This window comes from Canis lupus, chromosome X (genome assembly GCF_003254725.2).
Source record: "Canis lupus dingo isolate Sandy chromosome X, ASM325472v2, whole genome shotgun sequence".
Taxonomy (NCBI): Eukaryota; Metazoa; Chordata; class Mammalia; order Carnivora; family Canidae; genus Canis; species Canis lupus.
In genome coordinates, this window is record NC_064281.1 from 75044774 (window position 1) to 75099775 (window position 55002).

At 40.0% G+C, this 55002-nt stretch overlaps 1 protein-coding gene and 1 pseudogene across 1 annotated transcript; both read left to right on the forward strand.

The window, feature by feature from the left end:
* Positions 1-21393: 21393 nt before the first annotated feature.
* On the forward strand, positions 21394-33934 carry ARL13A (ADP ribosylation factor like GTPase 13A). Its single transcript, XM_049107835.1, is given in 8 exon segments — positions 21394-21452; positions 21830-21900; positions 28059-28268; positions 28271-28357; positions 29591-29691; positions 30424-30638; positions 31356-31410; positions 33770-33934. Coding segments are annotated over 8 exon segments (963 nt in total).
* Positions 22618-22895, forward strand: LOC112649425 (small nuclear ribonucleoprotein E-like; annotated as a pseudogene).
* Positions 33935-55002: the final 21068 nt, after the last annotated feature.

Genomic DNA, 55002 nt, shown 5'->3' on the forward strand with positions numbered 1-55002 from the left:
TTTTGATAGGGATTGCATTAAACGTGTATATTGCCCTGGGTAACATTGACATTTTCACAATATTAATTCTGCCAATCCATGAGCATGGAATATTTTTCCATCTCTTTGTGTCTTCCTCAATTTCTTTCAGAAGTGTTCTATAGTTTTGAGGGTATAGATCCTTTACATCTTTGGTTAGGTTTATTCCTAGGTATCTTATGCTTTTGGGTGCAATTGTAAATGGGATTGACTCCTTAATTTCTCTTTCTTCAGTCTCATTGTTAGTGTATAGAAATGCCACTGACTTCTGGGCATTGATTTTGTATCCTGCCACGCTACCGAATTGCTGTATGAGTTCTAGCAATCTTGGGGTGGAGACTTTTGGGTTTTCTATGTAGAGTATCATGTCATCGGCGAAGAGGGAGAGTTTGACTTCTTCTTTGCCAATTTGAATGCCTTTAATGTCTTTTTGTTGTCTGATTGCTGAGGCTAGGACTTCCAGTACTATGTTGAATAGCAGTGGTGAGAGTGGACATCCCTGTCTTGTTCCTGATCTTAGGGGAAAGGCTCCCAGTGCTTCCCCATTGAGAATGATATTTGCTGTGGGCTTTTCATAGATGGCTTTTAAGATGTCGAGGAATGTTCCCTCTATCCCTACACTCTGAAGAGTTTTGATCAGGAATGGATGCTGTATTTTGTCAAATGCTTTCTCTGCATCCAATGAGAGGATCATATGGTTCTTGGTTTTTCTCTTGCTGATATGATGAATCACATTGATTGTTTTACGGGTGTTGAACCAGCCTTGTGTCCCAGGGATAAATCCTACTTGGTCATGGTGAATAATTTTTTTAATGTACTGTTGGATCCTATTGGCAACTAATATTCGATAAAGGAGGAAAGACTATCCATTGGAAGAAAGACAGTCTCTTCAATAAATGGTGCTGGGAAAATTGGACATCCACATGCAGAAGAATGAAACTAGACCACTCTCTTTCACCATACACAAAGATAAACTCAAAATGGATGAAAGATCTAAATGTGACACAAGATTCCATCAAAATCCTAGAGAAGAACACAGGCAACACCCTTTTTGAACTCGGCCATAGTAACTTCTTGCAAGATACATCCACGAAGGCAAAAGAAACAAAAGCAAAAATGAACTATTGGGACTTCATCAAGATAAGAAGCTTTTGCACAGCAAAGGATACAGTCAACAAAACTCAAAGACAACCTACAGAATGGGAGAAGATATTTGCAAATGACATATCAGATAAAGGGCTAGTTTCCAAGATCTATAAAGAACTTATTAAACTCAACACCAAAGAAACAAACAATCCAATCATGAAATGGGCAAAAGACATGAACAGAAATCTCACAGAGGAAGACATAGACATGGCCAACATGCACATGAGAAAATGCTCTGCATCACTTGCCATCAGGGAAATACAAATCAAAACTACAATGAGATACCACCTCACACCAGTGAGAATGGGGAAAATTAACAAGGCAGGAAACAACAAATGTTGGAGAGGATGCGGAGAAAAGGGAACCCTCTTACACTGTTGGTGGGAATGTGAACTGGTGCAGCCACTCTGGAAAACTGTGTGGAGGTTCCTCAAACAGTTAAAAATATACCTGCCCTACGACCCAGCAATTGCACTTCTGGGGATTTACCCCAAAGATACAGATGGAATGAAACGCCGGGACACCTGCACCCCGATGTTTCTAGCAGCAATGGCCACGATAGCCAAACTGTGGAAGGAGCCTCGGTGTCCATCGAAAGATAATGGATAAAGAAGATGTGGTTTATGTATACAATGGAATATTACTCAGCTATTAGAAATGACAAATACCCACCATTTGCTTCAACGTGGATGGAACTGGAGGGTATTATGCTGAGTGAAGTAAGTCAGTCGGAGAAGGACAAACATTATATGTTCTCATTCATTTGGGGAATATAAATAATAGTGAAAGGGAAAATAAGGGAAGGGAGAAGAAATGTGTGGGAAATATCAGAAAGGGAGACAGAACGTAAAGACTGCTAACTCTGGGAAACGAACTAGGGGTGGTAGAAGGGGAGGAGGGCGGGGGGTGGGAGTGAATGGGTGACGGGCACTGGGTGTTATTCTGTATGTTAGTAAATTGAACACCAATAAAAAAAAAAACAAAAAAAAAAAACAAAAGCAAAAATGAACTATTGGGACTTCATCAAGATAAGAAGCTTTTGCACAGCAAAGGATACAGTCAACAAAACTCAAAGACAACCTACAGAATGGGAGAAGATATTTGCAAATGACATATCAGATAAAGGGCTAGTTTCCAAGATCTATAAAGAACTTATTAAACTCAACACCAAAGAAACAAACAATCCAATCATGAAATGGGCAAAAGACATGAACGAAATCTCACAGAGGAAGACATAGACATGGCCAACATGCACATGAGAAAATGCTCTGCATCACTTGCCATCAGGGAAATACAAATCAAAACCACAATGAGATACCACCTCACACCAGTGAGAATGGGGAAAATTAACAAGGCAGGAAACAACAAATGTTGGAGAGGATGTGGAGAAAAGGGAACCCTCATACACTGTTGGTGGGAATGTGAACTGGTGCAGCCACTCTGGAAAACTGTGTGGAGGTTCCTCAAACAGTTAAAAATATACCTGCCCTACGACCCAGCAATTGCACTGCTGGGGATTTACACCAAAGATACAGATGCAATGAAACGCCGGGACACCTGCACCCCGATGTTTATAGCAGCAATGGCCACGATAGCCAAACTGTGGAAGGAACCTCGGTGTCCAACGAAAGACGAATGGATAAAGAAGATGTGGTTTATGTATACAATGGAATATTACTCAGCTATTAGAAATGACAAATACCCACCATTTGCTTCAACGTGGATGGAACTGGAGGGTATTATGCTGAGTGAAGTAAGCCAGTCGGAGAAGGACAAACATTATATGTTCCATTCATTTGGGGAATATAAATAATAGTGAAAGGGAATATAAGGGAAGGGGGAAGAAATGTGTGGGAAATATCAGAAAGGGAGACAGAACGTAAAGACTGCTAACTCTGGGAAACGAACTAGGGGTGTTGGAAGGGGAGGAGGGCGGGGGTGGGGGTGAGTGGGTGACGGGCACTGGGGGTTATTCTGTATGTTAGTAAATTGAACACCAATAAAAAAAAAAAGTTACTCCCTCCTCTAAGAGGTCCTCCCCCAACTAGTTTAGCCTACACTGAAGCCCCATCACCAGTAATTCAATCACTATTGTCAGGTGCTGTATTTAACTGGTTTCAGGGGCAGCCTGAATGGCTCAGCGGTTTAGCACCACCTTCAGCCCAGGGCCTGATCCTGGAGACCCCGGGATCCAGTCCCATGTCAGGCTGTATGGAGTCTGCTTCTCCCTCTGCCTGTGTCTCTGCCAATCTCTCTCTCTCTCTCTCTCTCTCGAATAAACAAACAAACAAACTGGTTTCGGTAGATATACCATCATCCCAGGTAAATACTATACTTCTTGAAGGAAGGAACTATGTCCTAATTTTCTTTTTTCCTGTTTGTCAAGACCAAGCATCTTGAGATTTATTGAATGTAAGTATACAATAAGCACTGGAAGGATGAAGAATTCAGAAAAAATAGCAGGGGACCAAATTTCAAATTTCATTTTTCTATTAGAGCTTCTGAGGACTTAGCTGGCCTTGTGTAGAAATATGCAGGCATAAAGGACAGCTCTGTCTCCCATCTACTCACTTAGCATTTTAAAAACACTCTTCTAAATAACCCTTGGGTTAAATAGAGAATCAAAACAGAAATTACAACTGTTCAGAAATGATTTACAGGGAAATCAACACCCATCAAAACCCACGATATGCAGCTAAAGTGGTACTCATAAGAAAGTTCTAGCACCAAATTCATTTATTTATTCTAATATACTCAAATATATTTCAGCTGGCAATATGAACTATTTTGGCTGACAATAAGTGAACTAAATGGTCAACTCAAGAATACAGATAACTAACAACTAAATACACCCAAGGAAGGCAGACAGAAAGAATAAATTTTTTTTTCAAAATTAATGGCTCATTTCTTACCAATCCTCCCTCTTACAACAAAAAAACCCTGGATGAAATAACAATCAAGCATAGAAGAACCTGAAAAGTAGAAAGGAGTAAGTGGACTTTCTAGGGACTTTAGGATATAAGAAACACTACAATGGTAAGTTGTCCGGGTGCTCTTGGGGACCCTGGGTGGCTCCATTGGCTGGGCGCCTGCCTTCAACTTAGGTCATGATCCCAGGGTCCTGGGACTAAGTCCCTGCATTGGGCTCCCTGCTCAACAGGAAGCCTGCTTCTCCCTCTCCCTCAGTCTGCTGCTTCCCCTGCTTGTGCTCTAACTCTCTCTGTCAAATAAATAAAATCTTTTTAAAAAAAGTTGTCTGGTGCATCTTTTTGCCTCCTATATTGCAGATGGGGTGCTAGAGAAGCCTGCAACCTGAAACTGCCAATAAACCCAGACCAAAAAAGGGCCAAAGATAAGCTTGTTTCCTTTAGTTAAATAATCAGGGAAAGGGTGACCTAGCACCTTTTTGATAATACCCACCCCACTCTAGCCAAACATCAAAGGAAAAACTACCCCTTCCCTGTAGTATCAGTGGTATCACATAGAGTCACCCATGTCTGGTCCTACGTGGCAGCAGTTAGGCAGGGTGAGTTAGCTCTCTGTTTCCTCCACAGGGGAGGTGCCAACATGACCAAACAGGGAACTGAACATCCACCCCACCTCCCCAGTAGCAAAGAGATGGAATGAGGCAATACTAGGTGGTGCTAGTTAGCACTCCATCTTCCTCACTGTGGTAATATCAGTAGGGACTTCCTTACCTGGCAGCAATGAGGTGGTAAGAGTCAATCCATTGCCCATTTTTCCACCTGATGTGGAAGGCACCAGCAGGGAGCTGAACTCCCACTGCCTCCCAGCAGTAATTAGAGATAAGTGAACCAAGTAAGCATTAGGACTTGCAGGAAAATAAAAAAAGGACAGAACATTCATATTATGGGAGTCATAGAAAAAGAGAAGAAAAGACTATGGAGCTGAAAGAATATTTGAAGAAATAATGGCTGAAAGCTTTCCAAAGGCTAAGATGTTGACATTAGTGGACTGTGATAAGTTACTAAGATATAATGCAATAATTAGAGCAACTACTAAAAAAAAATCTATGCAAAAAAATATAATCAAGACCTGTACAGATTAACCAAAATGGAATTATTATTGTTTTTTTAAAGAGTGATGTCACAGTTTTTATTTTTAAGCGCTAATATTTACAATATGCAGGCCATTACATCCTTTACAACTATTTATTTTTTAAAGATTTTATTCATTTATTAATGAGACCAGAGATAGAGAGGCAGAGACACAGGCAGAGAGAGAAGCAGGCTCCAGGCCGGGAGCCCAATGTGGGACTTGATCACGCCCTGGGCCAAAGGCAGACACTCAACTGCTGAGCCACCCAGGCATCCCCCAAAATGGAATTATTAAAAAAGATTCAAGTAACACATAGCAAAGCAGGAAAAATGAAGAGGAACAATAAACAGAGAGAACAAACAGGAAACAAACAAAAAATAAAACAACAAACTTAAGCTTTAATATATCAGCAATTATGTGAAATATAAAAGGCCTAAGTAAACCAATTAGAAAATGAGACTGACAGGCACCTACGTAGCTCAGTTGGTTAAGCATCTGCTTTTGGCTGGGGTCATGATCTCAGGCTCCTGGGATAGAGCCTGAAGTCAGGCTCCCTGCTCAACAGGGAGTCTGCTTCTCCCTCTTCCTCTGCCCCTCTGCCCCACTTGTGCACATACTTGCTCACTCTCTCTCAAAGAAATAGATAAAATCTTTTTAAAAAGTAATAAAATAAAAAATGAGATTGAAAGAATGGTTAAAAAAACATGACCCAAACATGCTGTCTACAAGAAATCCACTTCAAACATAATGATATAGGTAGGTTGAAAATAAAAGATATATCATACAAAAAGAGTAAAAAGATAAGGTAGACTTTAGAACAAAGAACATTACCAGAGACAGAGGAGACATTACATAATGATGAAAGGGTCAATTCTACAAGACAGAGCAAATCTAAATGTGTAGGCACCAAACGACACAGCCACAAAATATATTAAGCTAAAACTAACAGAAATGTAAAGACAAACAAATCCACAATTATACTTAGAAAACTTCAATACCCCTTTCTCAACAACTGCTGGAACTATTAGAAAATCATCAAGGAAGGAAAAAAAAAAGAAAATCATCAAGGATACAGAAGAACTGAACAGTACTATCAACTAGCATTTGCAAGACATTCCACCCACCAATGGCAGAACATACATTCTTTTCAAGAGCCTCTGGGACATTCACCAAGACAGACTATCTCCTGGATCATAAACTAAACTTGAACCAATTTTCTTTTCTGAACAAATTTTTAAAAACTACAACCATACAAACTGTGTTCTCTGACCACAGTGAAATCAAACTAGGAATCAGTACCAGAAAACAACAGGGAAATCTCCAAACATTTAGAAATTAAACAACTCATGTATAAATATGTCATGAGTCAAAGAAGTCTCAACAGAAATTTAAAAAAATACATTGAACTGAATGAAAATGAAAGCACAATATATCAAAATTTGTGGGATGCAGCTAAAAGCAGCGAAGAGAAGTAAATTTATGGCACTAAATACTTATATTAGAAAAGAAAAAAACTCACTCACATAATCTAAGCTCCTACCCTAAGAAACTAGAAAAACAACAGCAACATATACTCAAAGCAAACAGAATGAAAGAATATAATGATAAGAGCAGGAATCAGTGAAATTGAAAGACAGAAAAACCATATAAAAATGAAACAAAAAGCTGGGTTCTTTGGGGAAAAAAAATTAAAACCGATAAACCTCTAGAAAGAATAACAAAAAAGAGAGAAGGTACAATTTACCAGTATCATGAATGAAAAGGAGATATGGCCACAAAACTTTCATACATCAAAAGGATAAGAGAATATTATGAATACCTCTGCAGAGATAGATTAGACAACTTGGATGAAATGGACCACAATTCCTCAAAAAGCACAAATTACCACAACTCTTCCAATATGAAATAATTTGAATCTATAATTATTTAGGAAATTGAGCTCATAGTTCAAAAACTGCTGAAAGAGAAATCTCCAGGCCCATAAGGTTTCACTAGAGAATTCTACCAAACCATTTAAAGAATTATTAACAATTCTGCACAATCTCTTTCAGAAAAGATAAGGTAAAAAAAAAGATAAGGTAAGTCCAGCTTACATTTATGAGGGCAATATTATCTTGACACCAAATCAAACAAAGCCAGTAAAAAAAAGCTTACAGTCCAATATCCCTCATGGTATTTATATCCCTCAGATATAAAAATCCTCCAAAAGATATAAACAAATATAATCCAGCAATGTATAAAAATAATTATACACCACAACTAGGTGGGGTTTATTCCAGAAATCTAAGGCTAGTTCAATATTTAAAAATTAATGTCATTCAACTATCAACAGGCTAAAAGGAAAAACCACATGATCATATCAAAGGATGTAAAAAAAAAAGCATTTGACATCCATTAATTATAAAAACTCTCAGAAAAACTAGGATACAAGATAACTTCATTAACCTAGTAAAGAAAATTCTCAAAAAAAAACTAGAGCTAATATCATACTTAAGATTAAAAGAATGAATAATTTCAGAAACAAGGCAAAGGTGTCTGCTCTCACCGCTGCTATTCAACATAGTACTAGACATTCTAAACAGCTTGATAAGGCAAGAAAAATGAAATCAAATAAATAAAGATTGGAAAGGACAAAATAAAATTCTCCCTATTTATAGATGACAAGATTATGTAGAAACCCTCAAGGAATCCAAGCACACAATAAAACTATTAATACTACACACAAGAAGTTGGATTGATCTAAAGGGAATTATGTTGAGTGAAAAAGCCATTCTCAAAATGTTACATACTGTATGCTTCCACTTATATAACATTCTAAATGATAAAATTATAGAGATGGAGAACAGATAAGTGGTTGCCAAGATTTAGAAACATGGGAAGAGAGATGACTTACAATAAAAGGGTAGCAGGGATCTTTGTGGTTACAGAACAGTTTTAGGGACACCTGAGTGGCTCAGTGGTTGATTGTCTGCCTCTGGTTCAGGTTGTGATCCCAGGGTCCTGGGATCGAGTCCTGCATCAGGCTCCCTGTGGGGAGCCTGCTTCTCCCTCTGCCGATGTCTCTGCCTCTCTCTCTCTCTCTCTCCCATGAATAAATAAATAAAATCTTAAGAAAAAAAAAACAACAGTTCTAGGTCTTTATTATGATGGTGGTTACATGAATCTATGCATGTGTTAAAATTGTTCAGAATTTTGGGATAACTATATATCCACCTGCAAACAAATACAGTTGGGACCCTATCTTATACCATATATAAAAATTAATTTAGGGGGACCTGGCTGGCTCAGTTGGTAAAGCATGCAACTCTTGGGGTTGTGAGTTCAAGGCCCACATTGGACAGAGTTTACTTAAATAAAAACAAAACAAAAAGATTAATTTAAAATGGATGAAAGACCTACATGTAAGGGATAAAAATTTAAAATTCTTAAAACAAGCATAAATCTTCACAAACTTGGATTAAGTAATGGTATCTTCAATGTGATAGCACACAACAAAAGGAAAAACAGATAAACTGGACTTCGACAAATTTAAAAATTTGTGCTACAAAGGATACCATTAAGAAAGCACAAAAATTATTAGTCAGCCATAATAAACAATGAAATCTTGCCATTTCCAGCAATGTGGATGGAAGTAGAGAGTTTTATGCTAAGCGAAATAAGTCAGTTCACAGAAAGACAAATACCATATGAATTTACTCATATATGGAATTTAAGAAACAAAACAAATGAGTAGAGGAAAAAAAGAGAGACGCAAACCAAGAAACAGACTCTTAATATAGAGAACAAACTGATGGTTACCAGAGAGGAGGTGGGTGGAAGGATGAATGAAATAAGTGATGGGGATTAAGGACTGTACTTTGGGGGGCACCTGCATGGTTCAGTTGGTTAAGCATCTGCCTTTGGCTCAGGTCATGATTCCAAAGTCCCAGGATGAAGCCCACATTGGGCTCTCTGCTTGGCAGGGAGTCTGCTTCTCCTTCTGCCCCTCCCCCTGGCTCATGCTTTCTCTCTGAAAGAAGAAAGAAAGGAAAAAAAGAAAAGAAGAAAAGAAAAGAAAAGAAAAGAAAAGAAAAGAAAAGAAAAGAAAAGAAAAGAAAAGAGAAAGAAAAGAAAAGAAAAGAAAAGAGAAAGAAAAGAAAAGAAAAGAAAAGTCTTTTAAGAAAAAGGAGTACAGGGTTCCCTGGGTGGCTCAGTGGTTTAGCACCTGCCTTTGGCCCAGGGCACGATCCTGGGGTCCCAGGATTGGGTCCCGCGTCAGGCTCCCTGTATGGAGCCTGCTTCTCCCTCTGCCTGTGTCTCTGCCTCTTTCCCTCTCTGTGTCTCTCATGAATAAATAAATAAAATCTTAAAAAAGAAAAAGAAAAAGGAGTACACCTTCGATGATGAGCACTGGGTGATGTATGGAAGTGTTGGGTCACTGTGTTGTACACCTGAAACTAGTACTACTCTGTATGTTAACTGGAATTTAAATAAAGACTTAAAAAAGAAAGTGAAAAATACAAAAATCAAAAACAAAAAAAACATAAAAAAAACAAAGTGAAAATGCAACCCACATGACAGAAGAAAATTTTGCTCATTATTTATCTAATAAAGGACTTGAATCCAGAATATATAAATAACTCTTACAACTCAATAATAAAAAGACAACGAATTTTCTTTAATGGACAAAAGATATAAATAGATACTCTCCAAAGAAGATATACAAATGGCCAATAAGCACATGAAAAGATGCACATCATTAGACATTAGGGAAATCCAAATCAAAACTGCAATGAGATATCTTTTCACACCCACTAGGATGGCTATCATCAGAAGCACATAAAAAAGTGTTGGCAAGGATGTGGCAGAACTGGAACCTTCATCCATTGATGGTGGGATTGTAAAGCAGTGTAGCTGCTTTAAAAAGTAATCTGGCAGTTCCTCAAAAAATTGAACATGGAGTTACCATATAACCCAGTTATCATATGATCCCTACCTAAGTATATGGTCAAGAGAAATAAAAAGATAAGCCCCCCCCATACAATTTTGTACATAAATGTCCATCACAGCATTATTTCTAATATTCAAAAAATAGGGCAGCCCTGGTGGCGCAGCAGTTTAGTGCCGCCTGCAGACCAGGGTGTGATCCTGGAGACCCAGGATCGAGTCCCGCATCCGGCTCCCCGCAGGGAGCCTGCTTCTCCCTCTGCCTGTGTCTCTGCCTCTCTCTCTGTGTGTGTCTCTCATGAATAAATAAATAAAATCTTTAAAAAAATAAAAATAAAATAAAATAAAAACAATCCAAATGTCCATCAATTGATGAAAGGATAAATAAAATGTGGTATATTTAGGCAATTGGAATATTATTTAGCAATAAAAAATGAAGTCCTCATACATGCTACAACATGGATGAATCTTCAAAATATTATGCGAAGAAGCCAATCACATGTGCTCGCTTCGGCAGCACATATACTAAGAAGCCAATCACAAAAGATTATGTTCCACTTATATGAAATGTCTAGGATAGCAATCAATAGAGACAGAAAGGAAATTAGTGGCCATCAAAGGCCAGGGGTGGTAAGAAAAGACAAGTGACTTTCATCCAAGAATACTCTACCCGGCAAAGTTATTATTCAGAATTGAAGAAGAGATCTCCAGTCAAGCAAGAGCTAAAGCAGTTCATCACCACTAGACCAGCCTTACAAGAAATGTTAAACGGATTTCTTTAAGCTGAAACAAAAGGGTGCTCATTACTAATAGGAAAACATATGAAAGTACAAATCTCACTGGTAAAGGTAAATACATAGTGAAATTTAGGATAATCTAGTGTTGAAAAAGTGGAGAGTTAATCACTTATAAAGCTAATGTGAAGGTTAAAAGACAAAAGTAGTAAAAATAATGACAATAACTTGTTAATGGTTACACAAGATAAAAAGATGTAAATTGTGACATCAAAAACATATTGCAGGGGAGTAAAACTGTAGGGCTTTAGAATGTGTTCAAATTTAAGTTACTTTCAACTTAAAACGGATTGTTATGAATCTAAGTTATTTTAAATAAGCTTCATTGTAACCACAAAATGAAAACCTATAGAAGATATATAAGAGAAACAGAAAGAAATCTAAGCATATCACTACAGAGAACCATCAAATCACAAAAGAAAAGAGCAAGAGAAGAAAATAATAGAGGAACTATAAATCAACCAGAAAACAATGAACAAAATGGCAATAATGTCTTTAAATATAGATTGACAAAATGCTCAAAAGACATAGGCTGGATGGAAAAAAGTCTATATGCTACCTACAAGAGACTCATTTCAGATGTGATGACACACAGACATAGAAAGTGAAGGGATGGAAAAAGATGTTCCATGCAAATGGGAACCAAAAGAAAGTTGGAGTAGCTATACTTTTATCACACAATAAGACTTTAAGACAAAGACTGTAATAAGAGACCAAAAAGGTCATGACATAATGATAAGGGTATCAATCCAACAAGAGGATATAACTTTTGTAATCCATTTATGCACCCAACATCAGAATAGCTAAATATATAAAGCAAATATTACCAGACCTGAAGTGAGAAAGAGACAGCAATACAATAATAGGGGCATTAATATCTCAGTTTCACTCATGGATAGATCGTCCAAACACTTTAGACCAGATGGACTCAACAGACATACAGAACATTCCATCCAAAAGCAACAGAATAAAGATTCTTCTCAAGTGCACACAGAACATTCTCCAGTATGTATCATATGTCAGGTTACAAAACAAGTTTTAATAAATTTATGAAAATTGAAATCATATCACACAACTTTCTAAACAGAATGGTATAAAACTAGAAATCAATTACCAGAAAAAATGGGAAAATTCACAAATAGATGCAGATTAAACATCATGCTACTGAACAACAAATGGGTCAAAGGAGAAATCAAAAGATACCTTGAGGCAAATACAAGTGGAAATACAACCTGCCAAAACTTATAGGCTGCAGCAAAAATTTTCTAAAATTGATTGTAGTAATGGATACACAATTCTTTGAACATAATAACCACTGAACTGCAGATTTTAAATGTGAAAATTGGTTTGTGAATTATTTCTCAATAAGGCTATTATTTGGGGCACCTAGGTGGCTCAGTGGTTGAGTGTCCGCCTTCTGTAAAACTATAATTATTTCAAAATAAAAAGTTAAAAAGGCAAAAACAAAAAATCTTGATTATAGATACTTATTCTAGCTCTATTCATAATTGTCAAAAATTGGAAATAATCCAAACAGCCTTCAAAGGATTAAATAAATACACTTGTTAGTACATCCATACAATGGAATATTACTCAGCAGTAAAAATAAACCAACTATTTATACACTCAAAAACTTAGATGAATTTCAAAGCCATTAGGCTTAAGTTAAAAAACTAGTTTGGGACACCTGGCGACTCAGTGGTTGAGTGTCTGCCTTCAGCTCAGGTCATGATCCTGGGGTCCTGGGATCAAGTCCCACATCAGGCTCACCGTGGGGAGCCTACTTCTCCCTCTACCTATGTCTCTGGCTCTCTGTGTCTCTCATGAATGAATAAATACAATCTTTAAAAAAAACTAGTTTCAAAAGGTCATATACTAGTGCTCGCTTTGGCAGCACATATACTAAAAGGGCATATGCTGTACGATTCAATTTATGTAACATTCTCAAAATGACAAAATTGTCATAATAGAGAATAGATTATTGGTTGCGAAAAGTTAAGAGTGTGTAGGGGGAGAGGTTGAGGGAGAGGTGTAAGTGCCAAGAAATAACAAGAGGAAATTGTTATTGTGGGGGTGATGCAATCATTTTATATATAGATTATGGTAGTGGATACATGAATCTATGTGTGTTAAAACTCTATGGATAGATGTGTTTTTTAATTTTTAAAAAAAATTTATCAATTTATCTGGGGCTCCACCGTGGCTCAGTCAGTTAAGCATCTGCTTTCAGCTGGGGTCATGATCCCAGGGTCCTGGGATTGAACCCCGAGTCGGGCTCTCTACTCAGCAGGAAGCCTGCTTCTCCTTCTCCCTCTCCTGTCACTCCCCCTACTTGTGGTCTCTGTCTGTCAAATAAATGAATAATATCTTTTTAAAAATATTAAAGATTTTGCTTATTTATTTGAAAGAGAGAGTAAGTGAGTAAGAGAGAGAGCACGAGCTGGGAGGAGGGGTGGAGGGAAAGGGAGATGCTGACTCCCTGCTGAGCAGAGAGCCTGATGCGAGACTCGATTCCAGGACCTGGGACCATGACCTGAAGGCAGATGCTTAACCAACTGAACCACGCAGGTGCCCTAGATGTGTTTTTCAAAAGCCTATTTTAAAATATAATAATTTTAAAAGAAAACAAATGATAAAAGAAAGGAATGAAGAGTAAATCTGTAGATTAAATGAGATGTTAAAATATCAAGTTTTCTAAAATGGACAATACTACAGTGTGTAAGGGGATGACATCAGCTAATGGCAGAGTAGGCAGCTCCAAACTCCCATCCCTCCACAGAAACACAGAAAAACAAGCAGAAACTGTCAGAACCAGTGTTGTCAGAACTCTGAAAAACAATCAAAGGTTTAGAAGCAACCAAGTGAACCCTGAATTTCTTTTTTTTTTTTTAAAGAAAACTTAAAAATGGCAAGAAAGCTTTGTGGTGTTTTTACCTACCCTTGCCTCACCCCTGTGCAGCTCAGTAGTGGTCCTGAAAATGGTAGCCTACATTCCCAGTGTAGGACCCTGGTCCTTGGTTCCAGAGATGGTGGAGCAGACCTCACTCACAAATGATTCTGTGGATCTGTTCTAACTCATCTGGAGGATACCTGAAGGAGTGACACTATGTTCTAGTCTTTGTTTCCCCTAAATCAGAATTCATTCAGGGCAGAAAAGTGACAGGTACTGCTCAAAAATATTGTAAGACAAACAGAATCCTGCAGCTGCCTGGGGTAAAGATTATCTTAAGCCATACCATCAATATATGACCTAAATCCTGGGAGGAAAAGCCAGGAAGAAAGTTCCTTTGGGAAATTAGAGCATTCAAAAGTGCCTGTGTATATTGGGGAATTTAGAAAGCTACATGCATACCAAGGGCAATACATATACTTAGAAAAGACCTGAGAAGACCCTAGGCTTGCTCCCCTGACTGATATCTAGATTCAGTACAAATAGGAAGTGAAGGCTAAGGTAGAGGGTGTAAACAGCCCAGATACAAATTGAAGGAGTCCCCCAACACAGAGCTAATCTGCAAAGACTAGAAGACGTGGGGAGTTTTTTCTTTTGTTTTAGTTCTTGATATTCAAAGAAATGTCTTCAAAACTAGGTGAATACAAGCTAAAAAACCAAGACTTCCATGACAACAAATAACACATAATATAGTTTTTGCAAAAATGGTTTGGAAATATCATTAGACAAACAGATGAACATAGCCCTCAACAATAAAAAACAGAACTCTGGGGGAAGGGGAAATCTGGTTTCCAGAGTTATCACATTATATTTAAATGTCTAGTTTTCAATTTAAAAACCACAAGGCATACAAACAAACAGGAAAGTATAATTCATTCACAGAAAAAAAAAGTGAACTGATAGAAACCATCCCTGAGAAAACCCAGATATGAGACTCATTAGACAAAGATTTTAAATTAGCTATCTTTTTTTTAAAAAGATTGTATTTATTTTTTCATGAGAGACACAGAGAGGCAGAGACATAGGCAGAGGGAGAAGCAGGCTCCCTGCAGGGAACTCTATCTCAGGACCCCAGGATCACAACCTGAGCCAAAGCCACAGGCTCAACCACTGAGCTACCCAGGTGCCCCTTAAATTAACTATCTTAAATATGCTCAGAGAGAGAAAACAAATCATGGACAAAGAACTGAAGGACATCTGGAAAATGATATGTGAACAGAATGAGAATATTAATAAAAAGACAAATTCTAAATAGAACCGTAGAAATTCTACAGCTGAAAAGCACAATAACTAAAATAAAAATTTACTAGAAGGATTCAATAGCCAATTTGAGGAAGCAGGAGACAGAATCAATGAACTTGAAAACACAACCAGCAAAATTATGAAGTCTGAGGAGTAGAAAAAAGGAATGAAGAATGGTGAACAGAGCTTAAGAGATCTGTGGGACACCATCAACTGGACCAACATACACATTATAGAAGTCCCAGAAGGAGAAGAGAGAGAAAGAATTTGAGGGAATAGTGGCTTAAATTTCCCAAATTTGATGAAAAGACACAAATCTACACATTCAAGAATCCCAATGAGCTCCAAATATGATACTCAAAAAGATCCACATGAGAGGGCAACCTGGGTGGCTCAGCAGTTTAGTGCTGCCTTCAGCCTAGGGCATGATCCTGGAGACCTGGGATCGAGTCCCACATCAGGCTCCCTGAATGAAGCCTGCTTCTCCCTCTGCCTGTGTCTCTGCCTCTCTCTCTCTCTCTCATGAATAAATGAATAAAATCTTTAAAAAAATAAAGATTTCTTAAAAAAAAAAAAGATCCACACTGAGACATAATGAGTCCCATAATGTGTCAAACTGTTGAAATCCAAAGGCAAAGAGAGAATCTTAAAAGCAGCAAGAAAGCAGTGACACACACATACAAAGGATCCTCAATAAGATTATTAGCTAATTTATCACTGGAGATATTGCAGAGCAGAAGTCAGTGAAATGATATATTTAAAGTGCTGAAAGAGGGGCACCTGGATGACTTAGTCAATTAAGTATCTGGTCATGATCTCAAGGTGGTGAGATCAAGCCCTGTGTTGGACTCCATGGAATGGAGCCTGGTTGGGATTCTTTCTCTTACTCTCCCTCTGCCCCCTTCACCTCCTACCTCCATGCTTGCTTGCTCTCTAAAAAAAAAAATAATAATTAATAAAGTGCTGAAAGAAAAAAACCGTTAACCAAGAATTCTGTAACTGACATAGCTGTCCTTCAAAATTGGAATAATTAAGACATTCCCAGATAGGGCACCTAGGTGGCTCAGTGGCTGAGCATCTGCCTTTGGGTCAGGTCATGGTCCCAGGGGCCTAAGATCGAGTCCCACATTGGGTTCCCCACAGGGATCCTACTTCTCCCTCTGCCTATGTCTCTGCCTCTCTCTCTCTATGTCTCTCATGAATAAATAAACACAATCTTTAAAAAAAAGATAAATGCATAAAAATAATTTTAAATTTAGGGGCATCTGAGTGGCTCCATCAGTTAAGTGTCTATCTTCAGCTCAGGTCATGATATCAAGTCCCTCATCAGTCTCCTTGCTCAATGGGGAGTCTGCTTCTCCCTCTCCTTCTGCCTGCTGCTCCCCCTGCTTATTCTGGGAGCACAATAAAATAAATAAAATCTTAAAAATAATAACAATTTTAAATTTGTATTATTGGGCACATAATATATAAAATTTAAGTTGTAACAACAAAGCTGGGTGGAGTTGCAAAGGAGCAGAATGATTGGATGCTATTGAAGCTAAGTTGGTTATCAATTTAACAAGTTTTTTAAACTTTATTTATTTATTCATGAGAGACACAGAGAAAGAGGCAGAGACATAGAGGGAGAAGCAGGTTCCTCACAGGGAGCCCGATGCGAGACTCAATCTCTGGACCTGGGATCATGCCCTGAGCCGAAGGCAGACGCTCAACCACTAAGCCACCCAGGCATCCTGGTCATCAATTTAAACTAGATTGTCAGGGGTGCCTGGATGGCTGAGTCAGTTAAGTGTCTTGGTTTCAGCTCAGGTCATAATCTCAGGGTCCTGGGATGGGCCTAATTGGGTTCCAGGCTCCGCAAGGAGTCTGCTTGTGGATTCTCTCCTTCTTCCTCTGCCCCCGCCCCTGCTCACGCCCTCTCTATATCTTTCTCTAAAAATAAATAAATAAATCTTTATTAAACTTGACTGTCATAAATTTAGGGTGTTCCTGGAAACCACTAAAAAAATCTCAAAAAAATAAACTATTGTGTCTAGGGATACACACTTAGGTGACAGAAACCATAAAGAAACACAAGGATGTGACTCCTAAAAGTCATGATAGTGGTTACTTTTTTGTTCTATTTAGGCTTTCAACTGATTGGGTGAGGTCTACATATTAAGGAACACAATTTGCTTTACTCATTTAAATGTTAATCTCATCCAAAAACACTGTCTCAGATACACCCAGAATAATGTTTGGCCAAATGTCTGGGCACTCCATGGCCCAGTCAAGTTGATACATAAAATAACTTATCACAGTATATGTATTTCAAATGTATGAAACAACTTCACTAAAGGAAGTAGGATAAGTACTGACCCAAGTAACTTTGTTAGTTGGTGGAATAAGTGGAATCTGTAACAGCAAAAGCAAAAGGAAGTGCACACAGCACTATAGTCTAGCTGATCAAGTTGTTCCCCATGGATATGAGTTAATGATTCTAATACTGCTATATATGTATACTGGAATTGAACAATCAAGTAAATAGATCATGTATGATAGAAGCTGGGGAGGGAGAAGGCTGGAGTGATCTACATGGTGATGGGTTAGAGTTGAAAATATCAGTATGATCTCACATTTAGTTCAATTTACATAAACACTATCACATAAATATTTATAGGTATATACACAAGTTAGTATACATTTCCTTTCTCTGTCATCTGAGAGGGCCTAGAAGCAATGACACTTCAGTAGCAATGAGCACATCTACTACCCAGATCTGGATTTCTAAGACCATTCTCTAATGAAAGGATCCAGGACTCCTTGAAGAGTCCTGATTCTATGTGTAGGGCAAGGAATACAGAGGAGCCTGAAAGCATCTTATAGTGCCAGAAAGTAAAGAAGTGCTCAAAAAGAAAGAAAGAAACAAATAAACAAAAACACAATGATGGAGGTATGTCAGAAGGATATGGGAGTGTATTGAAAGAATTCCCAGTGCCAAAATTGGAACAATTTGAGCAAAAAAAAAGTAGTATTGGATTATAATTCAAAGTATAAAATAATACCCATGAGTCCATACTGCATTAATAAATGACTTAATAAACAAATAGGTGAAAATAGACAAACTTCCCATACAGAAGAATCCCAAATAATTTATGCAGATACTCCACTTTCAAGGAAGTAGATTATAGCTCCCCATTCCCTAAGTGTGGGCTGCACATAGTGACTTTCTTCCAAAGAATCAAGTATAGAAAGGGGAGAATAGAGTTACTTCACAGTGTAGAGACTGGACAAACACCACCTCAGCTAGGTGATCAAAGTCAACATCATCAACAATTAGCATGTTGACAGCATGGGCTCATGATATGATGTGATGAGAAAGGCCTTTGCCTGTGTGGTTTTCCTCCCAAGAATTCATAACTCTAGTTTACTCATGAGAAAAATATCAGACGAACACCAAGTGAAGAGCATTCAACAAAAAACCTGACCAATACTCCTGTTTTGGTCATCAAAAACAAAATCTGAACAACTATCACAGCCAAGAGGAGCCTAAGACTTAACAACTAAATGTACTGTGGTATTCTAGATGGGATCTTGAAATAGAAAAAGGACATTAAAGAATATTGGTTCACTAATTGTAAAAAAAAGTACACCATACTAGCACAAGATGCTCAGACTAGGGGAAACTGGGTGTAGAGTATTTGGGAAATCTCTGTAGTATCTTTGTGATTTTTCTGCTTAACTAAAACCATCCAAAAAAAAAAATAAAACCATCCTTAAAAAATGAAGTTTATTTTTAAAAAGTTCACTAAAAAAAGATTAAGTAAAATACAGTTTGGCCAGAAGAGAGAGAGAGACCCAGAGCAGAGGCAGTTTCTTTGGTACCTGAGATCCCCATTCAAACCACCTGTGAGAATCTTAACCTTCTGTACAGGCTCTGAAGCTAGAACACTTGGGTTTGAATTCTGGCTTCATCATTTCCTAGCTGGGTAACCCTGGAAAATTACTTAACCTCTCTGTGAACCTCCTCTCCAAAAAGTAGGAATGACAGCCCTTGCTTTCTGTCAATGTTGTAACAGGGATTAAATTAGTTAATATGTATAATGTGCTTAAATGAGTGCTGGTACATACTAAGTTCTGTATAAATAAATATATACTTTGTATAAAACAATTAATACTTTGTATAACATATATAAATACTTTGTAAACTAAAAAAAAACTATGATGACTAAAATTTAATAATTAGTTGTAATGATACAAGGTAGGAAGATGTGGGTTTGGTTGCTATGAACCAGGCAGTAGTTGCCATAAATATGGCAGAACCTTGAAGCCATTGTTAGGCCACTACCATACCCTTCACAAGTAGGCAACTGATCTGTACTAATCTGGCAAGAAGGCTAGAAAGCTCAATACACCTTCCTATTACTCTACACATCTTATGTCTTTCATCCAAAAAGAACCAACTTCCAATCAGATAAATGATTAACCACCTCAAGGTAAGCAAAATATATCATTATCTCCATTTTATAGAAAAGAGATCTGAAGGTCTAATTTAGGTGATTTCATACCAGGATACCTATGAGAGACACTGGATACGAAAGAAGGGACCAGTAACCCCTAGTCAAATTGTTTTCCTCCTCAGTTAACCTATTTATCCATCTTTAGAGTGAGTTCTTGAGGAAAAACTTGTGTGATGTCAGTTTGATTCTTCTTGGTGGCACTAACAAATACAGAGAGCCTGATATCAAGCTAGGAAGCTCTGCCAATTATCAGGAAATGGACATGAAGCTGTTACTGGCCTCATCTCAAAGGGAGATGGCTATCATAAAACCCAGACAATTGGGCTCTGGTGTTTCAGGCTCCAGGTCTTATCAGCTTCAGGAGCAAAGCAGGAATAAGGCTGGATTTGATCACTGTCCATATGTAAGTTTTCCCTTTCATTGAGCAAAAGTCATAGCCATTCTCCAGGAGGTCCTCATGGAGAGCCAAATGATTTTCCTAGGGAATAAACTGAACTCTAAGTAATGCTATGAACTGTCTCTATTTGATAAGCTGGACATGCACTGTGTTCATTAGGTAGCTAGGCAAAGTCCATCTGAAGTATCAGCTGCAGTACTTTGCTAACCCAATCAGAACTTCCCCCAGCTCCAGGCTCCAATAGAATTAGTCATTAGGAAAATGTAAATTAAAACCACAATTAGATACCACTTCCCAACCACTAGGACAGCTATAAACAAAAAGACAACAAGTGTTGGTGAGGATGCGGAGAAATTGGAAGAACCCTCCCGTACTGCTGGTAGGAGTGTAAAATGTTGTAGCCACTATGGAAAACAATCTGGCACTTCCTCAAAAGGTTAAACATAGTTATCATGTGACCCAGCAATTACACTCCTAGGTATATATCCAAGAAAACTGAAAACACATGTCTAGAAACTTGGATGCAAATGTTTATAACAGCATTATTCATATGAACCAAAAAGTAGAAACAATCGAAGTGTCCATCAACTGATGAATGGATAAACAAATGTTGGTATATCCACACAATGGAATATTATCCAACCAGAAAAAGGAACAAAATACAAATATATGCTCCAACATGGATAAACCTTGAAGTGGTTGTCTAAATTGCCCTTTTTACTTAGGTGATCACTTCCAAACACAGCCACACTTTGAAATCACCCAGGGAGCTTATGCAGCTCCCTACAGTCTTTGAGAGTGGGGCACCTGGATTGATGTTTGAACTCTATTAGACTGGGTGATCTCTAAGGTCCCTTACAGCTCTAGAAATTGTATGAAAATCTAAGCCATTGGGTCACCAATTCTCACATTTTTGAAGCAGAAGCAATGAGAACCAAGCCTAATGGACAGCTGTTACTTACAATAGGTCCCCCAATAGGTTCTTCTTGAAATCTAATCTGGTTCTTCTCCAAGGCATTGCTGCACACCCCACTCACACCCAGGAGTGAATGAAGATATTCCTATGATGGGATGAGCTATGGCTGAAGGGACAGGCCACACCTGATGTTATGCCCATGGTGGGTTGCTTTAATAAGAAATCCCCCTACTTTGCAGGTACCTTCCAGTGGGGTTAAGAATAACCAGTCTTTCCATCTGTAATATTTATAGACAAGATTGGATACAATGAAGTTATGGACTTCTGACTTCAGACCTTGTTTATCACCACCTGTGTAGTCCTAAGGTGACTTAGGTTCAGTGTTAACAATGGGGCTGAGTTTTCATGTATCTGTTTCCCCTAATATTAAAGAACCAAGCTGAAAAATGTTCCAGCTGCTGACTTCCAGCTGGTCTCGGGTAAAGACAACTGAAGAGACACGAAGGTAATATTGCAGTTATTTCCCTAGACCTATTCCACCATTTCCTCTGATGTATCCACCCAAAGTCCTTGAAAGGAGGAATCTTCATGATCTACATTGTGAGGGAAAGTGATTAAGCAATATCTGCCAAGATTGGAGGCGAGGTTGGGAGAGGAGGGCCAATTCTCCAAGGCAAGTAAATGAGGGGAAAAAATGCATTCTTGCAGGCTTTAGGAGGGGGTTCCCATACCGCTTTCTACCACCTTGGCTATGCTTTTTATGGTATATGCATTGGGACTACTGCATGCAGAGCCTCAACATGAACAAAGAGTAGAATTCTTTATCCTCAGAACTAGCAGTGCTTTTTAAGGCTTCAGCTCATTTTTCTTTTCTATTTCCAGGAATGTGACCATCATCATCATTGGATTGGACAACTCAGGCAAAACAGTTCTTGTGGAGGCTTTCCAAAGATGTAAGGGATTATTAAGAACATTAGGGCTAGGTCTCCTATGGGCCCCAGGGACCAATGAAATAATCATTCCTTCCTAGCCTACTTCATGGCCTGCAGGTTCCCTCTTTTGAGGATAAACATTTCCTAACACACACACACACACACACACACACACACACACACACACACACACCTCCTTGGGCATTAGCAGCCTGTTTATGTAATGGTTGTCACCTCTCCCTTTACAAGTTATCCCAATTGAAGGTCCTCTCATAGTGTCAGTATGAATAAGCTCAAACTATGTAAAGTACTGCAGTCAATTATAAAGGATAGCATGTTTGAACAGTGTCTGGTTTCAGAACTCAAAGTGGAATTTGGTCTAGATAAGAGAGACAAGTATGGGATAATGAAGAAGTTTAATAACATGAAACTCTTTGTGACAGTTAATATAGAGGGTTGGAGCTTGAGAAATGTTGTCAGTTCAGAGACATGCAAGCCTAATACCAGATCTCCAGTTTAATACCTTGACATTTCAAGCAATAGTCACGCAGAATCTCAGGGAGCTACTATTCTAGTTGTGAAAACCCATTTGACTGCTGGCCAGCCAATCGGGGAGCCCAGCATACGATGCCATTGACATTTATAAAATAAAAGAAGGGGTATGATAATGTGGCTGAGCTTTACATAACCTAGGGCCTCAGAAAAGTACAGGAAGCGTGGTCCATGTCAGCTTCCACCATGGCATACTGTGGTCAGGGCCAAAAAGTGCAGAAGGTGATGGTTCGCCCATCAACCTCATCTTCAGATACTTGCAAAATAGATCTCGGACTCAGGTGTGGCTTTATGAGCAAGTAAACATGCGGATAGAGGGCTGTGTCATTGGTTTTGATGAGTACATGAACCTTGAATTAGATGATACCGAAGAGATTCATTCTAAAACAAAGTCAAAAAAACAACTGGGTCGAATCATGCTAAAAGGAGATAATATTACCCTGCTCCAAAGTGTCTCCAACTAGAAGTGAGAAGTTCTTGAGAAGGCTATGTGGTTTGTTTTTTTAGATGTCCTTTGTTTGGGAATATAGTTCTAAAACCCTTGTTTGTATTGTTTTGATTACTTTTATGTTATTACCAGAGGACAATAAATGCTGGGGGATTGCTTTTATTTAGAAAAAAGAAAAGAAAAGAAAAGTACAGGAAAGGGCTAACCTGACTCCTAGGCTAGTTGTTTACCTGAAACCTGTATCAATTTCCTTGAACTACAGTGACTGCCTGCTGGCTGATCTTGGGATCTCTAGTTGTCCACCCCCCGCCCCACACACCCCATCCTGTATTCAATCCACACAGTTGTCTGAAGGATCTAATCCAAAAATCTGATCATGGAGCTTCCCTGCTCAACACCAAAGGCTCCTCATTATCATCAAAACAAAATTTAAATTCCTTAGCAGCATACAAGGTCCTCTACAATTTGGTCCTTGACTTCGCCTCCAGCTTCCTTTGCCCATGCTCTCTGCATATGCCCCCTGATTAAAGCCAAAACTAATTATTTGCCATTTCTCTGTGATCATACATTCTGGTTCACATGCCCACACTCTGTACATGCTATCTCACTGCCTAGCATTTCATCCACTTCATTACCTAATTGCTTAATCAAACGCCCTGAGACACAAGCCTAAGCTTGACCCCAGCTCTACCCGGGCCACCCCTAATGCCCAGAACCTCCTTCGTCAGCTCCCAGTCAATTCTCTGCCTCCCTCTACCTTGCACTTATCACAACATCACTCACTGTACAATAGCAAGTCCATCCCCTAGACTGTGAGCCCCTTGAGAAGTAATAGATCTTTTCAGCTCTGTATCTTTAGTCTCTGTACTTCTAGTACCCTCAGGCAGGTACTCAATAAATATTTGTGGGATGAAGGTTCTTCCCCATTCTCCTCTGACAACATACTACCGTTTTACAAGTGCTCCATCCCCTGTCCTTTCCCTTTATAGGCAGCAAACTTGACTCCCTGCCTCTCTCAGTTCTCTGATAGGCAGAAACGGTAAAAAGGTAAGGAGGAGCAGGAAAAATCAAGGAGCTGAGATAAATCACAAGATTACTGATAAAAGTGAGGATAATTATTAGAGCCCCAACTCAGCCCCTCCCCTAGATTCTCATCCACTCTGGTGGGGCCTGGGAATCTAGCTTTTAAAAACTCCCCAGGTGTTTCTGATGGCCAGCCAGCTTTGGGAAGCATTCATTTGCAATTAGCCATGTGCTATTCTGTCTGTGAAAACAATGCCTGCTTTTCATTCTAATTCCTAGAGGAAAGAACCTGTACTCTATTTAATGTGTTACTGTATAACTTGCCTTGTGCTTGGTGACTAACTTGGAGCTGATCCATAAACCAATAGGTTTATAATTGTGACTTTATTCAAAGAATAGTTTTTGTTTTTTTTAGCTTTTCACTTTTATTATTTTTATTTTTTAATAATAAATTTATTTTTTATTGGTGTTCAATTTGCCAACATACAGAATAACACCCAGTGCTCATCCCGCCAAGTGCCCCGCTCAGTGCCCATCACCCATTCACCGCCCCCCTCCTCCCCTTCCACCACCCCTAGTTCGTTTCCCAAAGTTAGGAGTCTTTATGTTCTGTCTCCCTTTCTGATATTTCCTACCCATTTCTTCTCCCTTCCCTTCTATTCCCTTTCACTATTATTTATATTCCCCAAATGAATGAGAACATAAAATGTTTGTCCTTCTCTGATTGACTCATTTCACTCAGCATAATACCCTCCAGTTCCATCCACGTTGAAGCAAATGGTGGGTATTTGTCGTTTCTAATGGCTGAGTAATATTCCAGTTTTTAATGGTCAAGAAGCAAAGTGCCACTGATATCACATTCTTTTTTTTAAAAAATTAATTTATTTACTTAGAGAGAGAGAGAGAGAGAGATCATGAGCAGGGGGAAGGGCAGAGGGAGAATCCGACTCCCTGCTGAGCAGGCAGTGAGATGTGGGACTTGATCCCAAGACCCTGGGATCATGACCTGAGCCGAAGGCAATTACTTATCTGACTTAGCTACCCAGGCACCCTTGATGTCACTTTCTAAAGAATGTCTCAGGCCATCTTTATCCATGCAGGACAACCAGAATCAATCTAGTAGGTTGCTCTGTACCCAAAATGCAATAGCTTGCCTCCCCTGCTCTTGCAAATGTTTATGATTACCAAGAACAGATAATAGCCTAGGAAGGAAATTCCAATCTACAAGTTATAACTTGTGTGAACATTTGAAGATGCCAACTATAAAATATTTTGGGACATTTAAAATAAACCATTATTATCAATGACACCATTCACTCTGTTTTGTCTGGCATGGTCACATGGGGGCAAGAAACCCAAGCATGAACACAAGCAGGGCATTTAGAGCAGTGCTTCTCAAATCTGGCTATACATTTCAGTTACCTGGAGAGCTTTAAAAAAATGCTTAAGTCCCACCCCAGATGTATGGCATCAAACCTTCAAAGAATGAGGCCTAGCATCATAGGTTTTAAATGCTCCACAATGATCCAGGAGCATCATGAATACTGAGAGCCAAAACTCAGAATCAGCTGAGGAGATTTCATGCCTACTGACGCAGGTGCCTGGAGGTTCAGATACTATGGTCTGGGTGCCCCACAGATTCAAAATCTTATCAAGTGCACCAGATGATGCTGAGACACAATAGGCTTGAGTTTCACTGCTCTCTAAGGCAATGGTCTCAAGCTTTAAAGTGCAGGAAAATTAACTGGGGATTTTCTTAATTATAGGGGTTTGTTAAACATATGAATGCTTGGGTCCCAAACTTAGAGGTTCTTATTCACTTGGTATAAAGTAGAACTTAACAATCACCTCCTTGTACCTCTGAAGCAGAGAGTCCCCAGACTGTGCTTTATGAAACACTCTGCTAGGGATAGAGAGATAAATTGGACTCAGTACCTGTCCTCAGGGAGTTTATAAATTAATAGCAGAAATAAAAGAAATGTAAATAATCAGGAAACAACTTCTCATGGCTTCTATGGTTCACCAACATTAGATTGCACTATTGAAAGAACTGCTAAGGTTTCAAGTAGAAAGAACAAAAAAACTAGGGAAAATGTTTTGCTCTGACAGGGAAAAGATGATATAAAGCTTGCCTGGATGCAGGAAACAAGATTTAAAAATTACCTTTAGAGTTTCAACCTATTCCACTCACTATTTTTAAGTCGTCTAATAGACATAGCAAATATCATACCAAAGTTGTGACTGAAAACTATGCAATCTGAAAACTATAATTAAGATCACTGAGTAACATGAAAACACAAGTTATAAGATCACATTAGAGTGTAATAAGATACACACATATGCATATATACACACACATACATACATGTAAAGCTTTCAAGTTTCTTACTAACTTCTCAGCTAAATGACTCATTCTGGCAATCCCATGGAAAATGTCATAGGTAGATCTAAGACTATATATAAATAAGAAGCTACTGATTCTGGTGTTAAAACTCCCAGGTATGAGTGTAGAGAATCTATAAAATCATTTTACTCCTTATATGAGGAGAGACCCAGGCCAGGACTATTAGTTCAAAAGACTAAAATGTGTGTAAGACTGTCATTTTGGGGATCCCTGGGTGGCGCAGCAGTTTAGCACCTGCCTTTGGCCTAGGATGCGATCCTGGAGACCCGGGATCGAATCCCACGTCAGGCTCCCGGTGCATGGAGCCTGCTTCTCCCTCTGCCTATGTCTCTGCCCCCCTCTCTCTCTCTCTCTCTGTGTGTGTGACTATCATAAATAAATAAAAATTTAAAAAAAAACCTGTCATTTTGAACTGCATTTCTATGGGAGCTGAAAGAGGTATGGAATGCCCTATGGGATTCTATGCTCTGGCCATAGCCTTGAAACAGTAAATATATCTGAGTTTCTAATGGTTTCTTGGAGATATGAGGAAGAGGACTTCATATTTTCGTCTACAATAATATGTACCACAAACATTTTTTGAACACCTACTATATGTAAGGTAATGCAGAGCCCCTCCCTGACAACTTATATTTTAGTTGGAAAGACAGGACACGCACAAAATGAGGTTAAGAACCAGTTCAATAACCATGTACTCAAAAAGAGAGAAATGAGAACCGGACAGGTCAGACAGGCTTCCTAAAGAAACTGCTATTTGAGCTGGGCCTTGAAGAATGGGTGGGAGAGAAGGGCCTCTTGTTCATTCATTCATTCATTCATCAGAATTCATTCAACAAATATTCATCTGTTGTGCCAGCTATGTACCACTTTCTGTGCTCAGCATCATGAATATTATGGTGAATAAAACTGAAAGGGTTCCTGTCCTGTTGTAGTTTCTAGTTCAGATAACAAAATCATAGATTTCATAGCACTTATATGTGCTGTGAGTGGTAAGCTTTCTAGTGGAAACAAGATCTAAATTGATCTATTTTTTAAAAGCCAAAAGTTTCCACCAAAGAGTGGTGGAAGAGTGTCCTAAGCAGTGGGAATAGCATCTTGTGAAGGCCTAGGGCAAGACAGAGCATGGCATTCTTGTGGAGTGGGAGGACCATGAGCCAAGGAGCAGAGGGAGGAAGAAACTGGGTGTGTACCAGAAGCACTGTAGACACCAGTCAGGTCTGGCAGGTTAGAAGGCAAAGGCATCAGTATTCTATCCTGGGAGCAGTGGGCACTCACTGAAGGTTACTGAGCCAGGAAAAGGTAGCATGACAAAGTGCTGGTTTAGGAAGATGAATCTGTGACTATGAGCATGATGGCAAGATGCCTCATTTGGTATCCTCAGGGCAAGCTCTGGTCAAGCCTTGAAATGTTAAACAAATTGTTTAACAAATTCTTACATCTAACTATTGTTTAATCTAAAGTTATTGTTTAACAAATTCTTTTTCTTTTTAAAAGATTTTATTTATTTATTCATTCATGAAAGACAGAGAGAGAGAGAGAGAGAGAGAGAGGCAGAGACACAGGCAGAGAGAGAAGCAGGCTCCATGCAGGGAGCCCAATGAGGGACTCCATCCCAGGTCTCCAGGATCAGGCCCTGGGGCCGAAGGCAGGCGCTAAACTGCTGAGCCACCCCGGGATCCTCTGTTTAACAAATTATGATGTCTAACTCTATTTCTCTGCTTTGTGGTTGCTTCTCCTTTCTTCTCTGTGTAGTACTTCCCAGTAGGATGGACAATTGTATGAAATCTGAATTGACTAAACTCCTGCTGGATGAGTATGAAGTTTCCATCTATAACCTGAACGGAGACATGAAGGGCTGAAAAATCTGGCCAAACTACTAGGCGCAGGCACACGGACTTATTTTTGTCCTGGATTCCAGTGACTTAGGATGCATGCAGGAAGTGAAGATCATCTTGACACATCTACTTCTGATACAAGGGTGGTGGGGAAACCTATCCTATTGTCAGACTCTGCTTTTGTGCCCAATTTCCCCTTCCCATGTACCCTGAGAAGTAGGCAGAGGAAGGGTGGTCCCTTTGTCACACCCTGCTTGACCTCCTCTTCCCTTCAGCTCAGTGAGGGAAAGGGGGCCAGTCCTCTGGGGGAAGTTTTCAAAAGCCACTTTCTACCACATACTGTCATGGGAGAATATGTTACCTAACTGTAGGAAGGTAATTCTGGGAGCACCTCGGTGGCTCAGTGGTTGAGCGTCTGCCTTTGGGGTCCTGGGATCAAGTCCCGTATCAAGGTCCCCACAGGGAGCCTTCTTCTCCCTCTGCCTATGACACTGCCTCTCTCTCTGTGTCTCGCATGAATACATACATACATACATACATAAGAAAGGGATTTCTGAAGGCAAGCATCAAAGGGAAATGGAGAGTAATATCTGGATCTTTAACCCCCTTCCCTCAACTCTTCCTGAAAACTGCCTTCCTGAATTTCCTTCTTTTCTGCCTTCAGTCTCTGATCCTGAAAAAGTGGCAGAAAACAACCCCTATTTTGTATAATTGATGTTAATGGACTCCTCCTTTGGCCAACTACCCCAGAGTTATGTAACTAGCATTCATTCCAGGGTAATAGTTCTGGTGATAGTTCTGGAGGCCCATCAACCCTCACCCTTCCCCCACTCCCTTTTTGCTTTTTTTCATTCTTCATTAGTACATCCAACTCGTGCATGAACAGAGAGGTTCAGAGAATGTGTAAAACCTTCAAATCTGTTCATATCCTGGTTAGCAATTCTTTCTTTTTTTAAAAAAGATAGTTTATTTATTTATTTAACAGAGAGAGAGAGAGAGAGAGCACAAGCAGGGGGAGCAGAAGGAGAAGCAGACTTGCCACTGAGCAGGAAGCCCAACACACAGGGCTTGGACTGGGATCAGGTCCTGGGATCAGGACCCAAGACTGAAGGCAGATGCTTAACCAACTGAGCCACCCAGGCTTAGCTAAACCCTCGGTTAGCAATTCTAATTCAGGTTTGGTGGCATAGTGTAGAGGAAATGAGAAACAAGGCCTTGGGATTATCTTGAATTCAATTTATCTGTGCTCTTCTTTCCTCCACTGAGAGTTAGCCAGAAGAATCTCTGCCTCATCCCATTGCTTATGTTTTTAAAGCTAGTTCCTGGATATGTAGTAGTTGTACTAGAATTGGTTCTTCTCCTCTTTCCCTTCTTTGCTTACCCTTGGTCTCTATTTCTGTTACACTCTTCCTCTTCTCTTCCCTCCCTCTCTCCAATGCCTTGCTCTAGCCTGGCAAACAAACAAGAAGGACGCCCTCCTACCTTGTGATACTATTGAGTATCTACTCCTAAAAAGGCTAGTGAATGAGAACAAGTCCCTGTGCCAAGTGGTAAGTATCAACCCCCCTTCCTTCCCTGCCTCACCCTCACCCTCTCGAGCTCAGCTGATGCATCCCTTGGCCTATTCCATAATCAGCCCCATCTGCTGAGTCTCAGGCAAAGCCTCTCCCCCATGGCAACATCTACAGTGATGATTTCTGACTCAACACTGACAATAAATAAAACATTTTTATAACACTTTCACATCTTCTTTCTTATTAGGCCTTCAAAATAGCTCTGTACAGTTAGAAGTCTCATATCTTCATTTTATGGATAAGAAAGCTATGGCTCAGAGACTATGGGTGACTTGCCCAAGGTCACACATCCAGGACATTACACCACAATCACTTTATTAAAGGACCTTAACTTCTGTCTTTCATGTACCTTCTCAGGAATGAGTGCTGAGTGTCTCCTAGGAAGTCTTAGAGCCTCTCTGGGCATAGCAGAGTTTAAGTGTACCTCTGCTCTTGGCTGAGAATAATTGGGACTTTGGGACTCAGGGGTCCCAGACCCTTGGGTTAGAAGCTATTCTTCTGGGCAGCCCGGGTGGCTCAGTGGCTTAGCGCTGCCTTCGGTCCAGGGTGTGATCCTGGAGACCCGGGATCAAGTCCCATGTCGGGCTCCCTGCATGGAGCCTGCTTCTCCCTCTGCCCGTGTCTCTGCCTCTCTCTCTCTCTCTCTTATGAATAAATAGGTAAAATCTTTAAAAAAAAAAGAAGCTATTTTTGTCCTTTTTGTCATAGGAACCCTGTTCAGCCATCAAAAACCTCCAAAGAAGGAACCATAAAAAAAAAAAAAGAAGAAGGAACCATCAGCCCATAATTGAAGGGCTGCGCTGGCTATTAGCCGCCATTGAGGATAAATATGAAGAGCTGTGTACTTGCCAACAGCCACTCACCTCAAGCATTCCAACCTCCAAGGGCACCAGAGGCTCTGGGGAAAGATGCTCATCAGACAGGTACTGAGCTGCCTCTGTTAGGTGTGCTGATAAGAAGAGATGCAGGAGTCAATCTTCAGCATATGCAGGGAGGTCTGGGTGGCATATCGATTTTGCGCAGTGCTGAGCAAGTGTCTCAAGATCAGTTGGTCCAAATGAGGCTAAGGCGATGACCACGAACATTCCAACATTGTTAACTATACTCTCCCCTCAGCACAACTTGAGTGGCCCTGTTAGTGAGGTGAATTGTATAAAGGCAAAGCCAACCTATCAGTATTAGAGCTTCTCCAAAACAGGGCTTCTGTTGCCTGGTTTGCCACACAGAGGAGAAAAGGAACATGAGCCCCTTAAGAAGCTTACTGAAAACATTCCGTGGCCAAAAGTCTTAAAGCTACCCTACATTCTCTGCTTACAGTTCTCTGATCCTCCTAATAATAAGGAAAGATGAACGAAAACACAAATATGGAAAAGAAGAAGAAATAGGAAAAAAAAGAAAACAGGAGTTAAGATTTTGAGGAATAAAAGACCTAAATGTCCTCTTGCTCTGTTGTCCTTTTCAATGTCCAAAAGCATATGGCAGGGATGGGGTAATAGCTACATTCAATTAAAGAATCTCAAGTGTGTCTATTTTCACTATTGCTGCTTCTTTCCTCTCTTCCTCAGCTTTGCTACCAGGATGGGAATGTCCAAAGAAAAAAGACAGCACCAAAAAAAAAAAAAGAAAAAAAAAAAAAAAAGGCAGCACCTAGGACAATGCTAAATGGAAGCTAGGCCCCTAAAGCCAATTCTACAGGTAAGTGGCTCTTTAAATGTTACTGTCCCCAGGGACCAATCCCTGCCTGAACTGTCAAAGCACCAACTGACTTTTTGTTTTTCCCCTCCATCTTCTTGCTGTCCAGAAAGAAGGTTTAAGAATAAGGCCTAGGGGATCCCTGGGTGGCTCAGCAGTTTAGTGCCTGCCTTTGGCCCAGGGCGCAATACTGGAGTCCCGGGATCATAAATAAATAAATCTTAAAAAAAAAGTAAGGCCTAAAAAGAATATATCAGTAACATTTGCTTTAGATGAACCTATGGAGGAAGGTGAATGTTCTGGGGGAAACAGAACTCAGAACACTACTGAGCTTTGCTATGATCAAAGTGATGACTCGCAGCCCCCAGCTCCAAACACCGATGATGATTATCTTTTTTTATGTATAAATTTATTTTTTATTGGTGTTCAATTTGCCAACATATAGTATAACCCCCAGTGTTCATCCCAGATCTTTTTGAAGGTAATGCTGGACCAGTGATTAGTCAGAAAAGATACACAGCCCTTCTCTCACAATTTATAAAACGGTATTCCTATTGTAAGTCTGAAACTCTTTTCTCATGCTATGGTTGGTGGTTAGAAGCAGCGGATGAAGTACAGGGAGAGTGCTTGGGGACTACCATCTGGTAGCCCAGTATGATGCCCCAGCACTCCGGCACTGGCTGACACAAAATCTTTGTTAGCACGGCTATCAGATTATCTTAAAGGTTATGATTTCCAGTGGTGGAAGTACAACCTTCTAATTGGTACAACCTTCATGGTGAGTAGTTTGGGTGTCTGTCTCCCTCTCTCAATGTGTGTGTGGGGGGGTGGGTGGGTGTGGGTATGTGAATGAAGAACTTTAAAAATGTGGAAACCCAATAGTGTATACAACAGCTAAAAGTTGGAAAAAAGCTGAAGGACTAATAACGGGGTATGGCGAAATAAATTATGGTGCATTCATACAACAGAATACTATGCAGACATGAAAAGAGATAATGCTGACTTACATTTACTGATGTGGAAAGTTTTTCACGGCCTGATCTTTTGTGAGAAAAAATGGTAGATAAGAGTCTAGCATGTTCAGCGTGATGCATATACATGCACAGAATAATCCAAAGAGAAATCACCAAAACATCAGCAGTGGTTTTTCTCTAAAGGTGAGATACTATGTGATTTCAAGAAGTAAAAGGCCTAGGTGACTTTCTTTGGATTTTTGTTTTTTTTTGGAAATTCTTAGTTTTTACATTAAGCATATACAATCTCTCCCAATGCAATAAAGGCATTAAAAGAAAAAAAAAGCGAGACCTTGAAGTCCCATTGTTTTTTTTTTTAATTTTTTTTTTAATTTTTATTTATTTATGATAGTCACAGAGAGAGAGAGAGAGAGAGGTGCAGAGACACTGGCAGAGGGAGAAGCAGGCTCCATGCACCGGGAGCCCGACGTGGGATTCGATCCTGGGTCTCCAGGATCGCGCCCTGGGCCAAAGGCAGGCGCCAAACCGCTGCGCCACCCAGGGATCCCTTGAAGTCCCATTGTTAATGGCCACTCCTCAACATTCCTTGGAACCCCCCAACTGTCAATATTACATGACCTCTGCTCTCCAAGGGATCTAGCCCTTCAGGCTGCCCCAGACATTTGGGTTGTTATACCTATACAGAGGGGCCCAGAATTGGCCAGGGTCATGGAGGAGGAGGAGAGAGGCACTGCTCTGTGGATAAGGGGTAAGGATGAGAGCTGAATGGAAGAAATCTGGTAGAAGAGCAGAGGAAGTGTTTTTCTAGATGCCAGAAACTACCCCTAAATCTCTGTCCAGAATTGAAATCCATTTTTCATTTCTATAACCTCAGAATCGAGGGCAAAAAAAAACAAAAAAACAAAAAACGGAGACCTGGGACACAGAGATGTTACTGGAAAACCCTTGCGAAGAAGCCTTTGGATCCTGTGGTCAGTATTACTTAAAGGGGAGAGGAAAGAGAGCAAGACTGAGAGAAAGCACGAGGCCAAGGCAGAGGGCAGGTGCCTGGAGGGGTGCAGTCTACACCCCCTTGGGTGTAGGGACCAACATCTGGGAAGGACAGGAAACCCGGTGCTTAGCTTCACTTGCAGTGACTGGCTGTTTTCTTTCTCTTATTAGACTTTTAACAACAGAGTACTAAAGAGAAACATGGAGGGAAGTCCAAAAAAAAAAAAAAAAAACCACTCATATCCCTCCCTCAGTAAATGGGTTCATCTTTAGGACCATCAGGACTTCTCAGTTTTTTACTTCTATTTGCTAACACCTCTAAAGTCCCCCTACAAGTCCACCTACTCTAACATCACAATCCTAAGGACTCCCATTGTCCCTATACATCTACATTCTAGCCGTCAAATGAAGCTTATACTTGTCGAGGGGCTCAAGAAAAGTTAGGTGGCATCCATTTGAGAAGAAAGATGACCTTGGCAAAGAAGACTAGAGATGTTAAGTATCTGCACCCAGCTGCTTCTCATGAAGCCTATGAACAACATGGGCGTTGGGTGACCAACTGAAATCGAGCCTTAGAAGTAGAGGGTCAGTTTAGAGTTAGGTTTTCCCCCACCCCAAGGTTCTTCAGTGTAAGGGGATTGGCAGAAATAAATAGAACTTTTCGGCTGAGAATTATGCCCTAATGAATCATTTTCAGTCACGCCTCCGGGGGAAAAAAAAAACAACAAAACAAAACTCAGTTTTAAATTCCCAGCCATGGTCTGTGAAGCCTGGCAACAATTCCCTTGCTCTCGCTCCAAGAAACAGCAATTGCTGCCTCTCCCAACCCTTCGGTTAGGTAGGCAAAAACTGTAGGAGCTTGAACACATTCAGCCCTCCATCCCATGGAGGGTAGTGGTAGTATTTACTATTACTACAACTATTACTTGCATCATCAGTACCACAGCCACCATTTGAGTGCCTTCTGGATGTCAAGCCTGAGGCACAGGCCTCAGTTCCTCACATTCATTATGTTATTCACAACAACCCTTAAGGGTAGGCAGTATCCCTGCCTGCATTTTCCAAATGAGGGAACTAAGGAACAGATGAGTTCAACAACTTGCCCCAAGGTCCCACACCCTGTAAGAAGCAGAGCAGGGATTTGAATCCAGATCTGACTCTAGAGCTGGCATAAGGCCAGGAATATCTGTTTATGCTGTTCTCTAACTCCATGCTGAAAGGAAAAGCTACATCCAGGAAAAGTGCTGAAGTGAAGCCATGGCCAAGTCAGGAGAATTACGCTGATAGAAATAAGCACACCACTAGTTGTAGCAGATACAGATGACTGACTTTCTATTTTGCCAGGTGCTGGGCTAAGTGCTTTACATACTATTGCCTTTCACCTTCACAAGCCTATGAGGTCAGTACTATTATCATCATCTTTTAGAAGCAGAAACTGACAGGTCAAATCATTTGGCCCAGGGCACCCATTAAGAAGTGGCAGAACTGGTTTTCGGACTAAGGTCCAACTCTATAACTCAAGCTCTCTCTCTTTTTTTTTAAGATTTTATTTATTTGAGAGAAAGAAAGTAAGAGAGAGCACGAGCAGTGGGGAGGGGCAGAGGGAGAAGCAGACTCCCTCCCTTAGCAAGGAGCCTGATGTGGGACTCGATTCCAGAACCCTGGCAGCATGACCCAAGCAAAAGGCAGATGCCTAACGGACTGAGCCACCCAGGCACCCCCATAACTCATACTCTTAAATTCTACCTTATACAGCTTCACCTGGCAAGATAAGCCAACTAGCCCATAATTGTTTCTGGAGGATAAAAACCTTGCATCAGTCTTATAAACCCATCTAGAGGGTTGAACACTAAGTCTACAACACTTGCTATTACGCATTACACATGGCCTTATCTCCAAAAAACCCACCCGAGGCACCTTGTGGATCTTTTTTTTTTAAGATTTTATTTATATGAGGGATGCCTGGGTGGCTCAGTGGTTGGGCGACTGCCTTCAGCTTTAATCTCGATTAAAGATTTATTTATTCATGAGAGACACACACAGAGAGATCAGGAGGGGGGTGGAGAGATGCAGAGGGAAATGGACAAGCAGACTCCCTGCTGAACAGGGAGCCTGATGACAACCCAGGGCTAGATCCCAGGACGCTGAGATCATAACCTGAGCTAAAGGCAGACACCCAACTGACTGAGCCAACCAGGTGCCCCCCCCTTGTGGATCTTTGATAGGATTCTGATTGAGGCTCAGACTATTAATCATGGAGCTGGAAGTTACCTTACAGAGTCTCTAGTCCAACCTCAGTTGCCTAACAGATGAGAAGATTGGGGTACAGAGAGGTTAAGTGACTTGCCCAAGATTGCACAGCTGATCACTGACAGAGCTGCTTTTTTTTTTTTCAGAGCTGCTCTTAAGATCCCTATCTCCTGTGTGCCTGAGCCAGTACTCTATTTTTCCTGTTCAAAAATACTGCTTCCTCTGTGGGTCTCCCCTGGCCACTGCTGACCCACCTACTATCCTCCAAATTGCCTAATAAATGTCACTGGAGAATTCTGTTAACAATCATTCTCACCCAGGGATTCAGTAAATCTCTCTACTGAAGAAGAGTTTTATCAAACAGGAAATGTAATTGAACAAACTAGTGTTCTTAAGAAAACTGTATCATCCACATTTGTCTTTATGGCATGTATGTTTATGAGGCAGGCATACTTTCTCAGCCAAGAGGGAAGTGTGGTTTAAAAGGGGTGGGAGTGCTACCTATAAATGTGGGCAAGTTGGAGAATTTAAGCTGAAGCAACTTGATAAAACTGCATTTCGGTATATTGGCACACTTCCCTCTGTACAGTGTATGTGTTCCTGAATGTTAACCAAATTTTTGTACATAGACTCCATCAATCACAAAGTTATTTAAAGAAAATCCCCCAAATACAGCCTGCATACCTCTATTTATTTTTTGAGTGAATCTTATTTTGTTGCTGCAGTCTGTTACTGTACTTTCCAAATCTCAAATCCCAAATTGCTGGGTAACTCTGGCAATTTCCCCCAGTGAAGACAGAAATAAGAGTACCTACCTCACAGAGTTGTCAGGATCAAAGGGGAAAATCCATATAAAAATGCTTAGCATCGTGCCTGGCACATAATAAGTAGCTCATTAAATGTTAGCTACTATTATTATGATTAGGGGAGAAGCTTAGATCATTAGAGAGCTACACCTCCCTTCTGGGAAAGAGATCCTCTTTTCTGTAAAGGACAACCCAAAGAGAGATGCCTTGGATTCTAATGTAAAAATAGCATTGAGAATTTAGGGTAACTACAACCACTGCTAATCACTGCCTCCCATATCCTTGCCTTTGAAAATCCTAAATCTGCCAAAGAGGTCTTACGAATCCATGTGTCAACATGGCAGCCCAAGACCTAGAATAGGGATAGCCCCTCAACCCTAGAGGGCAAATTTTCTTTTTTTTTTAAGATTTTATTTATCTATTCATGAGAGACACAGAGACAGAGAGGCAGAGACACAGGCAGAGGGAGAAGCAGGCCCCATGCAGGGATCCCGACGTGGGACTCGATCCCCAGTCTCCAGGATCACACCTGAAGGTGGCGCTAAACCGCTGAGCCACCGGGGCTGCCCCAAATTTTCTTTCAAGCAAGTGGTTGCCTTGGAAGTTTCCTTCCTTTCATTGTCAAGGTCTTGGCCTCCCTCCTCCAGGACTTTTAAGGCTTAGCTCCTTGTCAGAATCTCTGTGTAAGCAAAAGGCCCTGGTCCATCATTCAACAAACCCCATATGGCTCTGAGTACTTGTCTGTTTGTATTATAAGACAAGCCTGGGTTTTCTAACTAGAGAATTCAGTATGCAGAGGTGGTGGTGGGGGTCCCTCTGTTTGCAATGATTTTCAACTCCTGACATCTACTCACCACTCTTCATTTGTATGTTGTTTCTACATGCCAGGAGTACCCTGTCAGCAGTACTGGTATCCAGTGTGATCTGCAGAACACAGATCATATAGTGAGTACACAGTAAGAGTTAAGAAAGAACAGTCATCAATTAGGATCAGAGCATGGAAACCAATAGTAGCTAACATAGCTGTACCTCCCTTGAATATCTGAGTGTTTGGTGCTTGGGCCATGTGTTCTGGATATCTCTTCCCTCCCAGTAACCAATCAGAATCACTCATTTTCAAGGCAGTTGCTACTAGTGAGACTTAACCAAATGCACTTAATAGAACTCTTCTCAGGAGAACCTCACCAATTAGCATTCTCAAGCATAAAATGCCATTAGCCACCTGAGGGGCAGAGGTCACACCTGGACTCCCTGCTTTGTCTCTAACCTCCTTTAACCCTTTACTGGATGACCAAAACTGAGATTTCTGAGAGGAAGGGGGTAGAGAATGAGAGCTATTGCCTAGCTTGCCAGGACTGGAAACCATCCCCACATCCTACTTCATTTTCACAGGTGTGCCGAGATGAACTGTAGCCATGGCACCCTTACCTGTACCTTACTTCTTTAGCTAGAATAATCCATCCTCCCACTCTCCCTGCCTTTTCTCTTATATCAATCTCTATGAGACACACAGGTGGAGTTATCCCAGGTGAGTGAGAAAGCAGCAAGAACTTCTTGCTGTTGGCACAGAAATAGTATCAGCTGGGGGTCGTGGGAGTCAAGGCTCTTCATCGCTATGCCTATGAAGTGCACGGCCCAGGTCCAGGGAACCCAGAGGCTCTGCTGTCGACTGGTGGGCAGAGTGATGTTAACAAAGCACTCAAACTGTGCTGTGTGATGATGACTCATGAATCCCACGCAATCCCACGCTCATGCTAGTCTCCACTTCCAGGAACTAAAATAGACCTCTGGTGCTAAGAGACGGCAAGCCTTTTATATCTGCTTAGAAAAATGAGCGCAGTCCTAAGAACTATCATGCTATTCAATACAATGGAACGTTACCTAGCCATTAAAGATGACAATTATGTACACAGCACAAGTGGGAAGCAGAATGTAAAATAATGTTAAGTGAAAATAGCACATACACATGCTGATTGCAACTATGACAAACATACACAGAAGGATTCATCCCTCAAGAACGTAAGAGAACGAAGAGTGTCATAGTTCTTTTAAATTCCACTCCCCCTCCACCAAAACTTTTTAAAATTGTCATGGTGGTCAAACTAGGTTACAGAAACACCTGCCTTTTGGCTGATACAGGAATTAATGCCACAGTTTTTTGGATCCAGGGAAGAGAAAAGGAACGGAATGCTAAGGGAGCTGATGCTTTAAAATGGGCTGGACCCAAGGCAGCCCCAGTGGCTCAGCGGTTTAGCGCCACCTTCAGCTTGGGGTGTGATCCTGGAGACCCAGGATCGAGTCCCACGTCGGGTTCCCTGCATGGAGCCTGCCCCTCTCTCTCTGTCATAAATAAATAAAATCTTTTTAAAAAAATGGGCTGGACCCTTACTCTTCCCACTCCTCTCATGTTCAGGGCACAATTACCATTTCAGGCTTAGCACTACAGTGAGAAACTCCTTCCCAATACCTAGCTGGCCAAACTCTAAAATGGGAGTTAAAATAAAATAAAATAAAATAAAATTAAATTAAATTAAATTAAATTAAATTAAATTAAAATAAAATAAAATGGGAGTTTAAGACAACATATATATTTGGACCTCCTTTTTTTAACGTTTTTATTTTTTAAGTTTTTAATTCCAGTAAACATAGTGTTAATTTCACATGTACAATATAGTAACTTAACATGTCCACAAATTGCCCTGTGCACATCACAAGTGTACTCCTTAATCCTTATCACCTACTTCACTCATTCTCCCACCCACCTCCCCTCTGGAAACCATTAGTTTGTTCTCTATACTTAAGAGTCTATTTCTTGGGACTCCTGGGGGGCTCAGCAGTTAAGCATCTGCCTTTGACTCAGGATGTGATCCCAGTCTGGGAATCGAGTCCCACATCAGGCTCCCTGCAAGGAACCTGCTTCTCCCTCTGTCTGTGTCTCTGCCTCTCTCTCTGTCCCTCATGAATAAATAAATAAAATCTTTTTTCAAAAAGTATATTTCTTGGGGCACCTGGGTTTACTTGGTTAAGTGTCTGCCTTCGGCTCAGTTCATGATCTCCTGGTCCTAGGATCAAGCCCCGTGTCAGGCTCCCTGCTCAACAGGGAGTCTGCTTCTCTCTCTTCCTCTGCCCCTGTCCCCTCCACCTTGTTCTCTCTCTCTCTCTCTCTCTCTCAAATAAACAAAATCTTTAAAAAGAGAGAGAGTCTTTCTTGGTTTGTTTCTCTTCCCTTTGCTCATTTGTTTCTTAAATTCCACATGAGTGAAATTATATGATATTTGTCTTTCTCTGACTTACTCTCTAATACTATATTTATCACTGCAAATGGCAAGATTTCATTCTTTTTTGGGCTAAGTAATAATCCATTTTATATATATTCATACCACCTCTTTATCCATTCATCAGTCAATGGACACTGGCTGTTTCCATAGTTTGGCTATTGTACACAACACTGCTATAAACATTGGGGAGCATGTATCTTTTGAATTAGTATTTTTGTATTCTTTGGACAAATGCCTAGTAGTGCAATTGCTGGATCATAGGGTAGTTCTATTTTTAACTTTTTGAGGACCCTCCATACTGTTTTGCACAGTGGCTGCATCAGTTTGCATTCCCAACAGCAGTACAAGAGGGTTCCCCTTTCTCTTAACAGTTTATTTTTGCTTTTGTTTCCCTTGCCTCTAGAGATATATTTAGAAAGAAGCTCCTATGGCCAATGTCAAAGAGGTTACTGCCTGTATTCTCTAGGATTTTGATGGGTTTCCTGTTTCACATTTAGGTCTTTCATCCATTTTGAGTTTATTTTTGTGTATGGTGTAAGAAAGTAGTCCAGTTCCCAACACTATTTGTTGAAAAGACTTCTTCCCATTGGATATTCCTTCCTGCTTTGCCAAAGATTAATTGACCATATAGTTGTGAGTTCATTTCCAGGTTTTCTATTCTGTTCCATTGACCTATGTGTCCATTTTTTGTGACAGTACCATACTGTTTCAGTAACCACAGCTTTGTAATATAGTTTGAAGTCCAGAATTGTGATGCCTCCTCCTTTGCTTTTCTTTCTCAAGGTGGCTTTAGCTGAATATTCAGGGTCTTCTGTGATTCCATACAAATTTTAGGAATATTTGTTCTAGCTCTATGAAAAATACTGTTGCATTTTGATAGGGATCACATTAATGTGTAGATTGCTTTGGATAGTATAGGCATTTTAGCAATATTTGTTCTTCTGATCCATGAACATGGAAGGTTTTTCATTTCTTTGTGTCATCTTCAATTTCCTTCATCAGTGTTTCACAATTCTAAGATTACACGTTGTTCACCTCCTTGGTTAGGTTTATTCCTAGATATTTCATTGTTTTTGATACAATTGTAAAAATGGGATTGATTCCTTGATTTCTCTTTCTACTGCTTCATTATTGGTGTATAGAAATGCCACAGGGGCACCTGGGTAGCTTAGTTGGTAGAGCATCTCACTCTTGATCTCACGTCTTGATCTCAGAGTTGTGAGTTCAAGCCCTGCATTGGACATGGAGCCTACTTTATTTTTTAAATATTATTTAAATTCAATTATTAACATATAATGTATTATTGGTTTCAGAGGTAGAGATTAGTGATTCATCAGTCTTATTATAATACCCAGTGCTCATTATGTCATGTGCCCTCCTTAATGTTCATCATCCAGTTACCCAGTCCCCTCACCTACTTCCCCTTCAGCCACCCTCTATTTCTTATGATTAAGAGTCTCTTACAGTTGGTCTCCTCTGATTTCATCATTTTTTCCCTCTCTTTCCCTATGATCCTCTGTTTTGTTTCTTAAATTCCACATATGAGTGAACTAGAGGATATTATGCTAAGTGAAATAAGTCATTCAGAGAAAGACAATTATATGATCTCACTTATATGTGGAGCCTACTTTTAAAAAAAAAGAAATGCAACAGATTTCTGTATGTTAAATTTGTATCCTGCAACTTTACTAAAAGCATGTATCAGTTTTAGCACATTTTTTGGTGTTCTTTAGGGTTTTCTATATAGAGTATAATGTCATCTGCCAATAGTGAAAGTTTAACTACTTCTTGGTGATTTAGGGTGCTTTTTATTTCTTTTTGTTGTCTAACTGCTGTGGCCAGGACTTCCAGTACTATGTTAAATAGCAGTGGTGAGAGTGGACATCCTGTCTTGTTCCTGCCTGTAGAGGAAAACCTCTCAGTTTTTCCCTAGTGAGGAGGATAATAGCTGTGAGTTTTTTATATATGACCTTTATTACACTGAGGTATGTTCCCTCTATACCTTTGTTGAGAGTTTTTATCACAAATGGACGCTGTACCTTGTCAAATGCTCTTTCTGCATCTATTGAAATGATCATATGGTTCTTTTTTTAAAAGATTTTATTTATTTATTCATGAAAGACAGACAGAGACACAAGCAGAGGGAGAAGCAGGCTCCATGCAGGGAGCCCAATGTGGGACTCGATCCCGGGACTCCAGGATCAGGCCCTGGGTCAAAGGCAGGCGCTAAACTGCTGAGCCACCCAGGGATCCCCTATCCTTTCTTTTCTTAATGCAGTATATCACTATGACTGATTTGCAAATACTGAACCACTCTTGCAACCGAGGAATAAATCTCACCTGATCATGGTAAAGGATTCTTTTAATGTATTGGTGGATTCAGTTTGCTGGTATTTTATTGAGAGTATCTGTATCCATGTTCCTCAGGGATACTGGCCTGTAGTTCTCTTTTGTCAGTGGAGTCTTTATCTGGTTTTGATATCAGGGTAATGCTGGCCTCATAGAATGAGTCTGAAGTTTTCCTTCCTTTTCTACTTCTTGGAATAGTTTGAGAGGAATAGGTATTAATTCTTCTTTATATGTTCAGTAGAATTCACCTGTGAAGCCATTTGGCCCTGGACTTTTTTTTTTAAAGATTTTATTTATTTATTCATGAGAGACACAGAGAGAGGCAAAGACATAGGCAGAGGGAGAAGCAGGCTCCATGCAGGGAGCCCAATGCGGGACTCCATCCCAGGACCCCAGATCACACCCTGAGCTGAAGGGAGGCGCTAAACCACTGAGCCACCCACGCATCCCTGGCCCTGGACTTTTGTTTTTTGGGAGATTTTTGACTACTGATTCAATTTCTTTCCAGGTTATCAGTCTGTTCAAGTTTTCTATTTCTTCAGTTTCAGTTTTGGTAGTTTGTTTCTAGGAATCTATCCATTTCTCCCAGGTTGTCTAATTTGTTGGCATATAGTTTTTCATATATTCTCTTAGAATTGTATTTCTGTGATGTTGGTTGTTATTTCTCTCTCTCATTTCTGATTTTATTTATTCAAGTGTTTTCTCTTTTTTTGATAAGTCTGGCTAGTGGTTTATCACTTTTATTAATTGTTTCAAAGAACCAGCTCCTGGTTTCATTGATCTGTTTTATTGGTTTTTTTTTTTTTAGTTTTATATCATTTATTTCTGTTCTAATCTTTATTATTTTCTTCCTTCTGCTAGCTTTAGGCTTTATTTGTTATTCTTTTTCTAGCTCCTTTAGGTGTAAGGTTGTTTGAGATTTTTCTTGCTTCTTAAGATAGGCCTGTAATGCCATATACTTCCCTCTTAGGACCATATTTGCTGCATCCCAAAGGTTTTGAATGGTTGTATTTTCATTCTCACTTGTTTCCATGTTTTTTTTTAATCTTTGATTTCTTGGTTCATCCCTTCATTTTTAGTAGCATGTTGTTTAACCTCCATGTATTTGTAGTCTTTCAAAATGTTTTCTTATGGGTGACTTCTAGTTTCATAGCATTGTGGTCAGAAAAGGTGCACAGTATGAGTTCAATCTTTTTATATTTGTTGAGGCCTGATTTGTGACCTAATATGTGATGTGTTCTGGAAAATGTCCCACATACACTTGAAGAGAATGTGTATTCTGCTGTTTTAGGATGGAATGTTTTTTTCTTTTAAAGATTTTATTTATTTACTCATGAGAGACACAGGGAAAGAGAAGAGGAGACATAGGCAGAGGGAGAAGCAGGCTCCATGCAGGGAGCCCAATGTGGGACGCAGTCCCGGGACTCCAGGATCACGCCCTGAGCTGAAGGCAGATGCTCAACCACTGAGCCACCCAGGTGTCCCATAGGATGGAATATTCCGATTTTATCTGTTAAGTCCATCTGGTCCAGGGTGTCATTCAAAGCCATTGTTTCCTTGTTAATTTTCTGTTTAGATGATCTGTCCACTGATATAAGTGGGGGTGTTAAAGTCCCCTCCTATTATTGTATTATAATCAATTAGTTTCTTTATGTCTGTTAATAATTGTTTCGTGTATTTGAGTGCTCCCATGTTGGGTGCATAACTACTTATAACTGTTATATCTTCTTGTTGGATTGTCCCCTTTATTATATTGTGCCCCCTTTACCTCTTGTTACCTTTGTTTTAAAGTCTAGTTTGGGGGATCCCTGGGTGGCTCAGCAGTTTGGCGCCTGCCTTTGGCTCAGGGCGCAATCCTGGGGTCCCGGGATCGAGTCCCATGTTGGGCTCCCAGCATGGAGCCTGCTTCTCCCTCCTCCTGTGTCTCTGCCTCTCTCTATATCTATCTATCTATCTGAATAAATAAATAAATAAATCTTAAAGAAAGAGAGAGAAAAAAAATAAAGTCTAGTTTGTCAAGGGGCACCTGGGTGGCTCAGTCAGTTGAGTGTCTGACTCTTGGTTTGAGCTCAGGTTGTGATCTCAGGTACGTGAGACTGAGCCAGTGTCTGGCTCTATACTCAGCAGGGAGTCTGCTTGAGATTCTTTCCCTCTGCCTTTCCCTCCATTCCGCACTCTCAAGTAAATAAATAAATCTTCAAAAAAAAGTCTAGTTTGTCCAATATAAGTATTGCTACTCCAGCTTTCTTTTGACATCCATTTGCATGATAAATATTTCTCCATACCCTCATTTCAACTCTGCAGTATTTTTAGGTGTAAAATGAGTCTCTTGTAGGCAACATGTAGATAGGTCTTTTTTTTTAATCCATTCTGACACCCTATATGTCTTTGACTGAAGCATTTATATTTGGACCTCTTTTAGGTCAGTCTGCTGTGTTTTGAACCAGGCTAACTTATACTGAAAGAAAGGAACTATTTTTGATAGGCTACCAGAAACACCTTATTGTAAAATAATTGCTACATGCTACTCCTGTCCCTTGTCACCTTGTCACAGGTAATGCTTATGCACATAACTGAGTATCTAGGTGAGCACTCACTATTCTATCCCTGAAGCCCTGGCCTGAACACACTTGGTTTTATTAGAATTAGCTTTCAATCAGGATATTTAGTTTTTAAAAGACTATGTTAAGGGTTCATTTTTTAAAACTGTTTTGAAATAATTTTAGATGTGCAAAAGAACTGTAAACGTAGTAGAACTCCCATATACACTTCCCTCAGTTTCCAACATGAACACCCAATATAACTCTGTACATTGATCAAAACTATGACACTAACTATATAGTACAATACTATTTACTAAACTACAGACTTTATTTAGACTTCACCGGTTTTTCTATTAATGTCCTTTTTCTGTTCAGGATCCAATTTAGGATCCTATGCAGCATTTATAGTATGTTTAGTTTAAAAAAAAAAAAACACCCCTAGAAACAAGTTTCCTTTTAGGAGGTGGAAAGGGTAAGCCAGTAGAGGTTATGTGCAATTTATGATCCTGAGCTATTGTATCCAGAAGGGAACTTTATCATTTCTGTACCAAAGCCCTTAATTCATGACACCTCATCACGGTTATTTTCAGAAAACATGCCTTACATTAGCACTTCTCACAGCAGCACAAAGGATTTGACAAGTGGGTTATTTTAGCAACCAATATTTTGAGGGTGACAAAATGAGAGGGATGGCCTTATCTGTTTCTGTGCTTCATTTTTTTCTCCAAACTGTATTTAAACTTTTTACTAGAAGTTGCAATATTTGACTATAACATAAATGCTGAGAAACACCAACATGGAAGAGACTTTTTCCAATGTGTGGTTGGTTTTATTTGCCTGAAATTAAGTATTGAAGTCTTACAGAAACCAAATTGATTAGGTTATTTTTGCTTGGTACTCTCAAGAGAGGGAAGGGAAAGTAGGCTATGACATCCATTTATTCCTTCAACAAATAATTGGATTATTAACTCCCACCTTCGTGCACACAAACTATGTACCAGGTAATTTGCAAGGTGCTTTACAAATAATGTTTTGCTGAATGGGTCACAACAATCCCATCATCTAAGTACTACTATTACCCTTCTTTTCCAGGGAGTGGGGCAGGGAACAGAGGGCTGGAGAGGTTAAGTAACTCACCCAAGGTCACACAGCATGTAAGTGATGGAACCAGGATTCAAGGCCAGGTCAGACAGATTTCAAAGCCAGTCCTCTTGGCCAGTAGGCTATATTGCCTCTCTGAGCACCTGCACATTCCAGACACTGGACTGGGTGCTAAACAAAGATAAAACAGTAAATAGGATATAGCCCTTATGCTTTCAAACCTTATGGTCTAGTTTATCATTCCTCCTCCTAGTTGGAGGAGGAAAACTATTAAATAGCTAAATATATAGAATAAAGCCCTTTCTTCTTAGGTATTCCTTGGATTGGTTATAAATACAGGTGATCAGGAAAATGCAAGCAGTAAATCCCAAGACTTTTACATATCTAAATTCCTTTTTTAGGGGCGCCTGGGTGGCTCGGTGTTTGAGTGTCTGCCTTTGACTCAGGTTGCGATCCTGGGGTCCTGGGATCGAGTTCCACATTAGGCTCTCCACAGGGAGCCTACTTCTCTCTCTCCCTCTGCCTGTGTCTCTCTGCCTCTCTCTGTGTCTCTCATGAATAAATAAAATATTTTAAATAAATAAATAAATTCCTTTCTTTTAGATCCTCAGAGCAATGACCCCTCTCCCTCCGTGTACTCTGAGGATCCCTAACAAGTTAGGAATGGACTTGATATTGACATGTTCCTCCACTATATGAATCTGGGTTAGATGTCAGCATTGCAATCCCACTTAATCTCCTTTGAGAAGAAACAATGGGAAATATAATGTGGAAATACATATAATGATAGAACCAAATCAACTGATGGAAAATTTTTAAATCTGGGACATAATTATATTCCATTTCAATTGTCCTTTTGCACTTGAATTAATTGGTAATCTCTGAGGGAGCTTCAATTGGTTCATGACTGCATTTTATGGCCATGTCATTTTGAAATACATCTCTTAGAAAAATGACAATGGTGACCCTGTAAATTATAAATTGGCAATGTAATTTTGAAGGTGAAGGGTTGGAAGACTTATATCTCAGCAAATAATAATCATTCTCTTCTCCCTTCCAACCCCCAAACAATCAAATAACCAAAACTGGCTGCACATTGGAATCACTGTGGAAACTTCAAAATTACCATCGCCTATGTCCCACCCCAGAGGTTGTGATTATTTAATTGGTGGAGGGTGTGGCCTGGATTTTGGAAGCTTATTTAAAAGATCCCTGGGGAATTTTATTATGCAGACAAGCTTGTGAACCACAGCCCTAATTGGAGGATCATAACCCCAACTGCACATTACAATCACCTTGGGTGATCTTTTAAAACCACACCCCAGATCAATTAAGTCAGAATATCTGGGTTTAGGGACCAAGCCCCAGGAACCAGGAGTTTTTTAAATTTAATTTAATTTTAAAGACTTTTTTTATTTTTTTTTATTTTTTTTGACTTTTTTTTATTTGAGAGAGAGTATGAGTGGGGAGGAGAGGGAGAAGCAGGCTGCCTGCTGAGCAGGGAGCCCAACTGGGACCGATTCCAGGACTCAGGGATCATGATCTGAGCCGAAGGCAGACGCTTAACTGAGCCACCCAGATGCCCCCAAGAGCTTTTTTTAAAGCTCCCAAACAAGTCCATTGTGCAGCTAAGACTGGGAACTACTGCCATAGGTAAAACTCCAAACCTACTCTCAGGGAAATGGCAAAATTGCACTTAAAGGTTCAGCAACTCTAGGTTGAGCCTAATGAGAAGCTAGTTCTGGAAAACCTGTAAAAAGCAGGCTGAGGAGAAATCCTTAAAACAACTGTCCCACTTTAATGTTAAAATGAGCTCACTTTTCTCTTGCCACGTATAAAGGTTACTTTAAGGCTTCGCTAGAATTACTAGCAACTGACGTGCATATCAAGCCCCACTCTACCATATCCACCAAAATAACTGCTGAAAGAACAGGAAAGAGAATGCTTTCAAGGGATGAAAATCTTTTCAAAGGACTGCAAACCAGTGCTTAGAGACCCTTGGTGGGTCTAGACAAGGAAGAAGGAAAAAAAAGCAAGCTATTTGACCTATGCATTACATATCTAGCTAGTTTTTTTTATCTGTAATTTGATGTGCACTTTCACTCATCAAGTCAAACACTAGACTTGGAGACAAAAACCCTGGACCATGGTTTTCAGCCTTACCTGCACATCAGAGTCATCTAGGAAGTTTTTAAAATAATACTGCTAGGGCCACACCCAAGATAAATCTGAATTTCTGAGGCGTTGACACCCAGAAACCTCTGTTTTGAAAGGTCCCTGGGATCGAGTCCCACATTGGGCTCCCTATGGGGAGCCTGCTTCTCTCTCCACCTATGTCTCTGCCATTCTCTCTTGAATAAATAATAAAATCTTTAAGTAAATAAATAAATACATACATACATACTGATGCCTGAGCCCCTCCCTAAACAAAATAAATTGGAATGTCCTGGGCCCAGGGATCCATGCTTTAAATTGCTCTCCAGGCGATAATAATGTGCAGTGAAGTTTGTGATCCACTGCCCTAGACCTAGATATTTTACAGTTGAAAGAGATTTAGTACAAACCCTTACATCTCCTGGTAATTTTACAGCTACTTTAGCTACTACCAGTATACATATCCCAACCCCAATTTCCATTGTTCTTTCTCAACCATTACTATTAACAATGTGACCAATTTAGGGTCACCTACTTATTCTACCAGTTTGCATAGGATGCTTCTGGTTTTAACACTGAAAAGTCCCAGGTTCAGAGTAAATCAGGATAGCTGGTCACTGTACGAATGTTTTACAGCTCACAGACAGAATACAGTATTTTAGATTTTGCTTCTAACATTCAACATCCAGATCTTGGGGTTTTTTTGTTTTGTTTTTTAAAGATTTTGTTTATTCATGGGAGACACAGAGAGAGAGGCAGAGACATAGGCAGAAGGAGAAGCAGGCCCCATGCAGGGAGCCTGACTTGGGACTCAATCCCAGGTCTTCAGGATCACGCCCTGGGCTGAAGGTGGCGCTAAACTGCTGAGCCACCCGGGTTGCCCCAGATCTTGGTTTCTAAATACCATTCTCCATTAAAAGGAACCAGGGTTCCTTGGAAATGGCTGTTTCCAGGACTGGGGCAGGGAAACATATGGTAAGCCTAGGAATCTTGTAGCAGAATCTAAATAAGTGTTAGAAGACACATGGAGGAATGTCAAAAGGACATTGGAGTTTAGCCATTCCAATAGGTGTGAGGTGATATCTCATTGTGGTTTTCATTTGCATTTCCCTGATGATGAGTGATATTGAACATCTTTTCATGTATCTGTTGGCCATCTGTAGATCTTCTTTGGAAAAATGTCTATTTGTGTCTTCTGCCCATATTTTAATTGGATTATTCATTTCTTGGGTGGCTACACTCAACAACACAAGAAAGAACAGGTGTTGGTGAGGACATGGAGAAAGGGGAACCCTCTTGCACTGTTGGTGGAAAGGCAAACTGGTGCACCCACTCTGGAAAACAGTTTGAAGGTTCCTCAAAAAGTTAAAAATAGAACTACCCTATGATCTAGTAGCTGCATTACTAGGCATTTACCCAAAGAATACAAAAATACTAATTCAAAAGGATACATGCACCCCAATGTTTATTTACAGTAGCATTGTCTACAATAGCCAAACTATGGAAACAGCCCAATTACCCACTGAATGATGAATGGATAAAGAGGTTTCATACACACACACACACACACACACACACACACACACACACAATGGAATATTATTCAGCTATAAAAAGAATGAAATCGGGGACACCTCGGTGGCTCAGTGGTTGAGGGTCTGCCTTCAGCCCAGGGCGTGATCCTGGAGTCCCGGGATTGAATCCCACATCGGGCTCCCTGCATGGAGCCTGCTTCTCTCTCTGCCTCTCTCTCTGTGTCTCTCATGAATAAATAAATAAAATCTTAAAAAAAACACAAGAAAGCCACCTAAGAAATAAGAAATCAACATTTTCCAACCCCCAATTAAATCACCAAGCCAGGGAATACATTTTAAAAATTAGAAAACCAGGGTTGCCTGCATGGCTCAGTGAGTTGAGTGTCTGCCCTCCACTCAGGTCATGATCTCAGGGTCCTGGGATGGAGCTCCACCTCTCGCTCCCTGCTCAGCGGGGAGTCTGCTTCTTCCTCTCTCTCTGACCCTTCCTGCCACTCGTGTTCCCACTCTTTCAAATAAATAAATAACATCTTTTTTTTAAAAAAATTAGAAAACCAAATTACTGAGTCAGGAAACAATAACCAATGGATGCTAAAATCTTTAGGTGAGATGTCACTAGGGAACAGGACAATCATATGGTACCAAAGTAATACTCCATAGATGTCTTGCTAATTATAAAGTCACATGGAAAATTCTGAGGGCCACCACCTAAATCATTACCTTTACTAAGAACAGACAACTGACATTACATGCCTCCTGATAAGATGTGACACAAAGCAGACATTACTTATGAAGCATTCTTATCAAAAAATGGTTTAAGGATGCCTACGTGGCTGAGTTCGGCTCAGGTCATGATCCTAGGGTCCTGGGATCAAGTCCCACATCAGGCTCCCCGAGCCTGCTTCTCCCTCTGTGTATGTCTCTGCCTCTCTCTGTCTCGAATGAATGAATGAATGAATAATCTTTTATTTTTATTTATTTTTTTAAAACAATCTTTTAAAAAATGGTTTCATCTGAATCAAATTAGGCCTCTAATCCCAAGCGCTTCTCATTTACAGGAAATTCAGAGGCTGGAAGGAAGAGCTAAACACAATTATAAGGAAACAAACCATCCTATCCCTAAATACAGGATCAGTGTTTCAAGCAGGAGAGTCCCAGGCAAACCAGGATGGCTGGTGACACTACAATCAGCCAGATTCCTAATGTGGGACAGAGCTAGCTTCTAAAAGTCAGTACCATTAAATAAAAGTTATTTAAATTAAAAGCAACACCACACTCAAATGCAATATATGAACTGGCTATAAAAGACATTTAGGAGACAGCTGGGGAAATGTAAATACAGCCCAGTGCTCCTCAACCAGCCCATAGATGTAAATGAACTATGTTACTAAACACATTGTTTTATTCAGCTTTTTTTTTTTTTTATCACAAAGCTTTCTCAGTGAAGTATGTGGTACACTGATACACTATGGTGCAAGCTCCTTATCTCCCTGCGAGCCATCAAGCAGTCTGCAAACCATACTTCAGGAAGCACTGGATTAGATATTAGATAATATTTGTGAAGATTGGTGAGGTACTATTAATTTCTTTGAGCTGTGCTTATGGTATGATGTACCATACAATTATAGAGAAAAACATCTTAGGTGTATGCTGAGGGATTTTTTTTTTCTTTTTTCAAGTATTTTATTTTTTTATTCATGAGAGACACAGAGAGAGAGAGGCAGAGACACAGGCAGAGGGAGAAGCAGGCTCCATGCAGGGAGTCTGCCATTGGACTTGATCCCGGGACCCCAGGGTCACGCCATGGGCTGAAGGCAGGCACTAAACCGCTTAGACACCCAGGCTGCCCTATGCTGAGGGATTAAAGGTGAAATGTCCTGATGTCTACAACTTACTTTCAAGTAGTTTACTAAAGAACAGACACACAGGTAAAGCAAATACATGGCGAAACGTTAGCATGTGTTGAATATTGGTGAATATATTGGTGTTTATTGCACTATTTTTTCAACTTTCTTGTATATTTGAAAGTCTTCATAATAAAGATGAAAGAAGCATGACTCTAAAATCATCTTATAAAATAATAAAATAACAAAACTATCAAAATAACTAACAAATTAACTAACTATAAATAACTAACAAAATTATCAGGAAGTTGATTATCCACAGCCAATTCTATATTCCTTGGGGAATAGCTAAGTTAAAAACAGAAAGGCAAGTAAAATTAGCCAAAAGAGGTAATGAAAAGTGCATTCCAAGGTGAGGAAATAGAGTACGAAAAGTATGAAGAAATTTGTATTTTTCAGGGAAAGTAATTCAATGCATATAGAGAAATGAGGCTGTCCAGATTATAAAGGGGTGTTGAGGCTACATCAAGAATTTTGGACTTCTAAAAAAGAAAAAAGAATTTTGGACTTCTTGGGGTGCTTGGGTAGCTCAGTCGGTTGGGTGTCTGCCTTAGGCTCAGGTCGAGATCTCAGGGTCCTGGGATCAAGTCCCTTATCAGGCTCCTTGCTCAGCAGGGAGTCGGCTTCTCCCTCCCTGTCAGCCCCTATCCTCTGTTCATGCTCTCTCTCTTTCTCACTCTCTCTCCCTCTTTCCAAATGAATAAAATCTTTAAAAAAATCTTGGACATTTTAAAAGCAGTAAGAAGCCAATAACAGATTTTAAGCACTGGAGAAACACAATGACATTGGCATTTTAGAAAACTCATTATGGCTGTAGAGAATGGAATGGATGAGGGAAAGAGTGGATATAGCAGCTTAAGTGAAGATGGCCTTTTGAGCAATAATGTGGTAAGAAACGATGGCAATCTACTGGGATAGAGACTTGGTGATATGCTGGATGGGGGCAGGAGGTAGAAGAGAAGGATTACTCAGATATAATTCCCAATCTTTTTGGATTGAGTGAATGAGTAGGCTGGTATATTCATCAAGACTTGGAATATTGGAGCAAGAACAAGTTTGGGAGACAGATGTGAAGCATACCACATTAGATACATTGATTTTGGAGTACCTAGAAGATACCCAGGTAGAATCCCCCTTGTAGGCAGTTGGGTATGAGACTGAGAGAGATAGCTCTGATTTCTGGCTTAGATAACTAATAGATAGTATTACCATTTACAGATATGGGGAACAAAAGAGGAGAAAATAAAAATCACTTTCCCATGACATAAAATGAAAAATAGGGAAATGAAAATAAAACTTATCTGATTGCCATAAGTCAACACTTTTTTATCACTTTATTTTTTTAGATATTTTTATTTATTTATTCTTGAGAAACACAGAGAGAGTGAGAGAGGCAGAGACACAGGCAGAGGGAGAAGCAGGCTCCACGCAGGGAGCCTGACATGGGACTCGATCCCGGGGCTCCAGGATCACGCCCTCGGCTGAAGGCGGCCTTAAACCATTGAGCCACCAGGGCTGCCCTTTTTTATCACTTTATATTAATATCTCCTTCTAGGTGATCCCTGGGTGGCTCAGAGGTTTCGCGCCTGCCTTTGGCTCAGGGCATGATCCTGGAGTCCCGGGATCGAGTCCGCGTCAGGCTCCTTGCATGGAGTCTGCTTCTCCCTCTGCCTCTGTCTCTGCCTCTCTCTCTCTCTCTCTCTCTCTCTCTCTATCATAAATAAACAAAAATAAATCGTTAAAGACATTTTAAAAAAATAAAATAAATAAAATCTCCTTCTAGCATTTGTTATTCTTTTTAAAGATTTTATTTATTTACTCTTGAGAGACAGAGAGAGAGGCAGAGACACAGGCAGAGGGAGAAGCAGGCTCCCCATGGGGAGCCCAATGCGGGACCGATCAGAGGTTGTTTGGGATTGGAACCAACCAGGTGCCCTCCTTCTAGCATTTTTTAAATGAATATGTATAAAGTAGCTCTAATAGCCACATATTTCTGAGAAGGAAGCTTCTCTATAAGTATTTAGGATTGAGGGATCCCTGGGTGGCGCAGCGGTTTGGTGCCTGCCTTTGGCCCAGGGCGCGATCCTGGAGACCGGGGATCGAATCCCACGTCGGGCTCCCAGTGCATGGAGCCTGCTTCTCCCTCTGCCTCTCTCTCTCTCTGTGTGTGACTATCATAAATAAATAAAAAATTAAAAAAAAAGAAGTATTTAGGATTGAGAAAAATACTAGTTGACCCAAAATCATTTTGTAAATCAGATTTTTTTACATGTCCTTAGGCTCTTAAAAGATTCAAAACATAATCTAAATTGTTCAACAAATAACCAGGGAGAACTCAAGACCTGAAGAAATCATGCACTAGAGAATATCAGTTTTGATATCCAGCTTATTATACCATATACAGGATCATTGGAGGATTCTGGAGCTTTCTGCATACTACATAGCACAGTTATAGGTATTCAGTCTCTTCTTTAAAGATCTTCTTTCCCAGGCAGCCCAGGTGGCTCAGCGGTTTAGCGCCTTACCTTCAGCCCAGGGCCTGATCCTGGAGAACCGGGATGGAGTCCCACGTCGGGCTCCCTGCATGGAGCCTGCTTCTCTCTCTCTCTCTCTCTCTCTCTCTCTCTCGAATAAATAAATAAAATCTTAAAAAAAAATAAGATCTTCTTTCCCATAAAGTCTCTACTATAACCAATTCTCCTTCCATAAGTGAGAGCTGATTGGTGCTATTGCTCCTACCATTTTTTAAAGGGTATTCTAGAACTTCAAAGCCTAGAAAACCCAAAGGAATGAAGCACTGTGATCACACAGTCACCCTATAATCACATTATAGCTTACTCTGCTTTTTTAAGAAAAGCTAGATTTGTTTCTAGTTCTAATCCTTGGTTACTTAATAAATGCAGGACATATCTACGAAAATCTCTTGGCAAATACAGAGACCCAAGTCAATGTGATATTATTACCAGCAGCAGGGCAAAGCTCAGTTGTGCTATCACCATACCACAGAGTCAGACAGAGGAGATAAGACTGAACTAGGACCAAGGGAGCCATGACAGGATGACAGCAAAGAACAGTCTAGATCTTGGGCCAAGGAGTAGCCACAACCAGGCCAACATCCATGAAAGCAAGGGAACCTGAAAACTAAGGTTATAAATCTTCATCAGATAGAAGGCCTGCTATGGCTGACCCTTGAACAACACTGGTTTGAACTATGCAGAAGAACTTATCCATTGATTTTTTTCAATAAACACCATATAGTAAATGTATTTTTTAATAACATTTTATTTTCTCTAGCCTACTTTATTATAAGAATATAGTATATAATACATATAACATATAAAATATGTATTAGTCAATTGCACCCAAAAGCATAAGATACCTAGGAATAAACCTAACCAAAGAGGTAAAGGATCTATACCCTAAAAACTACAGAACACTTCTGAAAGAAATTGAGGAAGACACAAAGAGATGGAAAAATATTCCATGCTCATGGGTTAGAAGAATTAATATTGTGAAAATGTCAATGTTACCCAGGGCAATTTACATATTTAATGCAATCCCTATCAAAATACCATGGACTTTCTTCAGAGAGTTAGAACAAATTATTTTAAGATTTGTGTGGAATCAGAAAAGACCCTGAATAGCAAGGGGAATTTTAAAAAAGAAAACCAGAGCCGGGGGCATCATAATGCCAGATTTCAGGTTGTACTA